The 71225-nt window shown below is 47.0% G+C and overlaps 1 protein-coding gene across 3 annotated transcripts; it reads right to left on the bottom strand.

The window, feature by feature from the left end:
* Nucleotides 1-23291: 23291 nt before the first annotated feature.
* Nucleotides 23292-55490, bottom strand: WNT11 (Wnt family member 11). 3 transcript variants are annotated; one of them, XM_054188742.1, is made up of 8 exons: nt 55444-55490; nt 51852-51918; nt 50976-51218; nt 41513-41748; nt 40650-40763; nt 40486-40565; nt 38755-39047; nt 23292-28761 (listed from the first exon to the last, which is right to left on the bottom strand). In XM_054188742.1, the coding sequence occupies exons 3-8, from the start codon at nt 51056-51058 to the stop codon at nt 28587-28589; spliced, it is 981 nt and encodes a 326-aa protein (XP_054044717.1). In that variant the 5' UTR covers nt 51059-51218; nt 51852-51918; nt 55444-55490; the 3' UTR covers nt 23292-28586. The 3 variants fall into 3 exon arrangements, with proteins under 3 accessions (XP_054044717.1, XP_054044714.1, XP_054044716.1); XM_054188739.1 differs by having other exon boundaries at nt 40486-40763; XM_054188741.1 differs by lacking the exons at nt 51852-51918; nt 55444-55490 and adding an exon at nt 51390-51423 and having other exon boundaries at nt 40486-40763.
* Nucleotides 55491-71225: the final 15735 nt, after the last annotated feature.

Genomic DNA, 71225 nt, shown 5'->3' with positions numbered 1-71225 from the left:
GCGTCTGAGAGCCCCCAAATCATCTCAAATGACAACCATGTGTAACTTTTCAACACCTACTTTGGGCAGTCCTATTGAGTGCAATATTTTGAAACATCGTCCGGCAAAAAGGATTTATTGAGTTTTGGTTTTTTCTAAAACTGGTGGGCTTTAGCATCTAAATTTCATGTTTTCCAAAGCCAGAGGGTCACTCTAAGAGGACATGAAAAATACACATACACCAAACTTTGACTTACACACCACACAGACACAGGCAGAAATTAATGGACCTTTGTGGTACATTTTTGCCCCTATTGATATTTAAGACAATACCTCCAGGGAGCTCTTAGCTGGGAGAAGTTGGCTGTGGCCACCTGCAGAGGTCCGTAGATGGGACGTAATCCCAGCTGATATAAAGCAGGGAAGTCTCATTGCTGCCTACAGAGCTAAACCCTGGAGATATGTACAGCCAGCTCTGGTCCTGGAGCTACACCCTCGTCTGGTCATGTTTGAACAGTTTCTCCTGTCGCCTTTGGTCGGTTTTATTCCAGTCTCAGCTATAAAAAGCCTATTTCTTAGCAGATATTTGCTATAAGCCTCTTTAAAACTTTTATTTTTTAAACATGTAGCTAGGAGCTGCTTGAAATGCAGTCACTGGGAAGCAGGCTCGGCAGACACTGTACTTCACTGCGCTTGTCCGTAGTCTGGGCAGAACATCACTAACAAAAAGACGGTTGCATCCACCTCCCCAGTGTTCTCCTTCTGCATCTAGGATGGTGTGAGGAGCAGCCTGGTATTTCAAAGACCCAGGCTCAGCATCCCACCCTGCCACTCACTTCAAGGGCGACCTTGGCCAAAGTACTTTATCTCTGTTCCCCTCCTGGGACAATAAAAGTAAAAGCAAGGGCTGATGTCACAAAGTATTCAATATCTGCAGAGGTGGGATCACAAAAGTTCTCAGGAACATGTGCCCATTTTTTTAGAGTGCAAAATTTGCACGCACCTCTGTGAGTATTGGCAGAGCGCGTCTCCCTCATCTCTTGTTAGCCCTTATCCCTCCAGATGAAGGATCTAAGGCAGCAGGTAAGGGTGACAGGGGTTCATCTCACCTAAGGTTAGCCCCCTTAAGCATCCAGAGTAGGACCCTGTGACAGTCCAATGCACATCCAAAGCTTGGTTCATACCAACAGCCTTCATCTCCCAAATATCCTACCCTATCCTGTCGGGATGGATAGAGGGTGCCTGCCTCTCTCCTCTGTCTCTGGAAGCTTTTGGGATCTACACAGTCAACAGACCCAGTGCATGGGCTCAGCTGGCTGAGTGTTAGCATGACGCCTTGGATGATTTTGGCAACATTGCCTGAGCACTGTCCGCAGACTATTCACCATGCACAGTTTTGGGGAAGAAAAAGGGGATTTTAAGTGTGTGGATGTGAGTCGTGACATGAGATCAAAGGTGCTTTTCTTACCCATTCAGATGTAGCCGGGATGGTCAGTGTTGGCCAGAAATTGATCTCAGAGACAAGAGTTGGAGAGATGTATATGGGCCCTCGTGACCCACTGGGCTGCACAGGGGAAGCTGAAAATGCATCTTCTGCATTCTCAGTCCCTACCCAAATTGGAGCCTACCCCTTTCAGCAGAGAAGCCTGGACTTGCTCTCAGGGTATTGATGTCTTTCTCGGAGGGGATGGCCAGGCATCACCATGCTGAGGACATCCTGACTGGTTTGGGAGCTGGGGCAGGGATTAAACCAGTGTCTGCACTTAAGACAGCTTTAAATTCCACCCTGTCGTCTCTTTGTTGTTCATTGTCTTGACCTGAAGATTTTCCTGTCCTTATTTGAAGAAACAAAAAAACCAGCCGTGGTGTGGAAAAGAGAAGGTGGGTGAGAACAGCCCCTTGCCCACAACCAGTGGGATGCCAGCATTGCTGCATCTGCTGACATGACTCTCTTCACTTGAATGTTCACGTGGGGCTCTGCAGTCCCTCTCCCTTCATTTCCAAAAAAGTCCTGGCTTGTCCGCAACTGTTGGTGTAAGCATTAACCACAACCATATTAGGACCAATGGTCAGACTGAAGCTAGCAATAACACAGCAGGGTGATGACACCCTGTCTTCTGCGACAAAGGCTCCTTCCCCCATCTCAGATAATGTCGGATGGCGTTTTTTTATTTATGAATAAGCAAATTTCCAGGGGATGAAATCAGCCCAGGCTCAGCTCTCTGGGGACACAGGAATTCACGCTAAATGGGATCCATCCCACGACTGTTAGTGTAAATTAAGCAGTTTCTGGTGTAAGTGCCTGGCGATGTACAGGCTTGTCAGATACTAATAGTTTTAAGTAAGTGACGACCCTTCTGTGACTTGGGTAAGCCCTATCCAAACCCTTAAATGTTTCAGAATCCTTCAGGCCTTGATCTGACATCCACTAATTGGAATAGTCTTTCCGGCAGACTAAATATTTGCAGATTCCCTTTCCCCACTGGTGCAGGCAAAGCGCTGGAGTCTCAGCACTGACATCCTCCTGGCGCTGTGTCCTGGGTACCATCCCCAGGGAAGGTGATGTTGGACTTGGACGTTATCTGGAGCTGATTAGCATCAGATCTTCTGGCATCTGTCCCAGTCTTCCTCTCCGTCTATTGTATCTTCTCCCTTTTTCTATTATCCTTATTTTTTTTTTCAAATAAAATGAATATTTTTTACTAGCATGAGATTTTGAGGGAGACTGAAGCAGGTCAGGAGTCACTTGAAAGATTGAAGGCAATGCTGAGCTTGTTAATTTTTTCAGGAGGGAGGTTATTGTGACTTAACTGCAGCAAGGACTCCAGGGTAAGGTAACTGCCAGCCACAGTTATGGGTTGAGGTGGTCAACTCCATGGGAAGGTGCTACTGGAATGGCAGAAATGTGGTTAGACTTAAAATAATTGCTTAATTCCCTATTTTTCTATAGCCTTCCTTTATAGCTTTCGCTACCTCAGCTCCCTGGATGAAAAACAGAATTAATCCATCCTTTTTTCCTCCCTTTCATCTGCACTTCTCACTGCATGTCTATGAGTTTTCCTCAGTGTAATAATGTAGGAAAGTCTGCACTGGATTAGCCTCTCTGTCCTACCTCTGAGAAGGTGCAGGAGCTCAGGAAAGAATGATCGAGCCGGAATACAGCAAGACCTATTTTGGTTCTGCCCTCATTTTGTTCCAGGACCTTAAAAGACATTTATTTTCCATTCTCCTTCAGCTGCTGGCATTTTTTTATTGAGGCAGTAGACTCAACATCTGAGGCAATGGCAGTGCTGGGTGCTGCTGTTAGGAATGTCATGGAGGACACCAAAGGTACCTTCATGCCAGCAGCCAGACAGGGCAGTTGCTTTCTACCCCGATCAAGCCAGGGACACAGCACAGTTTATTCCTTATCTCTTTTCCCACCTCTGCAATATTTTCCAAAACTGTGTCTGAACTATTTCCCAGGTCGCTGGGGGTAAAATGCAAAGGCACAATATCCCTGACAATCCAAGGAGCAGTTTGAGAAGGCTTCATTTCCATTTTCTCTATCAGCTTAAGAAGCGCACGAGTGCTTCCTGGCATTTCTCTATTTGGAGATGTTAAGGGTAGCAGAAACCATCGAACCCCTAATTTGATCTCCTGCATAGCTCAGAACAGACGCTTTTGCCTCGAAACTGGGCTGAGCCCAGTGACCTGGATTTGTTTAAAGTATCTTTTCCTGAAGGTGCCCTAATGATTGGCCAACCCTTTAACCATTCCTTGACAGATCGCCCCAGGCTGTCAACCTCCCCCTTCAATTTGCAAGGCTCACTTGCTCGTAACCAATGTTTTTTTGGCTTCAGCTCCCACATGTTGGCTCTTGCTATTTTTTTCTCTGAGTAGAGCCCTTTATTATTCCTTTGTGTCAAGCTAATATGATTGTAGCTCTTGCTGCAAGTGTGGACGGTTTTCTCCTCTGAACTTATGTCAGCTCTTACCCCATATCTATGCTCAATTAAGAGAGCTCTCGGTAACTAGCAAAAGGGGTAGGCTTGAACCAACACAGGATTTGGCAGAAGAGACCTTCTCTTTTCCCAAAGCTATTACCCAGAAATTAAATCACGGTCAGGTTTCCTTCTTAAGGGGCAATAGCTCAAATTCAGGATCCCTACTCAGGAACACATTTCGACATGTACCTAAGAAGGCTCTAAGGGTTTCACCAAAACAATGGGCACTTAAGCAAGTCTTTAAGTACTTTCTTCTGAAGGCAGTAAGATTGGGCCAGGCTAAATCCCTGTTGCATCAGAGCAACGCTACCCAGAAATCACAGCAGTGGGAGGAGAAGACAACCCTCTCCCTCTCCACAGTGAGGTCCCACTTCATCAGCTCTCTCTGTGCTTCAGTGGTGCCCCAGACAACCTGGCAATTTTGCCAATGGTCAGACAGGGGTGGGAGATGTTTACGATGGGGTTTCTGAGCACCAGGAGCCCCACTGTTCCACTTCATAGACTGCCTGACATCCTTGTGCTGGGGAAACTTTGTTCCATGCTTTTCCCCATCCTTCCTCTTAGCTGCACCTCCAGTGTCACCCAAAGCCTAACGAAGTGAAAAATATTTTTCTGTCAACTTCAACGGGCTTCAGCTCAGGCTCCCAGCATGTGCATGTGTCTCTCACTTCCAAACACAGCTACTCCAGTTCAGACACGGCGTGTCTGAAGGTTCCTGGCACCCATGTCCTTGCAGCTTTCCCTTCTCAATTCTGAGCCACATGGCCAAGGACTTCACGCCTTGAGTACGGGCCATCGCCTTGGCTGGATGTGTGGCTCCTTCCAAATTGCCAGCGTTAGCACCTTGTCCATGTGCAGCTTCAGCCCTGACCGGCGCGGTGGTGTGGCTGATGTTTCTGGGGGCCCACCTACAGCTCTGCACCCCCCTCCCTCCCGTCCTGCACACATAGACACACACACATGCGTACGCAGAGCCATGTGCATTTCCTGGCTCTGTTTCAACAAGCAGAAAATAAAAAAACGGGAACCTCTGGCCTAATCTGCAGGGACAGGATTCCTGAATTAATAAGTCACCAACATCTAATTCACCTCCCTGTCCTCAGCAGCAAGCGTAATGATTCCCTCTTTGCCTCTAACAAAAGCAATAAAAAGAAAAAAATTAAAATAAAAAATTCCCGAACAATGCTTTTCCTTTCTTTACTTTTCTTTTCTTTTTTTCTTTTTTTCTTTTCTTTTTTCTCCTAACATCGCTAAGTGGGGGTACTTCCACAATCCTGAAATTAAAACAATCCAGACAAACAATATGTCGAGCTCTGTCTTGCTTCCTGCTGCAATTATTCCTAATGTTTGGCCTCAGATCAGAGGCAGCAGCAATCTCTATAAATACGACAGCGGAGCGGAGAGCTATTTCCAACAGAAACGCCTCCCGAATCATGTCAGGAATTTATGAGGCTGAGAACGGGCCAAGATTGAAATATGTTCTGGATCAAATGGCATTGCATAGGTGGCTCTGATCAGCTTGGCAGTGGTGGGATGAAGGAGGAATCCTCCAGATGGAAGAGTGGAGGGATATTTATTGATTTAAAAAAAATAATAAATTAAAGCTGAGAGTGACAAGAAAAGGCATTGGTATTTTAAAACTCAAGCTCTGCCAGACAGGGCCAGCAAGGAAAAGGCTTTAACTAGTCTAGATTCCTCGGCATCTTTTTTTTTTCTTGTGTGTATGTGTGTACGTGTGTTATTCTTTAAAGCTCCCTGGACCACTTTGTGCCTGGTACATAGGAAGATGCAATCCCTATACCTTCTGCCCTCTAAATCCCATCTTCCTTGGGGCATGTTAGCAAATTTGGAGAGGCCCCTCATTGCTGACCACTTGCAGAAGGTGTCATCTGGTGGGTTTTTTTAATGCCTACCTCTCATTAAATGTAAAGTGAAATATCTTGCCCATCTCTGCTTCTGCTGAGTCCACATCAGGCGGGACAGAGTCCTCCTCAGAGCCAGATCAGCCTCCTACACCCAAATAAGCAAGGTGGGGAAGGGGACCGAGAGACAAGGACAGGTGGGCTGGCATGCTGTCTCCCCTCGCCAGCTCTGAGAAACATGGAAAGTTGCAAAAGAAGCACCAGCATCTATTTTCTTTCACCGTGCTTGCAGAGACTCGGTGTTAGACCTTTTTACCCCATTTTCCTGAACGATGAGGTAACGCGTTCTGCAAGCAACAGGTCTCCCCTGTGCAGAGACACAGTGACCAGCACCAGCTCAGACAGAGCAATGCTTTCTTTAGTAAGCAGCTTGAAGATGTAGCAGCAGCACAACCTGAGACCACCATTTTTCAGGGCAAACTTCTGGTTTGGACATTAATAGGCCTTTTGGGCAGGGACAGCAAATACGCTGCCCCTTTTTGTGAGTCTCAGCCAGACCCTGTGAACACCAGGCTGCTTTTGAAGGACTTATGACATTCCCAAAGGTCCCAATTAACATTTTTTCACTTAAACCACTCCCAGATGCCAAACCTGAAGAGCAGTATCATGTGTAGATCAAGGTGGTATCACGGGGTTGAACAATCACTTGATCCCATGCACATACAGGGACTAGGGGGTCATGGAAAGCTCATGCCTTCTGTGAACTTTTCAACCAATTTGCTAATTGCCATGACAAATTAGCATTTGGTGCAACACCAACTACATTGTCTCTATAGTCGATGGAAGGAGATGGGCAATGTAAGAGTACAGTTTATTCACCATGGTTAGATATTGAATCATAGAGTCATAGAATCATCTAGGTTGAAAAGGATCTTTAAGATCATCAAATCCAACCTTCAACCTAACACTGCCAAGTCCACCATGGCCTTCAGCACTACGTCTACCCCTCTTTTAAATACCTCCAGGGATGTTGACCCCAACACTTCCCTGAGCAGCCTGTTCCAATGCTTGACAACCCTTTCAGTGAAGAAAGTTTTCCTAATATCCATCCTAAACCTCCCCTGGAGCAACTTGAGGCTGTTTCCTCTTGTCACAGAATCACAGAATGGTTCAGGTTGGAGGGGACCTTAAAGATCATCTAGTTCCAACCCCACTGCCATGGGCAGGGACACCTCCCACTAGACCAGGCTGCTCAAAGCCTCATCCAGCCTGGCCTCGAACATTTACTGGGATGGGGAACTGACAGCTTCCCTGGACAACCTGTTCCAGTGCCTCACCACCCTTACAGTAAAGAATTTCTGCCTGATATCCAATCTAAATCTACCCTCTTTCAGTTTGAGGCTGTTGTCCCGTGTCCTATCATTACACTCCCTGATAAAAAGTCCCTCCCCATCCTTCCTGTAGGCCCCCCTTAGGGACTGGAAGGGGCTCTAAGGTCTCCCCGGAGTCTTCTCTTCTCCAGGCTGAACAACCCCAACCCTCTCAGCCTGTCCTTACAGCAGAGGTGCTCAAGCCCTCTGATCATCTTCGTGGCCCTCCGCTGGACCCGTTCCAACAGGTCCATGTCCTTCTTGTGCTGAGGACTCCAGAGCTGGTCCTACCACACGTTACTTGGGAAGATGAGTTACTAAGGGAATGTGGACAACATTCTTTGTCTAGATGCCAGCGTTGAGAAGCAATGCCCATCCTTGGCTTCTGGTTCATATACCAGTTCACGGACGGGGCATAAACTCTATTTTTCACATTGTCCATGCTGCTGATAATATACATGATGAGGAGCCTGAAGGGAAAAGAAAGAGGTCATTTTTGAATAAAGGAGTATATCCTACAGAACCATTGGGAAGCGCCTATATACTGGTGATGTAAACACAGCTTAGAGATGGTAGGAGGAAATAAATAGCAGAAAAGAGAGTACCAGTTAAAGTAGCCATTATCTCAGGGCCAAATTCTCCTTCAGCTTCATCGGGAGTTCCTAAGGATGAAATGTGGGTCTAATGTATTTGCATTTGATTACGATAAAACTGTACCCTGGACTCCCGCATGTCAGAAGCTAGGAGGGTATTGCAAAGGAAAAAGGAGTCATTACTTGCTTTTTAAAATACTGTTTCAAAAATTTGTTTCTGGCTACATCTGGATAGGGAACACTATCTGTGAGTAATTCTTTTTTCGTTATTTTTTTCGTTACCCCAAGAAGTGGGCAGAGATGACATTTGTGAATCCCCAACTTGTGAAGATTTAATTCAGTTCTGCTGTGGAGGCAGATGAAGTAATTTTAAGGGCAAGATGCTGCCCCTACTCACACCTACCCAGCCCCCGGGGTTGTGCTGTATCTTCATGTCTTCTCCAGGCCCTCTTCACATGAGCTGCAAATATTTAGACTTCTTGGCTCTCCCTTGCCAGTGCGTAACTTAAACCCTAATCTGTATGACCCCTGATTTTTGCCTTAAACCTTACAACTTGTATATCATTACCGAGTTCCTGCCCCATCATTCCTGGGCCTCCTTTGGACTTTTCCATCAGCTTCACTGGAGGTGGAGTTCCCATCTTTTTCCAATATTCTTCCACCCAGCGCTCTTATTCCTGGGGCTGGTCCATAACACATAATGTTCCTCTTCATGTTCCTGCCAGGTAGGTCTTTATTAGTTTTGGTCTATGTATTGGATCATTGTTTGGATCGTTGTGCGACTAAGTCCTGGACAATAACAAGATTCTGTGCATTCGCTAGTGTTTCTGTCATCATTTCCAGGACTGAAATTTCCCCAATTAAAACAAAGTAAGAAGGAAAAAAAAAAAAAAAAAAAAAGAAGAAACACAAACCATCCACTGCAACCCTCTACTTGCAAAACGACATCTCACCAGTGAAGCAATGCTCCCAAAATTTGGCTTCAGATATTACAGCCCAAGCGCAATAGCTTTTGTCACCTTTGACAGTTTTTTATTCTGTTTCCTTCAACACTGGTCAATATTTGCATAATAAAGTTTCTCTGATGCTGGAATGCAGCCATGTCTTTGGAAACAAGCCCTGGCTCTGTCGGGAATGCCTCTTAGAATGAAAGAAATATCTGAATTTCCTTAATTTGTGCAGGGATTTCCCTTTCGGTAGCATGGCTGGCCCTGGTGGAATAATAGCTAAAGGAGACATTGTGCCCTGTTATTTTCTTCTTTCTCTTCATGCTTCAGAGGTCAACACTGCATAAGCTGCAGCTCTGCTAAACTGGAGGAAAATCTTCTGATGATCACTGTAAAGGCACAATAGAAGATGCAGCTGGATTTTTGCAGGGGAAGCAGCTGTGGGATCTGTTTTGAATGGGTAGGATTTGTGGAAATTCCTAAAGGCTGGGAATACGTGTGGCACTTCTAAAGTGCAGCATACCTGGCAAACAGAGAGGTAACATCAATGTTTATGGTAGCAATAACACCCATGGCCTCTGAGAGCTGAGTGCGGTGCAAAAGAGAGACATTCAGGGGCTTGTAAGCCTGCTGGGATATGTTTTGGACGCCAGTTCAAATCCAGCCTGGTTTGATAGTGGTGAAAGCCGCCATCTCCTCACTGCCTGGAGTCAGTAAGTAGACATATTTCCACCTTATAAAAGCCACAGTTGCCCCCTGTGCTCCCCTTGTCAGCAGAGAGATGGGTGCTGAAGGAGATACCTATTCTTTCAGGCTCACTGAAAGAGAGACCGTTTCCCTTCCATGTTATCTCTGAAGACCTATCGAGCCTCTCATATCATTTGACCGAGGCACACCGCTTCCACCCTTGCAGATGAACTGGTATCTCAGCTGGCAAGCCTGCCTCGTTTGCCCTACCTGACCTGGGATCTCCAGAGGAACTTCACACAATGATGCATGAAGATAAAATACGGGGACAGCTATCTCCTTTGAGGTGGACCAGACGCAAGATTTAAGGAATCGTCCCCCAACACCTACAGAAATGGGACAGCGGTGTCCATGTACATTCAGGGGTGAAGGAAAAGGCTTGTGAGGTTGACAGGAGCTGCTGGCTTTCACACCTCTGCAGGCTGGCTCTTCCAGGCCAACAGCAAGGTCATTGTGTCAAGAGTTGCAAATTCCTCAAGCCAAAGCCAGGAAGGCTTTTTCAGTAGTGATCTTTTAGTCATTTGGCTCATTGAGCAAACAGAACCCAAAGTGTGTCCATGATTTTATACTAAGTCATTGCCTGAGCACCTACATACCTACCTCTTCCTACACAGTCAAGTCACTCATGTTCCCCTAGACCACGTCCAGGCTATCAAACAGATTTAGACCACAAGCATTTTGGCACGAGATCCTTTTGTATATATAACAACATACCCGTGCTCATGCTGCGTGGGGACCTAGAGTTTTGCTGTACTGTCTGCAGCAATGTCGAGATATGCTTGGAATGTCAAGTCCATGCATTCTGGATTAATGACAAGCTGGGTTTTCTTTCTCACAAAGCAGTCCACATCTGCCTCCCCTTTGGGGAGATGCAACCCATCGTCTGTGAGCAGCTGGATGCCGGGGCTCAAACACACAACGCAGTTAGAGCAGCCCATACGACATTGCCATGTGTTGGCTGAGATGCTGTAACTGTCCCAGTACACATTCTCCATGCAAGGCAAGCAGAAGTTGGACACTTCTGCATGGTAAGTTGAGTTGATGTGAATGACCTCACATTTGGCTGCCATGGATTACCTTGCATTTGATAACCCTATTAAAGTGCTCTGTTGTGCTGTGGACTTAACCAGGGGTATTTATGGAGACTTCATGAGTTTTGAGTGTTGCCACGTGTCTTACCAAAGGAAGATTTCTCTGAGCCTCGATTTTCATCACACAAAGGGGAGCTGGCAAGTCAGTCAGATGTATGTATATCTCACAAACTAGTTTCAATGTCTGCCCTGGCAAAAGTCTTTCTTTCTTCCTCAGGGCATGGTTCCTCTGAATCCACAACGATTTATTCTGTAGTGACAAAAAAAAAAGAGGGTTGTGCTCCCACCTAGCCTTGAAGTCCAGTTGCGCAGCCTGGTTTCTATCGCCGCACACAGCTTGGGGTTGCCAGCAGACTGCCTGGTCCACGGCACATGGCATTTGGCCTTCAGCCTCCTCTGGGTCCTGTGTGATGCCCCACGGCCCTAGTTCATAGTAATTATTGGAGGAGGGATGGGGGAGTTCAGTGCAAAGAGTCTGAAATATTAAGTGGGCTGAGCTGCAGCCTGCCAGAGTAATGTTTTTATAGTAAGAAACTGAGGGTAGGTGTTACGAGCTCTGAGATGTGGCATAAAGACTTGTGGGGGTGTTTGAAGGTGCAAAGCCTGCCGGGACAGTATTGAAGGACTGCGCAGGGCAGAGGGAGCCAAAAGCGGTGCAGTCTCATCAACAACACCTACTCTACTAAATAAAGCCGACCGGAGCTGGTTCGCTGGCCCTGAGGCCAAGTGTCACAGCATGGCTTGTGTCCAAACACCTCGTCTCTCCTCTGCCTGAGAGCAGGGTTTGGGAGTGAGCTAACAGTGAAGCAGTGTGGACAATTGGTTCTCCAAGACCTGCGCTTGCACCCTGGACCTCTCTTACTTATCAGCGAAGATGTCCCCTGAGATCCCAGGAATGATTTCAAGGTTCTTCAAACCAGCTCCTCTATGGCTTAGAAGCAACAAGAACCTACTTATGGGGACTGCTAAGGACTTCAGATTGTATTTTATAATACAAACTGAAATCAGGTATTTGCCCAGTTCTCCTTCATCAAACACAACAGCAGCAGCATTGTCCACCTTCAAGGGCAAGGACAGTACAGAAGAGAAGAGAAGACCACCATGTCTTCTGGTCCCTTTCCACAGGCCATTCACACAGGCAATACCACTACTAAACAAGGCTGTTGTTAAAAAGTGTAATTTCCCATGGGACTAGCAGACTTAACACTTCCCAGACGATGAGAAAACAGTCACTGGTCTCCTGCCACTAAAATGAAGTGGGCCCACTTTCTTGGGAGGTACATGTCTGTCTCTCATTACTGTCATATCTGAAATGATCCTCAGGCTGATAGGAAAGTAAAAAACCTTATCTTGCAGATAGGGGAAAAAAAGCGAAACACCGATGAAATACCATAAGAAAACGTCACACGAAAAATCTATGCCTTTCATGCGAACAATGTCCACAACAGTGATGAGGGTCACCTCGTTAAAGAAACTCAAATTTTGTACCATGTAACTCAATAGTTTCGTACAACATCATAACACACCAGTTATATCTTCTCAGCATCTTCCTGCATATGTTATGCAAAAGTTGGCTAATCCATCCCAAATGTCCCAGCTGGTTTATGACCAAATACACATTAGCCTGGCTAGCAATCACTCAGAAAAAGGCTTGTTAGGCAGCTCTTTGCCATTAATTTTTTTTTGCTCAGACATTAAACAGCCTCGTCCACCTAGATCATAAAATGTCTTCCTAACCCTGCAGACTGTTAAAAAGTGTGCCTGCAGACATTTACTGTCACATCTGGAAAAGCCCGCGCTATCATAATGACTTCAATACAGATTTCATCAGAAGACACATGGAAATTAAGCTGGATTCACCAAATCCCTTGCAAGCCGTTCCACGCTAAGCACATAAGAGCTGACTCCCTCTGTTTCAGGGTCTGCACAAGCTGGTGGTGCTCAGCATGGTTTGCAGGTGAGTCTCCAGGACTTGTGTTGGATCAAGCTGCCAGGCTAGAGTTAGGCAACTTTCCCTGTTCCAGTGACCCTGTCCCCAACTCCGGCTCTGCACATTTTGGATTCCTGAATGCCCCTGGGATGCTGGTGCATGATTCCTTCTCTGATACTTGCTAGCATGATGAAGTCGGATTTCTTTCTCTTGAAAGAAATCTTTGTAGAAATCCCAGGCTGGACTATGACCTATTTAACAAGTGTTTTAGGACAGAATACAGTCCCGATGTTTGTTGCAGAGCTCATTGGGACTGGTTGTTCCCTACCTATAGAATCATAGAATCATAGAATTGCCCAGGTTGGAAGGGACCTTTCAGATCATTGAGTCCAACCATCAACGTAACTATGACAAAAACCATCGCTAAACCACCTCTCTAAGCACCACGTCTACCCCTCTTTTAAATACTTTCAGGGATGGTGCCTCAACCACTGCCCTGGGCAGCCTCTTCCAATGCTTGACAACCCTTTCAGGGAAGAAATTTTTCCTAATATCCAATCTAAACCTCCCCTGGTGCAACTTGATGCTGTTTGCTCTTGTCTTATGGCCTGTGCCTTGGGAGAAGAGACCGACCCCCCCTGGCTACCCCCTCCTTTCAGGGAGTTGCAGAGAGTGAGAAGGTCTCCCCTCAGCCTCCTTTTCTCCAGGCTGAACACCCCCAGCTCCCTCAGCCGCTCCTCACAAGACTTGTGCTCCAGACCCCTCACCAGCTCCGGTGCCCTTCTCTGGACACGCTCCAGCACCTCAGTGTCTTTCTTGGAGTGAGGGGCTCAAAACTGGGCACAGCCCTCGAGGTGGGGCCTCCCCAGTGCCAAGTACAGGGGGATGATCACTTCCCTAGTCCTACTCGCCACACTGTCTATGAGCTGCCTACTAACTCATTCTCTTTTTTTCTTGTCATCTCCACCCTGTGGTGTGGTGTAAAGACTGCAGTGAGTTGCCCATGGTCTGCTATAATGACACGGTTTAATGGGGGCTCCAGAAACTCACTGCTGCACATCTTGTTGGTTGCTCCGCTGCCAACTGTGGCTGGAGAAGAGTAGACCCAGAAAAGCCCATGGCCTGTGGTTGCCCTGCTCCAGCTGATGGAGAACAGATCACCTGGAAGATGATCATGCACATTGCAATGTTATCTTCACCACCAATGGAGGTGGTGGCATGATGTTTTCCTTGTAAATGTCTCAGTCCCCTCCCGGGGCTGGAACCCTGTAGCTCTGGGGACTTTGCCTACAGAAAGGCTGCTTCCATGTAGATAAATGAATACAATGTGAAATTTTGCAAAACATAGACACAGAGAAACATTTCTTCCTAAAAAAAAAAAACCAAGCCTCTAATGTCACAAATCCAAGTATTGGAAACCTTGCTGAGAAAAAGTCTTTTCTCTTGGTGAACATAGACAGGTTTTTACTCCCAAGTTTGATTTCCAGCCAGGAAGGACAAAAGTCCTTTTCATGAAACTTTAAAAAACTGGGAAAGAAATACAAAGTTTACAAATTCCTTTCAATGCTCCTCTTTATTTTACCATCATTACTAGAAACCCACTGGACCTGAAACCTTTATGGCTTGAAAACCAATCAGGTGACATTTTAAAATACAGCCTTGAGAAGCAATCAGTGACTTCATTCCTTTCTTTGCCTTGATTGTTGCACTTTCTTTTCTCCCAGCCCTCTGCCTTTCAGCCCACCCTTAAACCCACTACCTGCCTTTTCGTGCACACAAAGGACCCAGACTTCCCACTCGTTTCTACAACCAGGTCACAATTGACTACATATGCTTAAAAAATACCCACACAGGCTGTGCAAGGAACTCCTCCTTGAGCCAACCCACACTGCTGATTCTCTTTGCAGATCCTTTCCCCGGGATGCAAAGCAATGATGAAGTGAGTGTCAGTGCCCCCATACACACTCTTTTGCACCCTCTTTGCAGGCCAGTCAGGCTGCAGGCTGTGAGCTGGGCCAAGAAAAGGTCTGTATCTCTTAATCTCCCTTCTCCTGGTGGGGAGCTTGGCCGGGTCTTGGAGAAGAGGGCACGTTTCTCCAACCCGCTCTAGAATAAGTTACAACATCTGCTTGCCAGGGAAGAAGAAAGCCACAGTACAAGGATCCCATCTGTTTTCCATCTTGACATGAAGCCAGAAAAGCCAGTTGGTTTTTCATTTCCCCAGATGCTTGTGGAGCTCTGCTCCTCACCCTCCTATCTGTGCACTAGGAATGGAAGGGGCTGGATACTGGGGAGGTTTGGTGGTGCCATGAAGATCTTGTGGGCTGGTTCACCAGTCCCCTGCCTAATTTCTCAAGACAGGGATGCCTCTGCTTCCCCTGCAGACCTCATCTTGTGATACCTGAACATGTATGTTTCCATGGCCTCAGGGATGATGCCAAGGCTTCTAGCTGAGGCAGAGACCTCTGTGACTCAGGTGAACCTCATGCAATGAAACTATCAGGAGTTTGTTCTTGAACCCCTAGTGACCAAAGCTGGGAAAACATGGAAGCTGCCCGCTCCTGAAGCATTTTGGGATCAATCTCTGGTCCTCGTTGCATGCTCTTCTCTCTGAGCATCATATGAAGGGGTCTCATAAAAGGTTAACAAGTATAATAGAGGTACAGAGATTTCCTGCCACACCTGACAGGTGAGAAAAAGAGCACTTTGCTGCTAGTTCTTCCAGGTTAGCTGTCTTATTCTCCTGTCCCATTGGGAGATATGGAAGAAGGGGTTTTTGTGACCTTTCTTAGTGCCTCCAGGGTGATACATGCTTGTTTTACTCCACAAGACCATTTGGCTGTGCGTTCTTTCTAGCTACATCTCACATACATGCAGGCTGAGTCCAAATCATTGTTCCCAGCCTGCCATGGGGGATCAGGGCTTGCCAGTATCTCCATCCTCTCTGCCCATCTGCAAAGGGCTATGGAGAAAAAGCAGTGGCTCTTGAGAACCAGAAGGCAGTAAGGGACCCTGCACTTCTTTCTCATTCTCTTTCCTCAGCCTCCAATTTATTAAGCAAGAAGGTAAATAAACAAATCTAAACTTGACCTGGTATCACTGGTGAGGATGATGTGATTCATTTCTTGTGGTTGAGAACTTGGCATTTTTTACATGAAAAAGGATATTTCTCTTTCTCCTGGACCTTCACCATGTTATGGCCCAGGAGCACTGTATGAACTCTCTCCTTTGGGTACGAAATCTCCTGGGAGGCAGTGGGACAAGAAAAATAAGCAAATGTGACTCAGCCCTACCTTGGCTATCCACAGTGAAGGAAGCCTGGATGGACATCACAGTGACTCCTCCTCCTTGCAGTCACAAAGCTGCAAGGGCTCATTTCTGTGGAAGGATAAAAAAAGAGATCTACAACCTATGTGTTGCTTGACTACTGGCTATAGCTATAGCAGGATTCCATCTTATGCCTCTATTATGCATTTTTGAGGACTATGAGGGTGATAGCTACATAAAAATTAGAGGGTGTCCTGGAAGGGCATCCAGGAGGGATGAAGAGGGATCTCTTTCAGTCCAAGAACCTTCTCTTGTAGAAGGCAGACTAGGGGACACCAAATGAAGCTGTTAGGAACTAGGTTCACAACAAACCAGGGGGTTAGCTCTTGAGCCAACAGAGAAGTGGACTGTAAGACTCTCTTCTGGGGTACGAGAAGGTGACAGGAGCGCAAGAGGAGAATGTGCAATTTCAGGAAAGGAAAACCAAAAGGTTAAGGAATGCTTTAAGGCTCCAAGGCTATGTCTGTATTAAAGAGCCAGCTAGAGCCAGAGCAATGGCACCAGCTCTTTTCCATGATCATCCAGACTGATTAAATCTTAGCTTAGTCCCCCGCGTGTCTGAGGCCCACACCAGCTAGTGAGTCCAGACAACATCCAGGCATGGTCATCCTCACAAAGGGCAAGGATCATTGACAAAACTCAGTAAGGGTGAAGTCATCTGTTTGGGGGATAAAAACCACCTGGTTGCAAGTTCTGCTGTGCCACTTGCCCTGGGCAGCCAGAGAACAGGCTCCAGCCTGGTTTATTTACTAGTCAAATGCAGCCAAAGATGCAGGTATCTCGGGACTGTATGCAGGCGCTTGAGTCCAAGAAAGAAGTGTGATTTCCAACACGTTTCTCCCTTTGGCAGTGCCTGTTGGCTGGGCTGAGACATTCCCCCATGAAGCACTTCAGGCTGCTGTGATGCTGAGATGCCAGTGGTCCTCATTTAGGCATGTCCGTCTGGCCATGCCCTGTCTGCTAGCAGGGCTGTCTCTCCGCTAGATCCTTCCCCATTCCTCTGATCCAGGGAATTTTAAAACAAGTACTATGCAAGCTGGGATGGGTACCAGAAGGAGCATGGCACCCATGGCAGGAACACAATGTCCCATTAGTACCTCGCGCCTTCCATGAGTAGCAGACCTGCTCTGGTCGAAACAGTTTGTCTGATAGGGTTTCTGCAAGTGAGAATAATGTGGTCCATCTGGTAGCTCCAGAGTTGGGATTTAAGCCCAGCAGCTTGGTCAAAGTCCAAACAGAAAGTTCAGCTGTAGCTGGGACACCATATTTAAAGGTGTCCCAGGCTCTCAAGCACACTCTTATGAAATCCCAGTTATAATGGAGCACAAAGGAGAGGAGAAAAATTAATAGGTGTTTCATAGAGAAATGCCTTTCATTGACTTATTATGCCCATAGATTTAGCACATTTCAAAGGAAATTTAGCCAGAATAGAGATGGGAATTCAGCTCCAAGAATTTGTGACTATTATCACTAAATTAATTTACCTAACTCTACAAGGAGTACAGTTACTTCGTTTGTTCTCCTAAGTATACCAAGTGTAATTGATCATTTAGGAAACTAATGCTGAACTACCCTGGCAGAGTGCTACCTTTATCAGAGAAGTTCTGGACTATTTTACACAAGGATGAAACAGGTCCCAGTGCCAATTTCTAATCACTGATAGTGGGGGTCCAGCTTTGCAACACAGTTGGCATATCTAGCCTGATGGGATATCATCTGCCTTTGATGCTCTTGAAACCTCAATTCCCTGCCAAAATTTGCTGGAACTGCCCACTGAGTGCAGAAGGCATCTGAAAGGACAGAGGATGGCCATAAAGACATTTGTGAAGGCGGTAGAAGAATATCCCAAAAGACTTATATCCTTAACAAATTAGGGCCCAAACCACAGTCCCCCCAGCTTACCAGAACTTGCCACTTCTCACACAACTATCAGCTCTGACAGACAAACTCTGGCCAAGTTTGCTAGGTGATTTAAGACACTGCCACTCCCAAGTGTTCATTCCTTTCCTAACCTTTGGCCAGGCATAGCTAACCCTGTGAGAGGAGCAGAAGGTGTTCACCAGGTTCTCAGATGCCCCTAATCAGAGGTCCACACATTGTTTGTCACTCTTTAAATTCATTTGCCCCAGGAACAGATCTGTCAGTCTTTCTGAGAAAATGAAATTCCTTTCCAAAACAGCACAAATGCTGCTTCCCATTTCCCCTCACACTGCACTGTCCTTCCCTTCCATCGCTGTGGTGGGTGGACACCTATTCCCACCTCCTTCCCTCCTGAGCATCCAACCTGTGCGCTGCATCCATCCCAGCTCCAGATGCCTCTGGAGGGGTCTTAGATCCCCATAAAGCACTGTGGGCTCCAGCAAGGCTTGCGAGCTGTCAATACCTCATATGGGATATTCAGCACCTCAGCTTCAAGCGACTTGCCCATGATGTAAGAGGGAGCTTAGACCATTATCACCCTGCTCCCGGCCTGTTCTGCAATGACAAGTCCATCTTTCCTCTTGTTTAATCATGCAATCAACGTGGGAATATAAAGGTTATGAAAAAAATATGGCATAAAATACAACTGTATTTTTACAAAATGTTCTTGTAGCTAATATAATACACAGTCCAATGCACTTTACAAGGCAGGACCTCTAAAACCTGCTACCAAACACCAGAATTCATATGTTCAGCTGGTATAAATCATTGCTGCTGATTTACACCAGCTGAGAACCGGGTCACAATTGCCTAATTAAATAGCTTCTCTTTGAGCAAAAAGCTATACTTTTAAAAAGTGTAACTGTGAATTACTTTATATAACCCATCATTGGAAAGAGAGAGAGCGCGAGAAAGAAAGTGAGAAAGAAAGCAAAAGAAACAGAGAGAAAGAGCAAGAGAGAGCAGAAGAAAGAAAAAGAAAGGAAAAGAAAAAAGGAAAGGGAAAGAAAGAAGGAAAGAGAAAAAGAAAGAAAAAGAGAGAGAAAGAAAGAAAGAAAGAAAGAAGGAATAATTTGCTTATATTTATTTTGGGAGCTCAGTTCCTTTCATTGGGAAAGAATGGGGCAGTTTGGGAAGCCCAGACTAAATCACTCACAATGATAACAGGGTGATACCAAGAGCAGTAAAACTAATTTATTGGGCTGAGTTTATCTGATTCCAGGGAAAGTGAGTACTGTTGAGTGCAGCTCTGACTGTGCTTGCGTCTGACAAGACACACAGTTCAGATGCAAAATTACATTAAGCAGATGTAGCCCATTAAGAAGCCGAGTCTGAAAATGTACTTTATCCTGTCAAGGCAAATCCTAGTTGAAAACTTTGGGCCTTCACAAAAAAAAAAAAAAACCTTCAAGAAGATGTTCTATTTTGGGTTTTATTGCTTTAATCTTTTTTGTGTCAGTCCTAGTTACAGGGTGATGATAAATATAAACCCACCTCCGCTGGATTTCTAACATAACTCCATTACCTAGCCCCAGCCAGAGCAGTGAAAAGTCCCTCAGCATTCAACCCAGCAGAACCAGTCCTGGATTCAATTATAATCCAGAATTAGGTGAGGCTGGACGGTTCTCAGACGCAAACCAGGTAAAACACAAATCAGATGTTCCTACCCCAGACCAGGCTAAAAGGCAGAAGGATGCAACCAGTTCATCCCTTCCTCGCACCTGTCCATCATGAAGACTGTGCTGGGTTAGCTCTGATGGAGGTGTCTCCATCACTGTCACCTGAAGCTGCATGAGAGGATTCTCACCCTGGGTGACTCTCTGCATGAGAGCACCTGAAAAAACGTGGGATCTGGTGCAGAAGGAAAACTTGCATGGGATTCGAGATCTGTGGAGTTTCACTTGGTTGTGCTAGAAGAGGGTGGGAGTTTTATTTAATAAAAGTTTTGGTGAATTCTCCGACTCAATTTCTTTATATCTAATCCTATTTATATACCCACACTAGTTGTAAAGCTGGGAAGGAACAACTGGTCTGGACTAAAAAAAGACAAAAATATACAATAATGTATTAGTCACTGAGGCACTCAAGTCTCACTATTGCATTTAGGTCCCTAAAAGGCACTTTGGAGCATCTTCCCTGTGAGTGCTGATTTTTTTTGCTTCGGAGCATTTCAGTTCATTCTCCATGATTCCTCCATTCTCATATATTTCATCCGGTACACACACCCTTGAGGGAAGTGTTCAAAAGCACCAGCAGGATATCAGCAACAAGAAAGAAGGTCAATCTCATTAGACTGGCCAAGATCATTTTTAGGAGAAAGAGGATGACGTTGAAAGGATCATCAGTGGATTTCTATGCAGCAAGATCTCTCAGCTAATCTAAGTCTCCTAAAGGTAAGACAGGGCACTTAGGCTATTAACCAGACTACACAGAGTAATGGAAAATATTTTGCAAAGAGAAATCCTCTACCAGTAATTCAGTGTTCATGTAAAACACAGTTACTGCATGGAATTCATTTTGCTCTTTGAAGTTTCTTTGTTTACATTTTATTATCTGGAATAGCCTCTTTAATGGTTGGGAAAAAAAGTTGCTTTGTACCAGAGCAATTAACAATAAGAGTCAAGTTCAGGGGCCTTGACTCTGACATTTGATTGCAACTGCAAAGTGGACAGTGCGCTTGAATGGTTTGATTTTCTTTATAAACTCCACAAAAGTGAACTTTTTTAGTTTCCTTGGAATTATGTGCAAATCCCAAGATGGAAATGTTCCCTCTAATGGAGAGAAAAGGAAAAAGTAAATCTAACCAGCTACATTTAAATGTTTACAATGCTTGATTTCACCCATTGAGTTTCATTGTTTTATTTGGAAGTGTCTTTAAGCAATTTATGTGAAATAATAGATGCCAGCTGTAACCATTTTGGGCATAGGAGTCATACAGGATCATGCTCCAATGCTAATAGTCCATCTATGCTTAACAACTAATTAGCTTGGTTTATAACAAGACCAAACATCAAAACAGAAGGACCTCTACGACAAGCACCAGGCTAAGGATAAACCTCATCCGACCTCTGACATCTGCTCAGTGGATGTCTACATGCAAAGGGTCACGCTAACTCCCAACGGACACAATTCATCTTATCCTCATCCCTTCTTTGGAGGCACGCCAAGTCTCTAGCACTCTAGAAATATCTTTATCGACAGTGCAGGGAGCTGAAGACAGCTTGCTCCACGACCTGTGCAATGTCAGAAGGGGTGAATTCCTCCTGAGGGAATTAATTCAACAACTTGGGATTGTTCACTAGGGTCGCCTTTAACTCAGAAGCCCCTCTTGGTGATTTGGGGCTGTAAGGACCAGATCCGGAGGTCTGACCTGGCCTGTGTGTGCCAGCGGTAATTATGAAGCAGGATCAGCCCCATTGCTTTGCAGACCCCATTTTTGAGTGTCACCCAGTTTGTTGGTCCATGGTGGTCCTGGAAGAGCCCTTGGGATCAGTGCTATGGAGGGAATAAAGCGCCCTTGAGACCTTGCATCACCAGATGCAGGGGTGCAATTCAACGGCTTAAATGTCATAGAAGCATAGAATGGTTTGGGTTGGAAGGGACCTTAAAGATCATCTAGTTCCAACCCCCTGCCATGGGCAGGGACACCCGTCAATACTCTTTGAAATGCCCTTGGGTGTCCCCTCGAGGTTCCTTATCCAAGCCCTGATGATCAGGGGTCTCCTGCAGGGCCAAGGACAAGGCAAAGCCTTGAACTGCACCACATACTTCACTGCTGAGAGGAGCCCTACATCCAGGGGAGGAAGAGTTATGTGCGGGGGTCAGGGCAAGCTGGGGAGTTGCAGCTGCCTTAAATCAGCCATTTCTTTGCAGCTGTCAGCTTGAAGCTTTTATGTCGTGCCGAGGGCTGCTCCTCAAGCGTGGATATACAGGGAGTTACTGGCCATCATCTCCCACTTTCCCTAGACGCAAAGATACTTCCAGCTCGCGCCCCTCGCAGATTGCATGCTGCCTGCAGCAGGGAAGGAAGCACCTGCAGAGGTGAGCACTGAGGTGGTATTTTAATCTGCCCGAGCCAGATGAGGAGAACAGCCCTGGATGGAGCAGGAGCTTAGAAAAGAAAACAGTTTTCCTGCCTGAGCCTGGCCCCGGCCAACATGTGCAGCACTTTGTAAAATTAATTGCATATTGAGCAGGTAGCAGGGTGGAAAGTAGCTGCAGGTGGTGCGTGTAAAAATGTATCTGCAACCAGCAGAGAAAGATCTGGATCCTCCCTTGCATGATCAACCCCCTGGACCTGGGGGAGAGGGATTGGATGTGAGATATGCCCACCAGTTGGTTTTCTTTGGGATACAGTTGTTGCTATCAATGATTTTTTTTTTTATATATAATGACCCAGATTATAGCATCTCATCCTAAATTTCAAGCTATTTAGGATAATCCTAATTGTCTGAAACTCTAGGGATGTGTGACAGCTCAACTTTAACCTCCTTGAAGATTGGCTGCTTTCTTAAAATTCATACTGAATTTCAGAGAAAAGAGAGGTTTTAAGTCCATCATTATTTAGGATAATCCTAAATCGCTTGGAATTTAGGATGAGATACTATAATCTGGGATAATCCTAAATATCTTGAAATTTAGGATGAGAAACAACGGGGAAGGAAGGAAGCCCCGTAGAATGATGGATTTAAAGCCTCTCTTTCCTCTGAAATTCAGTATGAATTTTGAGAGAGATCCTCGAGGGTGTTGAACTAGAGCTTCAGACAAACGTGGGCTTGTGAGCACCCAACTTTACCTGGTTTTATTTTATAGTCCCACGTTCGCTCCAGCCTGGGTTCATTGTTCATCACCACTGAGCAGCGCTACAGACCCGCTCCCAGACTGGGTGAATTTGGGGCCCAGCGTCAGAGAATTTGAAAGGAAAGCGGGTCTCCATTTTAGAAAGCCCGTGTTTGTCAGCAGTTACCCCTTAGAGAGATCTGAGATATCGATAACTGGCATTTATAGGATTCAATTCTCCGAGGTTTTCAGTGCTTTGGCCCGGATCCAGAAGAACACTTACGCACACATTTGGCTTGAAGCGTGCGAGCCGTCCCCATTTGAGTTGTCGCTGTGCTGTACGAGTGGGGAAACTCTCCAATTAACTCAACCCATGATCGCGTTTAGGTCTGAAGCTCATCCGTGCGTAGATGGCAGCACGAGAGCCCCAGTGCAGACCTTCAGGTCCAGCGGCTTTCTCATAAGCTCTTGTGGCCTTTGCAGCATTTCCCTTCACGTCCCAGCTCCTGGAGCGGTGCAATTACATCACACCCTCTTCTGCCTTTCTATTTTCTTAAGAGAAATTTTGAGGCTGTGTGGTTCTGGTGAATACCTTGAAAAATTCCACTTAAAAGAGAAAAAAAAGAACACGCCACACAATCCAGAAAGGATCTTTAAAATAACTCTTTTCATCTTTACAATACTGACAAAATACAGTCCACTTACTCTTAACAAAAAGCAAATAAAAACGATCCACAACGCATACCAATGTTATTATTTTTATTATTATGGTTGCTCTTATAATTAGAAAACAAAGCTAATGCTGCTTCCCTGAACAGGGGGTAACTTTTGCTCTAGATGAATAAACCACGGCTCTGCTGAGATATTTAATCAAACTCTGTCTGACTGACGAAACTGGTCCTAAGGGGAAAACAAAACAAAACAAAACATGTTGTACATGTTAAAGTCATTAATCTCAGGTGGATTTTAAGTTTCCTGTTCTTTTTCCCCCTCTCTCCCAAATCTTGCTTTCTGCTTTGTCTCCCATGTGTAGAGGACAAAGTTGTGTCTGTGCTGGCTCCCGTCTGCTCTTGGGAGCAAAGTGATGGTGTTCCACGACCCTCTGCCCGACGTAGGGAAGGCAAAGGCTTCATGGTAGGGTGAAGATGATAGGGACAAGCGAACCCAGGGATGAATTTTCCTTTTGCTTCCCATGTCCCTGAGTAGCTCCAGAACCTCGTCCCAGCAGGAAGGAGTGTCCAGTTCTGGGCTCCCCAGCTCCAGAAGGACAGCGAACTACCGGAGAGAGTCCAGCGGAGGGCTACGGAGATACGGAGGGGCTGGAGCATCTCTGTGCTGAGGAAAGGCTGAGAGCCCTGGGGCTGTGCAGCCTGGAGAAGAGCAGACCGAGAGGGGATCTCATCAATGCTCAGCAAGAGCTAAAGGGCGGGGGGCAAGAGGATGGGGCCAGACTCTTCTCAGTGGTGCCCGGGGACAGGACAAGGGGCAACAGGCACAGGCTGGAACACGGGAAATTCCATCTCAACATGAGGAAAAACTTCTTTCCTGTGAGGGTGGCAGAGCCCTGGCACAGGCTGCCCAGAGAGGTGGTGGAGTCTCCGTCTCTGGAGACATTCCAAACCCGCCTGGACGCGTTCCTGTGACACCTGCTCTGGGTGACCCTGCTCTGGCAGGGGGTTGGACTGGATGGTCTCCAGAGGTCCCGTCCAACCCTGCCATGCTGTGATTCTGTGATTCTGTGATCTTCCCCCAGCAGGTAAGCCCACAGCTGGGCAGCACAAGCCCAACTCATTTGGAGGATGCTAATGGTTGTCTGCAGGGATCTCTTTTCTTGCAGGAAAAGGCATGGCCCCTCAGGGACTCTTTTATCACTTTCCCGACAAAGGCACTGTTAATTGTATTCAGATTTTTGCCTCCTTTCTCCACCCCCCTTCCCCTCAGCAAGGGCTTTTGTAGCTGCACATGAAACGCTTGTGGGCTGCCTGCTTTAGCATGATTAAGATACTTTCCGTTTTGCAGACGAAACTAAACAATCAGATGGGAATTTTCTATAACGAATGTCGTTTGCCTACCTTGGGGAGCAACCCAAATGACAAAAAACTGGAAGGGGGTGAGGATGGGGAGGGAATTAATCAAAAAATATAAAGCCAGCTGGATGCACGCAAGGTCTAAATCCTCAGATTTGGAAATAGCATTAAGTCAAAACTGTTTTATTAAACAACAGATATTTTTTTTCAAATTAATAAATGCTACAAAGCCACCGACATAATACTTTTCAAGATAGCTTGCCCTTTTCCCTCAGGGGTCATATTGTAATATTTTGAAATAATAGTATTTATGGGAGTATATCAGCTGTATTTTCCCAGCTAGTGTAAATCAAGAGAGCTGTGTAGTAGGACATGGAGCTGGGCCAAGCTACACCAGCTGTTAGGATGTGTCAGGGCATGTTATGAGAGAGGGAACTGTAGCATCACCCGACAGAGGCATTCACAATAATTAAAGCCATTTCATTCAGAAGCTGAAAGACCTCAGTGTTTCAGAGCAAAGCCTTGAAAACTGGTTGCTGAGGGGCTGGGGAGGGAAGGAGGCTGGTACGTGAAGATCTTGCCCTGCCGTTAGGGATACATTTTCCTTGCAAAACTGATTTGTGACAAATGTTCTCCCAAATATCTTTCAGGCCACACACACACAGAAAATCATTTGGCAGCTGCTTTTTGGTCTCCTGCTGCACCAGGCATTGCAGTTGAGAGCAAGGAAATTTCTCTTTCGTGGTCCCTCTGTGCTTTGCTGCTGACACCAGGAGAAAAGCATCAGAGCCAGGGTGCAAGGAGCAAGATGCACCATGAGTCATTCCACCAGGACGGTCCCATGTTATAGATTCTCTTTTTATTCCTAGTTTGTATTAGAAGGAAAAGAAAACGGAAAGCGCTCCCACAGAAAGCCATTTTCTGAAAAATGAGAAAATGCCACGCCATCAGGAGGGAGATGACACTAATTTACTGGATGAAGCAGGGTTGTGTACCAAGGGAGGCTGCAGTTTATCAGACCTTGCCCTGTGCATGGCTCTCGTCCGGGTAATGCTCATCACCCTGGGCACGTTGCTAATGCAAGATGCAGCCGCTCTAGAGAAGGACCCTGAAACACAGGAGTTATAGCAAAACCGGTGTAAAGGCGTTAATTCGTAGACCAATAGCTAGGACAAGGGCTGGGGCCCATGAGCTTCTTTCTTAGCTCAAAGAAACAAAATTCACACGAAGCTCATGATGGATTATCTAGAGCAGAGATTTTGAGCCCCAAAATGCAAACCTCTGAACACTGCAGTCATTTCAGTTCAGCATCTTCAGTAACAGATGTGGGCAGAGGCAAACACAAAGTGTGAGGTACCACCACAGCTAAAGGTCTGCTGAGGGATCACTTCCCACCTGATGGACCCGCAGATGCCTGGTAGGCTTGCCCGTGTCTTTTCATGCTCTGAAAAGTTATGGTTTCTTCTGATACGGAAAAAGCAGCTGAGGAACATGGGCCTGATGCTTGAGGAGTGAAATGCAGCTGAAAACAATGTGCATTTAGAGAATTTCTTCCATCTCGCTATTTTTTCGCCAAGCAGAAAGACTCAGGACATCAGCAAGGGAGCAAGAAAAAGAGCCATTTCAGAATAGCATTGAAATGCTCAAATTTTTCTTTGGTCAGAACATCCCTGCCTTGTTGGCTTCATCAGAAACTGGAAATAAAAATAAAATTCCTCAAAAGAATGAAAGTAGAACATTTCTTTACATATCAAACGAAGGCAAATTCTGGCTTTGGAGACCAGTGGGATTTGTGCCACCAGCCTGTCTGCATGTCAGCCTATAGACACCCACCGCTCATCACGCCGCACTGTGGAGACGTTTTAGTCCACCAGCTTTTATGGGGTGACAATAACACAAACCACTGACAAACTACCAAAGGCCTCTTTTTGCCTGCTCGTGGCTGGGGGAGGGAAGGAGTCGAGGAAACCAAACTCGTTACAGCAAAGCAAAGTAGCTGAGGAGTACAAAATACATATAATTTTGCTCTATAGGCCGCAATGCTTTTCTCCTCCAGCTCTCAGGGCTGCTCAGAGACATGTCAAAGGCAGTTGCCTCCTAGAGAGCAGCTGGGTGGGGAAAAAAAGGGGATTTGGAGGAAGAGTGCAGTGTTACGGACATATTTCCCCCTAGGAAAGTGGCACTGTCCTCCCCCATTTGTGTATGAGTAATTTTTTGGCTGCTTACAGCACTTTGCTTGGGGGATGGCATGGCCAAAAATGACCTGAAGGACCTCACCGGCTCTGCTGCCTTCTGCTCCTGGAGCAGACATCCTTCTCCAACGTCACATTTCCTGACACTGAGCTAGATACCCATTGCAAAAAAAACCAAAATAGAGCAAGAAAGGGAACCTAACCTCAGCTAAAACTTCCAATGCAACATGCAGGAGCGAGGAGCAAACCACCCATGAGATATATTAATCACATTTGTTATTGCGCTCCTCGGGGGCACTGGGATATTTTACCGATGAGAGTGATCGCTGATATTAAAACCAAAACAAGAACGGTGAGACTCTTCCTCTCTCCAAGTGTTCTGTTTCATGGTCTTGACTGTATCTTGGCTAATTCTGCTCAGAATGAAGAGGCTGGGGAGACAGGGAATAAAGGAACTTATCTATCCCACGCCAGCGAGTGCCTGAGCCATGCTCTTCTCCCGTCCTTGGGAGGGAAAGCAGGGTTGCTTTCCAAGTAGGAAAGTGAAACATAATAATCTAACATTTTGCTGTTGCACCAGTAACTTCAGCATTTATTTCATACTATTGTTAATGCTTGTTTATAATATATAGATATATTTATGTAGGAAGTAGAGTAGACGAAAGCGCGAGATATATCTTATAAATATTTCTGTATGTCCGCATACAAAAGAAAATATGTACAGCCACAGATAGTGGTTCTCTGCTGCGTCAGGGCAGGGCCACGCGAAGGACTGACACGTTCCCACTCCTTCCTGCTGGGAATAGCTGCTGCCCTGCATGGCCGGACTCCCTACAGCCGGCACCGCACCCGCTCCGCTCTCTGTAGTTTCTTGGGGCAGGGTCAATAGTTTTGCAGGGGGAAAAGAGGCAGCGGCACATTTCCCTAAGGACTTGATGGCCCAACGGGGCAGAACATCAGTGACTAAGGGCATCGCACCCAAAGGGCAGGAGAGAAAGAGCAGGAGCCGCGTTTTTTTTACTTTTCCCTCTGGATTTTGACTTAACTTTGTTACTTTACCCTAACAGCTCCACTATGATCTCGTGGACCCCATAAAGCCCTTCTCTGGGTACACTACTCTCACTGCCTCTGGGATCCCGTGGGGGTTCTTGCACAGCTGAATTTGAAACCCCATCCAGCCTGGAAAAATCACGGACAGCTTTTCCCACAGCAGTTAACTTCAAAGCTGCAAACCTGCGTAAAAGAAATGTTAAAATGAGTTGTTCATTTCAGGGGATTGACCTGAAATCTTTCCACCTTTATCATCTGGAGTGGATGCTTCCATGATAAAAATTAAGTCCTTGGCAGCAAAAGCAGTTATTGCTGAAAAGTGGTGGCGTTTTCCCTTCTGGGATGGTCCTAATGCAGACTCAGTACCTGAGCTAGAAGGCATAGGCAGGCACGAGCCTTAGGTATTTTGAAACAAGAGTCACTTTTCTTCCCTGGGGAAAGTTTCTACTTTTGTTCCTCAAAATAGTAAGGCACTTGATGGCCGGATGTCATTGGCAACCATAGGAAATATTATGGAAGAAGATACTATCCCAAATGAGTTTTTGTCTTCTCAGAGAGTGTTTTATTGGTGGGGGGAAACATTCGTGGGTTGGTGGTTTGGGGTTTTTTTAAGGGTCTTATTTTTACCGGTGTGACTGTTGTTTTTTTTTTCCCTCCTACCATCTTTCTTCAAGTCTGTGTCTTTACAAGATAAACGATGTCTAGTCGGGGAAATGTTTTCTCTTCTCTGGACAGTGCTGGGGTTGCCGCCGGTGTCTCAGCTCCCGGGCGGAGAGAGGAGGGTTTTCATTTGCACACGTATCTCTCGACAGTCCGCTCGCACTTTTTACAGGTCACGTAGCAGCACCAGTGGTACTTGCAGTGGCATCGCTCCACCACTTTGTCCATGTAGGGGTTGTAGCCTCGGCCGCAGCACATCAAGTCGCAGCTGTCGCTCCCATTGGAGGTCTTGTTGCATTGCCTGGAAGAAAGAAAATGCCGTGAGCAAGCGCAGATCTCTGCAGGGCTTTCCAAACCACTGCCCTGTGGTGGTGGCTGGGGTCTGACAGCTCTGCAGGGCGTTGGGTGAAGCCAGAACGGTTGCATCCCAGCTGCAGAGAGCCCATGGCAGGGAGGAGCACCCAGCCAAGGAGCCCTCAGCACCTGCAAGGGAGGCAGGGAGAATCCCAGGGCTGCACTCACATCACCTGCTCCCATGCCCAGGATTGCAACTGCATCACCCAAAATAACATTAAGCTCCTGTCCTGACTCTCAGTTCGGTCTCAGCGGTGTTCAGACTGCTATCAGTGAGGGCTGGTAGGGCTCAGCTCGCATACAGGCAGACAAGCAAAGCTATCGTGGTACCTCCACCAAAGCAAAACCTCATAGTCCCTAGCAATCTGTATTCCCGAGCAGGCTCCAAAGCTGTCTGAAAGGAGATGGGAGAAGATGATACCCTAAAGAACAAACACTGGTGTTTGTCCAATGCTACCTACCCTGAAAAGGATGGAGGAGGAACCCTGCAGCCACAGACTATTTGCACAGGCTCCGTGCCAACGATCCTGGGCTGGGAAAGCTCCCAAGCAGCCTGTTACAGCCACAATCGAGCCCTGACCCTATCAGAGAAATCACAACCGATACTCGCAAGGCTGGACTCTGCTCTTTTCCCCCGCCGGCATGTCCCCCAGCATGGCACAAGCAGACGGGGAGCTGGCCCTATACCACCCTGCGGCCTGACCCAGGAGCAGGCAGCGCGGCAGGACCCCAGTGTAGGATGACAAGTCGCCAAATATCACACGGACTTCCACTGCTTGTTTTGCTTCTGCTTTTAATTAAAGCCAGACTTGCTGGGATAAGTTGAACATTGTGCAGGGTTCCCTCGCTTTGCTTGCAAGCGGCTGGTTTGAGGGTTTCAGATGTAACTCATGAATTGGGGACTCTCTTTCATTGATGCATTGATCAATGCATGAGCCATTCTCATCAGCCATTGCATCATCAATCACAGCCATTCTCAAACACCAGCTATCTCATTCTCCTAAATTATGCCAAGTTGGGTCATTGGACATGACAGCGCAACAGGCATTGACTTTTGGATGAGAAGAACCATGTCCTAGAGGTGTCATTTGTCCATGGGCTGTAAAGATAGCCCAGGGTGGAAGTGTTCATGTTTGGTCAGATGCTCAGGTGGACACTAGCGCTCAGATCTCATGATGCACCCAACACCATGGGGCTGTGAACTTGATGGAGTCTTGAAACTACTGTAAGAAAGGCACTTTGGAGAGTGGGGAAATTGCTGACGTCTCTCCTAAATCTTATTCTGTATGGCTATTTTGGACAGAAACACTCTAAGGCTAATTTGGGGCAGAGAAAGGAGAGAGGAGCATGAGTCGGACTCAAGCAGAGCACTCCATTAATAGATGAAAACAAATCCATGAGATTTATAGGAATTCCTCGTGAGGTAATGCTTTAGGAGAAGTTACGGGATTAATGAGGTGTTGAGATTTTGTTCTTGTTCTTCCTTTATTTTTTTCTGACTCAGGCGGGCCCCCTGTTTGTTATTTCTGACTCACGTTTCTCCCCAGGTCCAGTGTTTAAAGCTGCCCCCCCTCCTCCCCCTCATTCGGGAGTGTGTGTAAATATTTACAAACCTTTGAAAGCCTCTACCGAAGCTGAAGTCTGCAACCACACTGAGCGTGTTTGCCTAACGCTGAACCAAAGGCGTTGTTATTGCCCCTGCGAGCCGGGGCCCCTCCGCCAGGAAACCTCCGAATGACTCCTCATAAATGTATTAGTAAATGCATTAAATATTAAGAGCAAAGGTTCAAATATAGGCGTGTTGACATTAGAAGAAGGGAGGGTATTTGACAACCTTACTCTGCTTCACCAGTGGATGGAAAGGTTGTTGCCCAGAGGTTCACCTAGGGAGGATGGGGAGTCTGCAGAAGCATGGTAATGGATGTGCAGTGCATCCGTGCCACCTCGTGCTGAAAGCTCATTAAAATGGCCAAGAAGAGGAATATGGGTCCATTCTGACTCTAGTTCACCACTGAGGACATTCTTTCCTCAAACGTACAAGGCACCCAACAGTTAAATTTACCCCTTTCCAATAGAGAGCAAAATTCTTCTACCTGCTGTATTGAGACCTGGGAATCTCCCTTTCCTTGCACCCACTCCTGTGGTTTGCAACAAAAAAGTGGGTCTACTACGAGATATACCTTTCCATAGCTGTCCCCATCCTACCCAGCCTGAAATAGAGAAAGGAAAAAAACAAAATCTTATATGAAAAATCCCCTAGCTTCCCTCAGTTTTGGATAAAGGAACAGGGACGTTCTGAATGAATGGGTTGAATAGCCAAAACAAAGCTTTTGACCCCTTCCTGAACCTAAATGGGCTTCTAAAAAACTTTCCCAACGATGCCACTAACCAGACACTTTGTTTTCTGTTTTAAAGCCTGGGCCTGGATGAATTATCTTTCTTTTTCTTTAAACAAGCTGAAACGGAGGTAGCTTCTCAGTTGTATCTATACATACAAAAAGCAAGTGGGGAAAGAAAAAGGAGACCAAAGACCAGAGTTTATCCACAGAAGCTGCCCCCGAGCATCTGCTTTCAGAGCCCACGGCTGCGATCTCACCAGGCTCCCTGCTGATGGGTTAAGTTCAATCTCATTTGTTTTGGGCCTGGTCCAGCACGATTCCAGCAACTCCGAGAAATGCCCTCCTCCCGAGCCTCAGAGAGAAAATACGAAGGCAGGCGATTGCATCTTAACACAACACCGTAACCTCTACAAGCACTTGGAAGACCGGTGAAAAACGATGCTTCGGCCATAATCCCAGCCAAGGTCCTGGCTCAGGAACAGGCTTTCACATTGTCACAGTGCTTTTTCCTTCTTTATTCAAGCAGGGAGGAGGTCAGCCCTGCTGACTGGACAAATCCCACTCAATATGCCTGTCCAAAATCTCCCCTTTCCAGCCCTCGTTTGCAGAAATGTTGCGGTACATTGCTCCCTGAGCCCAAACAGCCTCATCACAGGGGCGGCTCCTCAGCAGAGATGGTGAAGGACATCCCAGCACTTGTGAGAGTCTTTCCCCAGAGGGACAGACTAAGCCATCTCACAGTTACCCCCTGGGGGATTTTCATTTTAAAAGCTATGGGGAGATGTCATATTTAATTTCTTTGTGGATCGCAGTTCACTTCTGTCCCATTGGCAGATATAAGGATATGTTTTGGTTGCCCAGCTGGCTCCGGAGAGCCAAACTGAGGCCAACTCTGTTCTGTGTCACCCACAATAATGACATATGATGACGGGGATGGGCCAGATGTCCACTGGAACCTCACACCATCAGTCCTATTAATAAGCGGAAGCTGCTTATAAGTAGATTAGAAGTCATTCTGGGTGACAGCAACGGCCTGCTTGGCCTAGTACATCTCCCAGTGGCTGTGGGAGACGCTGTCTAGGGAGGAAAATACAAATCTGGCCACTTTCTGTAGTCCTTTTCCTCATACACAACCAGCACCTGGGCTGTTGTATCAGGGATGATAGAAGGTATGTTCCTACCTAGACATCTCATTATCCCCTTGTGAGCAACTTGGCCATGGATTTGACTCATCCCTTTCCGACCTCAGGGAAACCATCTGTCTCCAAGGACTCCAGCAACCACAAGTACCAGAAGACAGTACTGCTGTGTAAAGAAGTAATTTATTTTATCTCTTTTAAATCAAATTCCTATTCATTTCTTTAGTGCCCCTAGTGCCTCTTGCACCGGTAATGTCAAGTTGTACAGCAGTATATAAAAGAAAGAGGAGAAAAAATAATTCAAATCCCCCAGGAGGTACGGAACACAATGGACATTGGCTAAAAAAAGACATCACAGTGCACAACTTCATATGAGATTTTGAGGGCAGGATCTTAACTACTTTTAAATTGCTTTCTCATCCACAAGGAACGGCTAGAGACTGACACTGAACAACTGTACGAAAGAGAGTTATCAATAGTGTATGTCAGCGAGGAGATGTCAAGGGAGACCCTGGAACCAGCCTGTATTTTCATTAATGAGGAGTAGAGAGTGAACTTTAAAATTTGTGGATAATGCTGGGGTAAAAGGAGCTGAGAGCATTTTGCGAGAGTGAATTAAAATGCAAAGTAAGCAACACACTTAGAGAAAGATGCAGATAAATGTGGGAATGTTCCCAGGAGAGTCAGAGGAGCAGTTCAGAAAGTAGAAAAGGTTGAAGGAACTGATTTAGAGAAGTTTGTAAGGAAAACTGTCTTCCTATCTATAAAAGATCATTGCAAAAAGGCGTGAGCAGAAATGTTCTTTATATGCAGAGAAAAGAGGACAAGAAATGATCAGTTTGGTTTGCAAAAAAAAAAAAAAGGTAAATTCAGATTAAGAAAAACATAACTCTGAGGATAGTAAAGCCCTGGAACAGGTTATTTAGGGAAACTGAAGACCAGAGTAGACAAACATCTTCAGTAACAGCCCAGGTGGTCTCAGTGCAGTCTCACTCCTAAAAAGAACAGGCTCCATGGTAAATTATTCCCAACACTGATGTTCCCTAACTCCAACCCTGTTTTGATGCAGAGCAACCAAGTACATTTAAGAGAGTTGGCTGACTTTTTTTATCCCCTGAATTCACTACCCGCTTCAATTTTACTGTGTGAAGTTATTCTTTCCACCAACAAATTCATTATTCACAAATCTGTTCAGGAAACTTTACAGTCAAATACAGGTCTCTCAAAGTGGGAAGGATTCAAACTTCCCCAGGGAGGAACCCAGCAAAAGCCCAGGAAAGCAGGGCTGGCCCAACTGCTGAAACGGGCAGCAGCTACAAGCACACTGCCCTAGGAAAGTTCCTTCACTGCAGGTGGGAGGAACAGAAAGCTGCTATTTTCCCGACTTTCCTTCAGTTTAAACTTCTGGGACACTCACAGAAGAATTATTTGCCATTCGTTATTCATCATTAGTTGGATCCCATGAAAAAAGGTTGGCACGTCTGATAACGGTTCCAAAAATTACTGAATCATCATACATATTATAGAATCATAGAATCATAGAACTGTCTAGGTTGGAAGGAACCTTTAATATCATCGAGTCCAATCATCAACCTAACTCTGCCAAAACCACCACTAGCCCATGTCCCTCAGCACCACGTCTACACGTCTTTTAAATACCTCCAGGGATGGTGACTCAACCACTTCCCTGGGCAGCCTGTTCCAATGCTTGACAACCCTTTCAGTGAAGACATTTTTCCTAATATCCAATCTAAACCTCCTCTGGCATAACTGGAGGCCATTTCCTCTTGTCCTAAACCAAGTTATAACCAAGTCAAAGCCAAAGTTCATCACGTTGCTTCCTGTGCCCTCACTGAGTGACAAAAACCAGAAGAGGCTGTAACAAAACCCAAACACCTGATGCCATTGTCTACCCATAACTACCACTCTTCCCCATCTAAATATGAGTGCTTCTGCTAAGAAATCTCATTGCCCACATAATCACACAAGGCGAAGCATATTTTTGGTGTGGCAGGAAACAAGCAGTTTCAAAGAAAAGGGCTGTAATTGAACACCGAAAACCACTGCATCCTTTCTTTGCAGCATTTGATCTGCCCTTGGGCACCTTTGGGACCACCAAGGTGCCAAAGAGGTAGCCACCAGCCACCAAGTCTTTGCAGTCACCACCGAGCAGTAGATGCATGCTTAGCTAACTCCATGCGTGTTCCTAACCAGCCTAAAACACCTTGGGAGACACTTAAGATTAATACTTTATGTTGCAGAAAAGAATGAACATGTGAGCAAGGGGCAACCGCCAAAGAATGGCTAAGGAGTGGCGGCCTGATTTCTGTAGCGTATGAGGGCTCCTTCCCATCTCCAGCAGGGAGGGAGCAGTGTTTGCGTGGCTCCGAGGCTGCTCTGGGAAAGATCAGTAATAAACAGCTCAGTTATCTTTGCAAGGCTTCAAGAGCTGGAGGCTTTTGCATGCATGGCAGAATTTCCCTTTCCTTGGATTCCTTAAGGGACCTTAAACAGGCTTTGAAATACGATACATTGCACCCTACTGATAAAGAAGGTTAATACTTTGGCTTCTTTTCTCACAAAAGGGGTCTCAATTTTATAATCTGCTATTATTTATCATTTACTCCAAGCTGATAATGAATTTTTCAGGCAGGAGAAACTGAACTACCTTTGTAAAAGATGAGTTATAGGGTGCTTCTGTCCAAGAAAGCTCTGAAAAGGGAACACATTCATTTTTTCCCAGTGGTTAATTTGTTGTATTTAAAGTTGTACAATCCACTTGCTGCTCCACAGATCAGCTTCTTTAGATTTTTCTCCAGACCATTTTTTTATTGGCCATGAAAAATGGTGGCATATAAGCACATGGAGTTGGCTGGAGTCGAAGAGGGCTGTGGTGGCAGCAAACCTGTTTGCAGGAGCCCTGGACACCGGTTGCAACACTCAGCTCCTTAATCAGATTTTTGAGCACTTCAAAGAGGCTTCACATCTCAGGTTCGGGTTCAGCTCCCTGGCTTTGAAACCTGGATACACCCCAAGTGCTCGGAGGCATGCAGATTTCCAAACCATTTCTAATTTCAACATGAAGCTAAGAAAGGCCGAGGTGTCTTAGCAAACATTTCAGGCTTGTTCAAAATAAGGCTTTGAAATCCTTTCAGCGAAAAGCTCTGAAAGGCTTCTGAGTAACCGCGTGTGGGTTTTCCGAGTGGATTTTCACGCGGTTGCACTACAAGGTAATTCAATTCCCTCTCCTGCCTGAAAAACACACAATAAGTCCGCATAATGCGAGGGATAATTAGAGAGATGGAAGCGACCGATTAGATTCTCCATCCCACCCACCTGCCGGTGCAGGATTGTTCCCTGCAGTATACCCTGAAACTCAATATGTCCAAGGTGTTGCAACAGAGCCATCATCCTCTGTCCTGTTTCCAGTGTGTTCCGAGCGAGCACCAGACCTATGAGATCGGGAGCGGGGAAAGGATTTTTTCTCCATATGATGCAAAACTACTCATTTTATTGTAATGAAAATGCATCAATCTGAATTTTTTAACCCAACAGCAGGAAAAGGGGTTGTTAATGGGGTCCCCTCCTCTCAGCACCCCTTTGGAGGAAGAAAGTGGGGCTGGGAAGCTGTTGAAGATGCCCAGATGCCTTCTAGAGCATGGTGAGGGGGGTCTGCACTGTAACATCCCACGTGCTGATCCCTGGACCCATGTTCATGGCCAGAAAAAGGGCCAAAGAGGGAGTAGGCAGGTGTCGGAAGAAGAGAAGAGAGAAAACGGACTGAGGGACCACCACTAAAAAATTCCTTTTTGATTGCATTTGCCATAAAAGACCTTAAAAATTAACCCAGTAGGAAACAGCAGGATCTCCCCCCAGAGAATTTTGACATGCACAAGAATAAAATGTTAAGATGCCTCCGGGACTTGACTTATAAAACAAAAACTTCTTTGGGCTATTTCCGTGCGAGCATTTTTACATCTTTTTGAAGTAAGCAGGAGCCACATTTTTCCCTGCCCTCTCTAACAGCATCCCTTTTGTCTTCCTTCTCCCTCATCCCTGTCATTAGGCGCTATCTCTGCAGCCCCAGGGCTGGCTGGAACAGAGCCACTGCGTTTAAAATACATTTAGATGTCCGCTCGGTGAGAGAAAAATTGAGAAGGGAAAAAGGCATCCATGGGAGGAGGAGGTTAGGGCAGCTCCCCTCCTTTTCGCTGCTCCCCCCAGGAAGAACGGACCGATCTGCAAACACATTGTGTGCATTTTTCACTTATTTCCTCTGCTAATTTAATGCAGAAAAGGAGCTGCTAAGGCTTCTGTTACACGTGCCAGTTTTGAGACACCAGGCATCTTCTCAAGAGCTGGCAGATGGATTGCGACGAAAATGAGCGTAACTACGCATGACCTTAAAACTTGGCCTGAGAGACGCCTGCAGCTCAACACGGGACTATCTCTCCCTCCTCCCCTCCCACGGCCATCACCATCTTGCACTTCCGAGAATAAGGAGTATTTCTTGACAGGTTCCTTTTGAAAGTCATCCCCTCCTGCCTTAATATCTCAGTCCTCTAAATCCTCACTCAATCTCACTTCCCGTGGACCCTCGCCTGGCAGGCTCACAATCACTGCTGTCACCCAGCTCGGGATAAACGGACGCCTGCAACACACATTTTCCTATCCTCAGAAGGAAAAAAAAAAAAATCATTCAAGACCTTGACATATTTTTCATCCCTAGCTGGGATAAAAAGTCAAAATCTGTTGTAAAATGAAATTAGATGAAGAAGAAGTCACGCCTCCCTCCCCTTTGAAAGGATTTCAGCCCATGGAAAATGTTTTACTTGGCAAATCTGTAATGGATTCAGTTTGGTTTTGACATAACCTGTTGATTTCATGCAATTCCTATAAAACTAATTTCCAAATAGCCTCCATAATTGTTTTCATTGCAAAACAGAGTAGCACAACAAAGAGGTCTTTTTCAAGACACAAGTTTGTCAAAATCCATACAAATCCACAAAAACATCGGTTCCACTCAAATGACATTTTTCCTCAGAAACCAGTTTCAACACATGCTTTTTCTCTACAGTCCTCAGTGGCCCATAAACTTCTTCACTTGCTAATTACTGCTCCGCCACTGGGCTGGCGATGAACGCCAGCTTGGTGTTCCCACCACAGAGCTGACAGACAAATGCTGTCGTAGAGCAGTTTAAGTTTTGGTCCTAATGGAGGATACTAAACTGAAACTAACTGCCACAAAACATCAAAGGACAAAAAGGGCACACTTGTCTCACTCAACTGTCATCATCTCCTGATCATCTCCACCAGTTCAATGCTGACATATTGTCTACAGAGTTGTGGTTCCAGTTTAAATGGCTGTTGCTAAAGGATAGCTTCTAAAGTCCCCCCATCAAATAATTTGTATGATTCAAAGGTATCCAAAGAGTATCTTTGCTGCATTTGGGTCATTCAGTTCATTTCCATTACAGCAAAACCTTCTCTCCATTGAACCAAAGTGGTCCAAAGACAACTACATCCAACAAGAGTTAAAATGAAGACACCCCACAAAAGGGCAGGCACATGCTCCTTGCAACTTGACTGTCTGATTCTCCACCACAAAGTAGCACAAAGAGCAAAGAATTATGAGAACAATCTGAAGAAAGCCAAGCCAGCAGGTAGCAACTAATGAGTTAGCTTGAAACCCAGCCGCTGCAGCCACTTAATAAAAATCCCAGAAATTCTGCAAAATTCTGGAAATACACAATTATTTGGCTGTCGAAGGGTCTGCTGCCCACCTAGAGATGCTCAGACTGCTGAAACGTGGAATTGGTTTGTCTTGGAAGGAAGTAAACAGATCCTGGGAAGGGTGTCTGCTGCCTGTGAAAGGGGCAGCACTGTGCCCAGTGGAGGTTTGGGTGTGATGACCTTAAATGACTAATACTAATGGGATGAAGAAATTCCTCTGCAGAGACATGAGCAACACAGGCATACCTGGATTTTTAAAATGCAATGGGAGAAAAATCCTAAAAATTCATCTTTGTAGTTTACAGGTCTTTTTTTAAGGCTGCCTAGAAGCACTGGTGCTAATTGGGTTAACGCTTGGCTACTTAGAGGAGCCTTACAGTAGAGTAACAACTCATCACATCAGCAGCAACTCCAAGAAATTACTTAGAGAGACTCAACGCAGTAAAAAGCAGCTGCTTGATCATTGCAAGTTCCTGCAGACGTGAGCTGTTTAGGGGATTTCAAAATCTTGTGCCTGCTTGTATAACGCAAAAGGTGTCTGCAGTCTTGTCTTGGCCACCAATAATAGGCTTGGACATCTGTAGACCATATCGCATGTTAGAGATGTCCTTTACCTGCATGCATGTGCTACCTCCCCAATTATTTGCCTCTTATTCATACATGTTCCCCTCTTCCCCTTCCCTCTTTGGAGCTCAGAGTGCCATCAGCACCTGCTGCAGAAACCCTCACCTGTCCTGGGTCCCGTGTGACCCGACTTTCTCATTCTTCATGCAGAAATCGGGCGAGCTCTGCAGGTAAATCAGCTCTGTCTCTTTAACCGGCCTGATATCAATATCCTTTGGCACGAGGTATTTGCGTGTGCCCATGGGCCGGTGAACGACCTTGGTGGCTGATAAATACTTGTTTTTGAGGTCCAATGCAATGTCTCGCAGCTCTTGAAGGCCTTTCCAACAGGTCTTGATAGAGCATGACCCAGAAACTCCATGGCACTTACATTTCATTTCAAGAGAGGCTTTCAAGACCTGCAAAAAGGAATGCAGGAGTTAGGAAATGCCCTTCTCTTACCTCCAAACATGCCACAAGCTTGCTAAAGAAGGCACTTTATTAGCAGGGACTGTTATGGAAAAGGAATGCTGCTCTGATTTCTGCACAGTCACTCTAGAGTAGCTACTGTGCAAAGGGAATGAGATCCCACGGCTCCTTGGTGATCACTATCAGCCCAGGACTACTTTCACCAAGGCGCCTTTGCAGCCAGCAGACAGAAGAGTATTTTGAATTTTGATCAGATATCTACACAGGGCTGCCTTTCCACCCTCTAAATTCCTAAGGAGATGAAAACCAAAGCAATCCATAAATAGATAGTTAACATCCATTTCTGCCTCTGGCAGCTTTGGGCTTTGGGTAGCAGAGATGTCAAGGCTCTGATGAATTCAGGGCACCCTCACCCTGCCTTTCTGCTGGCCGTGGGGCCAAAAGAGCCTTTTACTTTGGTCCTGCACTAGTCTCATTTTTGTGGGACATGGCAGGACGCTGCCAGGAACAGACGAATGTACCAGCCGCGGCTACACTATGTCCCAAACAAAATTTTGCCCATTGCAATTAAAACAAAACCTGAAGACATTACTAAAATAAAAAATAAAAAACCCCAAACAGATAGAGTGGTAATGGTAGAGAAAACCACCCAGGGGAGGCAAGTTTGTCATGGTTGTGCTCTGCAAAGGTGAGTTCAACCCATAGCTACACAGTAAGCTGCCAATGAGCTCAGCACGCTCCAAGTTTTATCTGCTCCAGCGCTCAAGCCCTGGAAGGATCAAGGTGTGTGGTAGAACCAGCCCAGAGATGGCAGACCCAGAAATGGGGTGCAGGGGTCAGCTTTACAGTCTCCCACCCATTTCTCCAGCTGCTTGGAGGGCTGGGATGGGGATTTGCACCTCGGTGCACACTGAGCACTGTGCGTGGTAGGCATTATCCCTCCACGAGATGCAAGCTGTTAAAAGTGGCTTCTGTCAGATATGGGAATAATTACTGACGAAGCGGTTTGAGAAGGAAAAATCAGCCCTGCTGGCTGCGGGGATAGCTGGGAGGCAGCTGCTGCTGGCCGCGTCTGGCAGATGATAATCCTCCATGCTTACACAGCACTTTGCCTGCGCAACGCCCTTGGCAGAGCACGACGGGACCCATCCCCACCACACCTCCTGGGGTAAGCAAGCCATCCTTGGCTGTGGAAAGGGTGGCAATGAGACATCCCACCCACGGTCATATAGGACTGATAATAGCCTTCAGGACCTCCTGGATCCCGGCGTGAGTTACATAGCCACAGTCTTCAGCAGGCCAAAGGAGTTCAGAGCAATGTGGGAGAAACCTGCTCCTTTCGCTAGCTGATAGAGACACTGAACCTCGCACAGCGACCAACCACTACAGATGATTGTACAATTACAATAACTCTCGTGGATTTGTTACCTGTCTCCCTACTTCACTGTTGTGCAGATGCATCAGTTTATTGGCTTGTGATCCTGATTTTTTCATCTTCATGGGAGCATCTGAAAATTTGGACCCCATGATAAGACCATAGTTGAGGTTGTCTGCACATCCTCCCCATCGATACCCAGGTCCAGGTGTCTCACCTGGGATGGGACCACAGGAACAGCCAGGGAGGTCCCCGGTGGTGCAGGCTCTGGCAATGGTGTGGCTGATGGCAGCAGCAGAAAGGGCATACACAAATGCTGACTCCCTTGTGCCTGGAAGAGACAAGAACTCCAGCTCAGCCTCCTGGGACAGCTAAAGGCTCCCCAAAAAGAGACCCACACAGCCTGTACCCTACAGAACAGCAAACACACCAACTCATTGCAGCTGAGACCTCCCATGGCATCACTAGCTTGGAATACATCTCCTAAGTGAGCTCTTCAACCTAAGGCAACACCGCAGCAGGGCAGAGAGGCACATGGACTTATGCAACTTGTCCATTGTGGTGTGATGTGCTCTTGGAACATGTGAAGAAGCAACTCCATGGACTCTCCTGCCCGCTTTTGCCCCTGTGCTGGATACTGCTTGCCAGGAGGTCATGGAACTACCATGCACGGAGCTGAGGGAGGTGGTGGGAGGCCACAGAGGTGCAGCACAAGCGTGCAAGGATGCTTTGACCCATATGAGAGCCGACTGTGCAACCTCAGGTGTAGCGTGTGCTGCTTGACAAGTCTCCATGCCCTGAAGAACAGCTCCATGGCTGTGCACAAGTGCACCATGACTCCTAGTGAGATGAGCAGACCAGATTGGTGGCATGCTTTGTGAGAGCTGTGGGAGGCCAGGTCTTGGACTCAAGAGCTCCTGGGCATGACTGGCACCATAATGAACATGGTCTCAGAGAACAGGACAACTAGGTTATGCAATCTCTCCATGTTCCCCCTGGTAGCAAGCCCCAGCACGCATACAGACATGCTGGCTGACTCTACTCACTCATGTCCCCGGTTGAGCCAGCAGTGCTGTTTACCTCTCTCTAAGTCCAGCAGGTAGTTAGGAGCCAGCTCAATGGAAGAGCAGTTCCACCGCATGTCTGAGAAAGTTTTACGGCAGGTCTTTATCACTTCCCGTGCTGCCTGGATGATGGTCTGCATTAGCTCCAGGTTGCTGCGGCACAGCTGCACCTGGGAAACCACCAAGCCTTCGAGCTGCTTGCAGTGCTGGGTTTGATTCAGGGCCAAAGCCGAAGGAGTCTTGGACAGAGCTCTGAGGAGACAAGTACATGCAAAAAGGCATTAAAACCTGCAAAAAAGTTAATCTTTAGGTCAATATTAATTTCCCCACTACCTCCAGTTCAGTGAATGCTTTGGCCTCTGTTCATCCAACTAAATTTTAGCTACCTGTAAAAAAGCACTTAGTTAAAGCTGGTGAGAAAGATGGGCAACTTTTAAGAGGGATTTATCTCATCTAAAGTAGGTGTTTAAGGTAGGTGGGAAGAAATACCCTCTAAAAGTGTACATTTCTCTCCATCATCTAGGGGAGCCTGCACAAAGCTCCTGGGGCATACGCCAAGTTGACTGAATGTGTAAATCCTTATGGGAAGAATTTTTTGCTGAAGAATGAAGAGGATGGACCTCCCAACACAGTAAAAAATGACCCATCAGGTCCATGATAACACAAAGCTGGGTCTTCCAAGACTGTGGTATTCAGAAAAAAAGAAAAAAATAAAAAGCCAAGTTGGTGTTATCAGTGTTTTGCATTCAGCATCTGTCTCACACACTCTCTAAGGATTACGCTAAATGTCATGTAATCAATTATGGAAAAAATCCCCTGCAAAGCCCAGGGAAAAGCCACCAAGTTTGCAAAACAGATGCTTTTCCTTAGAATTAATGCCAAGGGTCTCCACCAATTCCATCACTGTTGCACATAGATAAGTCTATTTCTCCAGCCTCCAAAAACGTAGTGCAGAAGCACAATGAGAATATGTGCAACGACAGTAGTATGGTCAAAACTGAGAAGGCACCCATTAGCATCAGCATGTGTATTGCCGTGTAAGAAACCAAGAACGCCCCAAAGACCCTATTATTTTTATTACTGGGCAATTGCCAACGTTTCCAGGTAAAAAAATCAAAAAGTGAATGGTGCCATGCATCGTACAGGGCTGTGCTCTTCTTCCCCACGCGCCCACAGCGATCAGCAGAAGCCTGGTGTGTAACTCTCTTTGTATCTTTATGACCTGCTTAGGGTAGTCATAAATGTTATTCATTCCCATAAAACAACTTTCTAGCTGGCTGCATCAGTAACTGGCATCTGATCCTGGCAACACAACTGCCTTAACACATATTTCCTTCTCTCCTTGTTAAATGTGTTGCCTTTCAGTTTCATCCTAAGCCATCTTGGTTAGTTTGGCTTATTAGCAGACACATTTCTGGGTGCATTTCACTTTATTGCTGTAACATCCACATCCTTCAGAAGTTAAATGAGATGGAAACGGAGCTAAAATTGAGCCCTAACCAAGATCGAGGGTATTAGCTCTGATCTCCGGTTTTCAGGAAAACACATCTATGTTCCACCAGCTCCCTTAAGGTTGGCTTGAACCAGCTGCTGTGTATGTTGGAGTTCTCCCTGGGCTGCGCATAACTGCTAACCCCAACCCCTCTTCCGGCAGGGAAAAGCTGCGATCCTTGCCAGGGCTGAGTAGGTCTACACTGACAAATTCCCAGGCGGCTGGAGTTTGGCATTTCTGGCACTAGATAATCAGTGGCAAACTTGGAAGGGAAACCACCACTCTGCTAGTTATGTAAATATATACATCATACATATATTTAAAGAGGTACATTAAATATACAGCGAACAGAAGTTTTGGCCTGTGAATTTCAAGGGAAAGCAAAAAGTGGAGTATTTAATTGTCAGAAATTCTGCCCTGTAGTTCATCTTGCACACTGCTGCTCATGCAATGCTCCCTGGCTGGAAAGGGGCACCTCCAGAAGGCAACTCATCCTGCCTTGGACATGAACTGGTGGACTGATCCACCAGCTGGACCTGAGCTGGTGGAGACAAAACCTGTTAGTGATATTCTGGATGGTCAGGTATCTCAGATATATCACGTCCTTGAAGGCATGAATCTTTGGATAGTATGAATGTCACCTGACTGCAATGTCACCTGTAGGACTACCATGAGGTCCTACACCGTGGACCTCATGGTAGTCATTTAGGTCCTTCTTCAGTCCATGGAAAGAAAAAGCCACATCTAGGGAGTAATTAGCCTGATGTAATTTTGAGATCTACAGTAGGATAACATTATGCCCTAGAAGCACTCATTTTCTGCACTGCCTATAGAGGCAACCCAGGCACCGAGCTCAGGTGCAGACATCTGGACCATATAAGCACAGAGCTGGGTGATATGTGTCCAACCCCTAGCACTTGGCACCAGAAACCTGTGAAAACTTATCCCAGAAAGCCTATCAGCAACTCTCAGGAAGGGGCTGAAATGCAAATCAGGCAAAAGGCCAGAGCAGCTCGTCATTAATAGAGTAAAGATGATAAATACTCCAGCACAGTATGTCCTAGCAGCAAAATAAGCAAGCAGGGTGAGGCAGACCAAATGAGAGAAATTTACAGCCTGAGCTTCAGGAAAATGAGGAAGGCTTCAGGTCTTTGGGAGATGCTGTCTGATGGGGCACCAACTCAGTTTTCTAATCAGAGGTGCCAAGTGACACTTCAGAGGCCTTGGGATGTTTCACCTGGACCTCTAGAAGGATGTATATATCTCCTAGGTCCTGCACCACGTTTTCTAACCCCCTATAGAGGTCTTCAGCATCTTAAAAGGACCTGGAAGCCTACATTAAGGCGTCTGTGTCTCACCACTACAGACAAGTCAGGAATGGCAGAAATAACCATCTACAAGTTGGGATGAGACCTGAATTCAGACTGAAACTCATCCCCATTGTGAAAAAAGGGGATTTCATACAACAAGATCATGTTATTACAGATAGCCTGAAATGATTGCCATTAGAGGAGCGGATTTATAATGCATCAAGAAAAAAATTCTCTTCTTGGAACAGGGAAAAATATCTGCCAGACTGTCAAGAGAGGAAGGACCATGGCCCCATTGGGAAGAACTCAGTAAATGGCAGTAATGGCTGTTTCTCGTCGAATGAGCCGAGCTCCAGGGAGCCCGCCAAGAATAAAAATGCAAGACACAGGAAGGTGTTTTCTGAACATCTCCCAGGCCTGAACTTCATGCCTTTGCTTGTAAGAACCTATAATTGGAAACATCTCCAAGTGTCAGGAGGAAAAAGTAAAGGGTAATGGAGATGGAAAAGAAAACTCACAGTTACTGGAGTTGCTTGCCGAGACCGAAAAGTGCATTTATAAATCACAGATCAGGAATGTGAGAGGCCTATTAGGTCATCTAGTCCATGCCCTGACAGCCCAGGTTTGCTCAGTCTCTGTCCTACATTCAGAAATATCTTCTCCACCCCTCGTTGTGTTAAACCCTCCCCGCTCCCCAAATTCTGGCAGCACCAGGGAGGGATGCCCACTGCCTGCAAAGGACGTTGTTGGGGAACAAATTCCATTCGTGGGGCAGTGGAAAGGAAATCACCTTTCCCCAGAAGAGTCTTGTCCCTGGTGGGATTTGGTGGTGGGTCTCTTACCCCATCTCCACCCAGTCTCCATTGACCACCAGCACTGGGAGGGAAACTGGAGCCAATGGGGCACAGCCAGCCTGAATAAAGCAGGCCTCAAGGGTATAGTTAACAGAACAGCCTTTAGTCCTATATCTGGGAAAAATCCTGGATAAACGTCTTTCTTTGGACTCACACCCTTCATCTGAGAAGAAGCACATGGGATTTTACCTGCTGCCACCCTATAAATGCTGCTTTCCACTTTTTCCTCCTGCTAATATCGTGGTCTCCTCCCTTGACTCTCCTGCCCCATCCTTCATTTTCCAGAAAGCTGAGGACAACTGAAGGGTGGTTGTTTGTTTTTTGTTGTATTTTTTTTTTTAAAATATACGTATTTGACCCATCCCTTTAAATAAACAGGCCCCAAACCAAACATGCCTTGCTTTATATATAGCATAGCAGGGCTTTCAATTGAAGTTATGGATACTGACAGAAAACCATAAACGTAATTACAGAGGAAATATGATGCATGGATGGATCATGACATTCGTTTACTCTATTAATTATCTCAGGCAGTTAATAAATTCATTTGAAAATATGAATGCTCTACAGTTTTAGGTCCTTTGAGAGGTATGGGCCTGTTCCTGCAGATCTGGGCTCCATGAGAAGACTATTCATAGGAGCAGCAGCTTGGGAGAAGTACCTTCAGATCTGAGCAGATGTCAGTGAAAGCCACAAGTTATTTGGTTTACAAGGACCACCATGAGTAGGACACTGCTCCTGGTCAAGCCAAAGGGAGAAAAAACTCCTTGAATTGAGCAGTGAAGCATTGGTGTGCTTTAAAATCCCTTAAAGGGTGGAAGGATCTTCTCTCTCTCTCTCTGGGGGGTATCTCTTCATCCTCCCCTGTGTGGTGTGACCCAAGAAGGTCTCAAAAGAAGGACTGTTGGTGAAACCCTTAACTTCTCCAAATGGTCTGCTTTGCTTTCTGCAAAGGCACTCTCTTTTTTATGCCTATTCTTAAACCCCTTAATCTTGTAGGGATTTGGGTGAAAGAAAAAGATTTAGACAAAATGACACTTCTCTGGAGAGTGAAGTGTGCCATAAACTTCAATAAAGAGAGGCAGCAATTGGAGGGGTTTTGCATTCAATCTCATTAAAGGTCTTTAATCTGCAGGAGCCTCATTTTCTCACATTTTCAACTGGAAAAGGCTCACAGGACTGTTACAAGTGCCTCGTCTAAGCTCTCGGTAGAGGCAGCCCATGCCCGTGCCCTGCATCAGCCCTGGTCTGGGGACCACAAGCACTAGGAAAGCAACCACGTCCCCTGGTAAATGCTTCCAGTGGTTCTGCAATGCCTTTTCAAACAGAGAAGTGGGATTTATATAGTAAAAAAAAAAAAAAAAAAAAAAAAGAAAAGAAATAAAGAGGAGGAAGAGGGAGAGGAGTGGGGGAAAAAACCCAACCCTGAAGTAAAAGCTTAAAATAAGAGCTGCTTTCAGATACAGTGCCAAATCCAGCACTGGCAGTAGTGGGCACAAGGCCATTGACTTCCAGCCCAAGCTTGACTGAAGTTGATGCCAGCGGCGAGTTGGCTCACCGCGCGCCGAGGAAGGCCGTGGAGCTTTGTCAAGTTTTCCCAAGCTGCCTACGGAGCGAAGAGCAAACTTCAAAGCCGTTGTCCCCCCCTTTCTTCGCCCCCAGCCCACTCCCCTCCCGACGTCTCCATCCTGCAGTCCTTTCACGGCAGCTCATCTAGCAGCCCCCTTGCCAGGCAGACGGTCTCCTCGCAGGCGCCCGTGCCCCAATGTCCCAGCTCTCCCCCCTGGTTGAAGGAGAAAAGCAGGAGCTGCCGGGAAGCACAAAATCTTTCCATTTTCTCCCCTGCTTTCTGCTGGCTGCTCAAGGTCGATGAGCTGGGGTACATCCCGGGTTCACCGAAATGCACGGCTGAGCTACCTTTTGCTCCTGAAGGGCTGTGATTTAACTATGGGAATTGTGTGGCAAAGCTGATCTCATAGATGTGGACGGTGGTCAACTAGGGATGGCTCCAGAGAGCACGGGACGTATCCAGACCACCACAACAGGGACAGGCAGGGATTTCCCAAAGTAACCAAGCTTGACCTAAAAATTATGCGACTTCTAATGCCACCACTTGCTGTCGTGGGCTGACCCTGCAAGCCACGCAAAAAAACCCCACTTGCTGCATTCGGCCTCTTTGCCACTACTCTTGTGCTGAGGGTGACTCTTGACCCAGAGGGACAGTCCAACCTGTGTCCCTGGGCAGAGGAGATGCCAACCCCCAGGAAGGCAGAAGTGCCTTAAAAGACGCCCTGTGCCCAGACACCCCAACATCTGCAGACCTCTGCGGCACGGACATCTGGCCGCAGCTCCCTCTAGTGCTCATCTATTTTTCAGCTCTACTCAAACAAGTTGCTTCAGCAACATGCTTGGCCAAACCCAAGCCCCCGCTAGAAAAGCTAAAGGGGTGCAAAAGGAGACAGGTAAAGTGATAGTCCTACATGAGTTGGCCTTGAGACACGTCCCATTGAAACCAATGGCTGCCTCACCTCCCCAGCTGCTGTGATGCAAAACAAGCACTGAGGACCACAAAGGCATGCGAAAAAACCCAACCCTGCTCTAAGGATGGGAAAGTGACTACAAAAAGCAGCGTGCAAAAATGAGACTCGGGAGATCGTATGCATTGAATGGAAAGGCTGCCTCTGCATGGCAGCCCTGATCCTGCAAAGATCTGTCCGTACCCTGACTTTACACACAAGTAAGTCCCTGGAGGTTGGATGGAAAAGGCCAAAATATGACATTTCTCCAACAGCAAGAGCAGGTTTACAAGATGCTGACCATCCACGCACCACGCTGGGTGCTCAGTGGTGCATGCCTCCACGGCAGGGAAGGGCATGATGCCGATTTACAACAGCTGGGGATCTGCACGACAGAACTCGTAAAAATAAGCCAAATAAAATAAAACAAATAGCTCCCTTTTACCTTCTCCCTGCTTTTACTAATTTACAGGGGATATTCGTGTTACAGAGAAGTCCTAAACGGCTGAAAAGTGTGGTTTTCTTCTCTCCCTCCCCTTGCAATTACATCACACGCTGCATCAAAATTGAATTTCCTATCGCCTTTTGTATCAGTTGCTCCCTCTTCCTCCGCCTTGCAAACCCAGCCTGCCAGGCTGGCAAAACCCACCTCCTTATCTTCCTCCCCACCACCACCTCCTCCCCTCCCAAATCCCCTTTGAAGCTTGCCTCTGGCACCATGCCTACAACAACGGCACAGCGAGCAGACCTCTGAGACGAGCCCGCAACCAAAAACATCTCGTAGCACTTTTCCTTCCTCTTCATCCCACTGTTTTTTTCCTCCCCCCATCTCCATCCACGAGTATGAGGGACTGGTTGTACAGCACCCGGCGCGTGAGTTTAGGGCTGGGATTGCAGCTCCGAGAAATTACTTGGTATTCAGTAGCATCGATCTCCCTTCGCCAAGAGTTTACCCACGCGATTTCCAGGGATGGTCCCCTAGCCCCCAGGACGGCAGCATTGCTGCAGTGGGGAAAAGAGAGCGATGGGGAAGTGGGGAGGTGGAAATTGGCCTGTGTTTCCGTAAAAAAACAAGGGTGGGGAAGGGAGGAGAAGCTGCAAATTAAAAACAAAAAAAAAAGAAAAAACAAAAAAAAAGAAAAACCCAACCAAACATAATTTTGTGAAATCTCAGCTGGCAGCATCCCAGTTGAGAAGCGCCCTGGGACAGGGAGGGCAGGTCTCCACCAGGTTTTAAACAGGTGTGAGGGGAGCCCCAGCGGCGCATCTGGATGCAGCTCATGCTTCAAATGCCACTTTAATCCCAGCTTTCATCTTCCCCACTCGCTTTTCGATAGGGGGGGGGATGTGTCTGCTGGGAAGGGGAGGAGCGGCAACAACAGAGTCTTTCCTCCAACTGCCTCCCCTCCACCCCAGCCCCAAAAGACACCTTTGCAGCTTAACCACTTGCTGGCCAAAAGGCTGCTTTTGCCAGCGAAGTTATTAGGACCTCGCCCTGCCCGCTAGCCTTTTTCTCACGTCTATATCTTATCAACATGCTATCAGATTCCCTATGAAGATCATCTTGCCCCTGCCCTTTGGAGGAACCCAGGTCCTTCACTGGGGATTTAGCAACTTGCTTAAGCAGGACCCTAATGCCAAGCGTGTTAGGGAGACCCTCCACCCAGTTAGGGGTCTGTATGGAAGTGCCCCACTGAATCAGGGTGCCACAAACCAGCTTTATTTCTGTCCTGTATAGAAATAAAAGTTGCAAGCAAGTCAAGCTCTGCCAGCCCATGGGCACGTCGCATCTCCTCCTGCAGAGAGGAGGTGCCCGCTCTGCGCAAGGTGCTGGCTATAGGCAGAGCTGGGAGCCTAAATACGCGAGGAATCTGGCAGAAAGAAATAGCCAGGCTATGTAATTTAGCTGTCATGGCTGCTACAAGGTGTAAAGCCAAGACGGTGAAGAGCAGATCAGATCCTGACTCTCTACTTCCAAGGTGGTCCTCAGAGTATGGGGACAGCAAACGAAAGATGCCCTAAAGTAGGTGACTATTCCTCCCGCCCGACCACATGCATTTAAACACCCTATGGGGGGATTCATCCTGCTTCTCTTTATGCATACAAAAGGGGGATGCATGGTATCAACCAGCTCCCCGCAGCCCAGGGCATCTCCAAAGGGTATCTCTTGACATTTGTGTTGGATGTTTCTCTTTGGAGAGGGTGAATCCCCATCTGGAACATCCACTTGGCCATGACTGCATGCAGGGCAGCGAAAACACTGGCTCCAACAAGACATCTAAATTGAAGATGTCCGAATTTAAGAGTGCCTTTATAAAAGGTGGCATGGGGAGAGCCTGAAATGACAGTGATTGGCACAGTAGAATGGGAATTAGACATAGCACAGAAGAAGGAACAAAAGAGGAACCGCTTATCTCTGTTTCCCCACCTAACCCCAACTTCTCCACCTCGACACCCTACACCCTACACAACAGGCTCTTCCTGGCGTCGCCTTTCATTGTGCCTTTTCTTTGACAGAAGATGCTTGTTGGAGACTCACTCACATCCTCTTATTTATTTTGTGCACAGCTTCAAACCCGAGGAGAAAAGACAGATCACTCATCGAGGACGTCAAACCAGATGGGTGTTTGGAGGGGCTTGTTTGTTTATTTTGCAGTAAGCAACTAATTGATTGCTTGCTTAAGCAAAGAAATGAGATAGCGATGTTTTCACTTTGTTTGCAGTGACATTACCTCCGAGGAAACTCGATCCGGAGTTGACCACACTCCCTGGTATTTCTTCACCCGCCCACCCCCTGCCTCGTTTTTTAACACCCTTCACGAAATCCAAAGGTTAAAAGGTCCACAAAAAAACCCCATGTTATCTGTCAAGCATCCCCTGTGGTTGGAGATTGGCGGCATTATCTCAGCTGCCGTCCCTGCTGCTCTCAGCTCCTACTCAGCACGACCAGCGGTCCCACTGGGAGAGTTTCCCAGCGTGGCAGGAGCTAACGCTAGAAACTTCATTAAGTGGCTCATGTGAGCGTTCAAGTGTGTGCCTTTCCTTTGGTATCAATGAGGAGAAAAAAAAAAAAAAAAAACACGAGCCTAAATCATGCATATTTTGGAAAGAAGATGGAGACATATTGTTAGCACAAGCCCCTAGTACACACACTTGAAATCAATGAATGCCCGGAGAAATGCAGCGCTTGCTGCTCTTTAAATGGCTTTACAGTGTGCTTCAAATAGCAGTTGCAAAAAAAGGGTACGAGACCAGCAATGCCTACAAAGACTTTAAAAAAAATGCAGCGAGATAGCCAGGTACTTACATCCATTTTATCCCATAGCAAAGCCCCGTCTGCAGAATGAAAGACAGAAAACCAGCTAAGAAAAATCGCGGACTCGGCTTCATTTTCTCCACCGTCCCCCACTTGCCGAAGGAAATCAGCTTCTCCAAAGAAGGAAAAAAAAAAATAAAAGAAGAAAAAAAAAAAAAAAAAGAGTTTTCCTAATTTTCTGCACGACGTATTTCCCTGCAGTTTGGGTGTTTCTCCTCCTCAGAGATGAACAACCTGAAAGGAGAGAAAGAAAGAGCAGGAGCTACGGTTAACTCTGAAGTTTAGTGAGTCGTTGCGAGAGAGAGAGAGATCTATTATCCAAATTGCAAAGGAGTGGTTTATGAATCACGAAAAAGTTTGGATTATCCCCTCTCAGTCCCCTCCCTCGCCAAGCCTTGATACAACCTTTCGAGTCAACAGACAGACAAACCGTATGGCTTGAATTACACCCTGAGTTATGGTCTGATTGTGTGTTTCCATTTAACCCCGCGCATGGCAGGACTTCATTTGCTGCTACAATTCCTCCCCCCCCACCGCCACCTTCCTCCTCTCCAAAAAGTTTGTTTAACTGCTCGGGAAGAAGGGGAATTAAAAAAAAAAAAAAAGATAAATCTTTAAACAAGCCCAAATCTTCAGTTATTCATCTCTCCCTTCCTTCTCTCCGGATTTCTTTTATTTTTTTCCACCCCTCTCTTTTTCTACAGAAAAGACAAATTATAAAAACTGCGTTTCCCCGACTCCATGCAGGTGCCTGTGCCCTGCAGATGTTTCGGTCTGATCTGTTACAACAAATGCGGGGTAGTTTTTTTTGGTTTTTTTTTTTTTTTTTTTTTTTTTTTGTTCTTTCCCTTCTGCTTTCCTTCTCACCTCATTAACTCTGCCTCTCACTTCTTCCAAGTCCTTGGGCACCTGGAGCTCACAGAAAGGGCTGCAACTTCGTAAACAGAAAAAAAAAAAAAAAATCACATTTCTGTCTCCGGAGAGCAGGCAGAAGGGGACAAAAGCTCTCAAGGATTCCCCCTTCCCTATTTTTTTAGGTTGTTTTTCCCTTCTTCAGCCCCAAAAAATAAACAAACCAGGTGCAGGACTTAAATTCTTAGAGGGGTCCTCTCTGTCTCCAGGGCACGGCTTGCTTATTTTAGCAGCGGTATCAATAGCAGTAAATGGGGTTTCCCTTCGGTTCTTCACTTCAGACACCACTCGGGGCTGCTCTTTGTGGTCTTTGCGGTGGTTTCCCACCAGAAAGCCAATAATAAAATAAACAGGGAACAAAAAAAAAAAAAACCCTGCCCGCCACATTGCACCTCTGAAGTCTCACAGCCCATCGCAAGGCACGGTGGCATCCCTAAGCCGTGATCGTGCATCCATCCTGCCCCCCGACCCCAAAACACCACCCCCTTGAAGGGGCTTGGGATGGGACCGGGAATGGCTGGAGCAGTCGGCATCGCTTCAGGGAACCCCTTACCCTGGTAAAAGCACATCCCACCTGGCCCCCAGCTCTGGATTTGTCCCAGCTGCATCTTTCTACCTCCATAGAGGTAGAATTGCTCCATCTGGGGAGCAATTGGGTCCAGGGTTGGGGTGGGGGTGTGTGTGAAGGAATATATCTGGGTGTTTTTTTCTACCATCTCCAGTGTATTTTTCCATTCAGGCTGCTTTTTGGCTATCCCAGCCTGGTGTAAAGGGTTACTAGAGAAGTGCTGTTATTACAAAGGATTTTAATAACCTCTAGGGGCGAGTTCCCGGCTCCCTTGAAGTCCGAGACAAAACTCCGACTGACTACAAGGGAGGCAGGATTTCATCGCCACGGGTTGTTTTTCTTTAATGCCCGCTCCGATTTTGGGTTTGATGTGTCCCTTGATGGCAGCGCTCCCATGAGCATCCAGGCATACTCCTTCTTTCAGGGTCTTTCTGTATCTTTTCATCTTTGGAAGCTCTTTGCTTTCCCTCCCTCTCCGCTGGAAACCTTCAACCCTTAATCCTGCCTTCTGCCTTTTAGTGTCCATTTAGATATTTCAGACCCCTTATCTCCCTCCCGTGAATTGCTGAACAGCACAAGAGTTGGGTGTAAAATGTCTCAGATGGTCTAAAACCCTCTCGCTAACCCTGACCAGCCAACACCATACTCTGCTTCGCCCCCTGCCTTGAAAAAGTCATGATTTGGGGTTTTTTCCACCCTCCCTGCAGGGAGGAATAGAAGTGATCTAAACCCCCCCCATCCCCACCCCAAGAGCTACAAACTTGACCTGCAATCACCCCCCTGTTATTTGGGGAGGTAATAACACCTTTTTCCACACAGTCCTGCACAGGTTACGTTTGCAAGAGGAATTTGCAAGGGGAGGGGAGGCTCTTTGGGGCAGACGTGATGTTTACAGCTCTGGAGCGCTCCGGGTCACTGATCAAACCAGCAACAAGTGGCCTGCGGACTCCTAAAAAACGGAGCTGTTTTTAACTCAAAGCTCCCCTTTCTCTTCACCCCAAGGCTGTTTGCAGCCAGCTCCGCTCTTGCACGCAGAAAATGCTCCCATTCGACATCTCCGAGAGTCCGGTCCCGGGGGTTGGGAATAGGCAATAGGAACTATATATAAACAGCTCAGTATCCATCTCACATTTTCCCAGCTTTCCCACCCAAGAAGGAGAGACATCCACTTGACCCCGCTGCCAGCCTGCAGCTCTCCCTGGGAGAACAGTTTCCTGTTTTAGGGGTGGCACATCCCTATCACCCGCAGTGAGGATGAGGAGAAAACACAGGGAATGAGGAGTGGTGGGGCTGCTGGCAGCCCCCCGGTCTCCCCTCCCCATGCAACCTGCCCTCTCTCTTGCAGCTCCCAGTTGTGCCCTCTCCCTTGCAGCCCTCTGCATCTCCCTTCTCCATTGCAGCCCCTGGGTGTCCCCGCTACCCTGCCGTCTCACGGTCTCCTCTCGCCACTGCTGCCCCCTACATCTCCCTTGCACCCCCCTGAGACTCCCCTCTCCCTTGCAGCCCCCACATCTTAGGCATCCCTATACCCTTCTCCATCTCCCCTCTCCCCTGCAGCCCCCGGATCCCCCCCCCTCCCACTTCAGCCCCCAGGTGTCCAGGCTCCCTTGCAGCTCTTGGGTCTCCCCTCTCCCCTGCAGCCCCTGGCTCTCACGTCTCTCTACCCCCACTGGGTCTCCTTCTCCCTTGCAGCCCTTGAGTCTCACCTCTCCCTTATGACTTCCACCCTCTCTCCTGCACCCCGCCAGATCCCAGGTGTCCGTGCATCCTCCCCTCTCTCCTGCAGCCTCCAGGTCTCTTCTCTCCCTGCATCCCCCTGGGTCTCCCCTCTCCCTTGCAGCCTCCAAGCCTCTTTTCTCCCTTGCAGCCCCTTCTGAGACTCCCCTCTCCCTGCATCCCCCCCGTTCTCCCCTCTCCCCGAGTGCCCCCAGGTATTCCCTCTTCCTCACAGTCTCCAAGTCTCCCCTCTCTCCTGCACATCACCGGGCCCTCCGGTCTCCCTGCATCCTCTCCTCTCTCCTACATCGCCCGGGACTCCCCTCTCCCTTATAGCCTCCAAACATCTTCTCTCTCTGCAAGCCCACCCCCCGGGTCTCCCTTCTTTCTGCATTCCCCTGGGTCTTCCCTCTCCCTTGCAGCCTCCAAGCCTCTTCTCTCCCTTGCAGCCTCCCAGGTCTCCCCACTCCCTACATCCTCCCCATTCTCCCCTCTACCTTGCAGTCTCCAAGCCTCCCCTCTCCCTCCATCCCACCGGCTCTCCCCTCTCCCTCGCAGCCTCCAAGCCTCTTCTCTCCCTGCATCTCTCCGGGACTCCCCTCTCCCTTCCAAGCCTCTTCTCTCTCTGCACCCCCTCCGGGTCTCCCTTCTCTCTGCATTCCCCTGGGTCTTCCCTCTCCTCACAGCCAGTCTCCCCTCTCCCTTGCAGCCCTCCAATCCCTCTGCTGTCCGTGCATCCCCCCCGGGTCTCCCCTCTCCCTCGCAGCCTCCAAGCCTCTTCTCTCCCTGCATCTCCCTAGGACTCCCCTCTCCCTTTGCAGCCTTCAAGCCCCTTCTCTCTCTGCACCCACCTCCGGGTCTCCCTTCTCTCTGCATTCCCCTGGGGTCTTCCCTCTCCCTTGCAGTCTCCAAGCCTCCCCTCTCCCTCCATCCCACCGGGTCTTTCCTCTCCCTCGCAGCCTCCAAGCCTCTTCTCTTCCTTGCAGCCTTCTAGCCCTCCCCTCTCCCTTGCAGCCTCCAAGCCCTCTCCTGTCCGTACATCCTCCCCCGGGTATCCCCTCTCCCTTACAGCCTCCAAGCCCCTTCTCTCTCTGCGCCCCTTCTCCCTTCCCCGGGTCCCCCCTCTCCCCGCAGCCTCCTGCTCTTGGACACCCCCGTTCGCCGTTTCGGGGGGCTCCCGCCGGGGCAGTGCCCCCCTCCCGTAGCTCCCCGCACCCCGTGTTTGTCGTCCGTCCGCCCCCCCCGGTCCCCGTCCGCGCTTACCTCCGCCCGTGCTGCGCGGGCGCGGCGGGGCTGCGCGGGGGCCGGGGCTGCCTCTGGCGGGGCGGCCCCGCGGAGCCGCCTTATATGCGGCCCCTTCGGCTTTGATATGCGGCGTGATGTCAGCCCGGATTAGCATAACAAAGGGCTCGGCCAGGAGCGCTCCGCGCCCCGCGCATCCCCCCGCGGGCAGGGCCGGGGCTCCGCGGGGCTCCGCGCACGGAGAGGCGGGGGGGGAGCGGGCCGGGGGTGCCCCCGGGGACGGCAGGGACGCGGCGCCGCGATTGCGAAGGGCGTTATTCTAATGAGCGGTTAATGATTAGCAACAAAAATAGCCAGTTGGTGTTTTCACCGGAAACTTTTAAAGGTTGCCTCTCCGGAGGGTGATTAGCGCCTGCTGGGCCGCGCGACCGGCTTCCCAATTAAAGGACAAAGATACTTTTCATCGCACGGGGCTGTCAGGTGGATTTCCTTCTCCTGCGAGGGTAAGAAATCACTGCCCCGCACTCCTGAGGCTGCCCCACCGGGTCCTGCACTCAGCCCTCAGCCTCCACAGCCTCTTCCTCCCCCCCTTCTCTGTCTTTAATCAGTGGGAACTTCAGATGTGGAGACACGATTTTTGCTTGCACGCCAGTATCAGGGATGGAGGCTTGATGGTTGCCTGCTAGAAAGGGGAAAAAAAGAAAAAAAAAAATAGAAAAAAAAGAAAAATAAAGAAAAAAAGAGAAAAAGAGAAAGAAGAAAGAAAAAGGGAAAGGGAAAAGAAAAAGGCAAAAGAAAGGGGAAAAAAGAAAGAGAGAAAAGAGAAAGAAAAGAAAAGAGAAAGAAAAAGAGAAAGGAAAAGAAGAAATAAAAACAAAGGAAAAAAATAAGAAAAAAGAAAAAATAAGAAAAAAGAAAAAGGGAAAAGGAAAGGAAAAGAGAAAAGAAAAGGGAAAGAAAAAGGCAAAGAGAGAAAAAGAAAGGGGGGAGGAAGGAAAGAAAAAGGGAAAGAGAAAGGAAAAGGACAAGGAAAAAGAAGGGTTAATTAATCAACTCTTAAGAAAGAAAAGCCCAACTGGCTTCTCAACCTCAGGCCTCAAGGAGTCTGAATTGAAGGCGCCTGTGTCACCTATGGGCTGTGGACAAATGGGTGCTGGTTGCAAAAGTACCTGTGTCATTTTGCTCACTCAGTTTGATCGTGGGTTTCAGGTGAAAGGAAAGAAGACAATAAATGCTTTAGTCTCAGGACCAAGAGACTCAGAATAAATTTCCTAACGGTCTATTTTTGGAACAGCTATTTATATAGGATAACATTTTTATGTATGTGTCCCTGTGCCGGAAAGATTGCGTTCACCTACACGGGTCGCTAATGGGCTTTCCTATGTGAACTGCAAAGAGCCCTGTATACACAATCCCAAATTCCCAAAGCCACTATATTATTTGTTTAAGACCCAGTTTTGCCAGCAGCTTTGCACAGTATGTCCATTTTTCTTTGTGTGACAGTCTCCCGTAAGTGCTCAAACTGCTCAAGACTCCCATTTCCCCAGCACCCCCCTCTACCCCCCAGAAACATGTACCTACGAGGAGGAGGTTTTGTCAGAGTTCTCCAAGGAGAATGTATTTACATGAGGAAATCGCCTGGAATATCTATTGCAGTCCAGCTTGCTGTGCAAATGCCCTGATTTCTGTATGAATAGCTTTTTTCCAAATTACCTTAATTTTTAAAGGGCTGTTGGGAAAATGCAGTTGTTATTAATCAATAGGAGGAGAAGTAGTAAGCAGCAGTAGTCGTAATACTCATGATTTTGCAGTAGGCACCTGCTGTGCTTGGAGCCGTGCAAACACACCACAGCAAGGCAAGTCCTACCACCAGACCTTCATATTGTCGATGAGAATTGAATGGTCAAAACTGAGGGTGTGGAGGAGGAATATGGGAGGAAGGAGACCGTCCCAGTCTGCGTGGTTGTCTTGAGCCCTAAGCAGTTTGTTAAGGTTTCTTATGACAGGACAACATGCTGGAGAATCATTAAAAAAGGTACAACCACAAGTATCTACTCATGAGGGCTGCTTGTCCACAATGTTCATCAGGACAGAAGGACATAGGAGGCAGAGGTCAAAAGGTGGGACAAAGAGTAAGAAACCAGAAGGCTAGTGAGAAAGGATGTATGCATACAGGATATAGGATAAATATGCCCTGGACTAACCACATGCATATAGGGAGTTATTCAGGAAGGGCTTTAGGAACTTTAAAACCACCCCAAACCTTTGATCTGAGGCAATTTCATGCATAGACAAGCCCCCAGGCCCTGCTATGTCAACATGCTTCATTGCGTGTTTAAATCCTCTGAATCTCTGTGTGACACGTTGTGCTCTAAATGCTGTGATGAATCAGGGCCGTCCATTGCTGAAACGTTACAGGTCTTTGCCTCCTGCTCCTCATGCACGCATTAGGTTGTGGGTCTTGAGGCAAAGCAGGGATGCTTTTTGGGCACCTGGGAAGTGGGGAGCTGCCTGGGTGTGTATATGGGTTTTTTTTTCACAGGACTCGAGTGCTGAACCAAGGGCTTAAATCTAAAATTTTAGCAATCATTAGCTTTGCTACTGCTTCTGTGGGTTGAAGATATTACCATTTTCGTCAGCAGAAGGCAACCCAATTCACCATTTTCCACGAGGTTTTCATAAAAGACAACTGGTCACACCAGCGTGACAATAAATAAACCAGAGCTGTGATTTTTCCAAAAGCATATAAGCCCCATGGGAAGCAAGCGGTTGTTGAGCAAACAACCATCTTCAGCATTGCAGCCAGCAAAGACACAGTATATTCGTAGGGTATAGATGTATCCATCCATTATTAGAAGTGGAGGCAGTGGGACGACATTTTCTGGATTGCATTTCCTAATTGACCTAACTGACCTAATTATTAAACTCAAAGTAATGTTTGGAAAATCATCTTCTTGTTAATCTTTAGAAATAACTTTGAGCAGTATAAAGAAATTTTTTAGCATGCCAGAAAGGTATCGGGCTGGAAAATAAGGTTTTATTGTCTTCTGTTGCAGCAGGTGTGGTAACCTCCAAAACTTGAAACCCTCCCCAAATCTGCCAGCGAATAATAGAATTGCCTAGATTGGAAGGGACCTTTCAGATCATCAAGTCCAACCATCAACCCAACACTGACAAACCCACCACTACCCCATGTCCCTCAGCACCACGTCTGCCCGGCTTTTAAATCCCTCCAGGGATGGCAACTCCACCACTGCCCTGGGCAGCCTCTTCCAAAAGTCCTTGCAGGTTACCAGGAGCATGTAAAGCGACGAGACACTTCACAGCAGCACAGGTGAGACTCCCTTCACCCTGATGCAGCTACATCTGTCCCTGGCCTCCAACGTAACTCAGAAGCAAGAGGGAGAGCGAGTCCTGCAACCCCTCGCAAAACTCCTGGTGCCATTGCAGACCTCACCAGACTCACGCTACGTAGACCATCCCGCCGCTGTTGAGAGAGGGATATCGTTCAGGTGTTGAGGAGCTCAACTGGATGTCAACCAACCACATAGACACAAAAAAGGCATATTCCATTACTAATGCCCCAGGCCCACCCATGCTGCCTTCAGTAAAATCACTTATCATTCATTTTTATGCATGTGTCTCCTCATCCTGTCTTCTTCTTCCATCCCCCCCCCGCAAGAGGAGAAGACCCTCCGAGGATGACTCGGGATAACATTAAACATATGCAGAACCGGGACCCAAGTGTAAACTCTCCTGGAGCAGGGGGCCGTGCTCCTTTATTTAAAAAAAAATCTCTAAAGCGCCGTGCCAAGCCATGGTACTCTGCAAATATTTATTAATATGACATAGTTATGTATACTGTGGGGTGTGGTATTACGGTTTTATCAGCGGGTTTCAAGATGCTGTGTGCTACGAATGAGCTACGAAAGCCATCACACCCGCAGAGGGGTTAGGACAGCACTTCACCCAGCTTTAGCGCGTGTTCTGCATGCGACAGTCAAACGAGCCATTTATAAATGTTCTGGAGGGTTGGTTGTTTTTTTAATTATTTAGCTGGGACTCGTGGCTGGAAGGTGCCAGGACATGTGACAGCACGCCCTGCGACAGGATGACATTCCTCCCTTTTAAAGAAGTATTCTGGCCATCTTCAGACGCGGGCTCCAGCTATGAATATGAGTAACTTCGGACTAGTGACCGTTTGCTGGCCCGATGCACAGCTGGCTCGGCACAGCTCATATATGTAAAACCAAGTTCCTTTACCTGAAACAGGGTGACCACATCAACACTCTGCACCAGGAAACATCTCTCTTAAATCCCCCAAGCCCTGCCCAGACTTTGCTGAGCGTTTTTTTGGTGAGCAACACCGATTAATAATACATTATAGGTCAGTGAGCAGGTTTGTGTCCTTGACCCTGTTTAGTTAATAGTTTAAGCACATCTGAGTTTTTCACCGGGCCTCTAAATTTCAATTTGAAGCATTGATAGGGACTTCTTTTTTAAGACTCCTCCATCTATTGAAAAAAAAAGCCAAATTATTGTCATATGAGTTTTGACTACTCACCCATATGCTTTTTCTTCTGACAGGACAAACAAACAAGGACCATTTGATGCTAAAATCTTCTGCAAAATGCTGAAGAGCAGGAGCATGTATAAAAGGAAGGACTCAGTTACTGATGTTCCTCCAAATTAAATCAAGAATAGGGCATACACTTAAGGAGTGTTTTCTCTAGACTGTCTCATAGCAACCACTGATAGTCCTAAGGGGAAAATACAAGACTGGACATGGCCCTTCCTGTTCTGTACAGCATCTAGGGAGAAATGCCACATCTCCGAGAATCACAGAATCAGAATGGTCAGGGTTGGCACAGACCTATGGAGATCATCTAGTCCAACCCCCTTCCAGAGCAGGGGCACCCAGAGCAGGTGGCACAGGAACGCGTCCAGGCGGGTTTGGAATGTCTCCAGAGACGGAGACTCCACAACCTCTCTGGGCAGCCTGTGCCAGGGCTCTGCCACCCTCACAGGAAAGAAGTTCCTCCTCATGTTGAGATGGAACTTCCTATGTTCAAGTTTGTGCCCATTACCCTTTGTCCTGTCCCCAGGCACCACTGAGAAGAGTCTGGCCCCATCCTCTTGCCACCCGTCCTTTAGACATTGATGAGCATTGACGAGATCCCCTCTCAGTCTGCTCTTTTCCAGGCTGAACACCTCAGGTGTCTCAGCCTTTCCTCAGCAGAGAGATGCTCCAGGCCCTTGATCATCTTTGTAGCCTCCGCTGGACTCTCTCCAGCAGTTCCCTGTCCTTCTGGAACTGGGGGGCCCAGAACTGGACACAGTACTCCAGATGTGGCTTCACCAAGGCAGAGCAGAGGGGGAGGATGACCTCCCTCGACATGCTGGCCACGCTTTTTCTAATGCACCCCAGGAGACCATTGGCCTTCTTGGCCACAAGGGCACATTGCTGGCTCATGGGCAACTTGTTGTCTGCCAAGACTCCCAGGTCCCTCTCTGCAGCGCTGATATCTAGCAGGTCAACCCCTAACCTGTACCAGTGCGTGGGGTTATTTCTCCCCAGGTGCAGGACTCTACACTTGCCCTTGTTGAACTTCATTAAGTTCTGCTTTACCCAGCTCTCTATGAAGAGGACGCCAGCCTCTGCTATATGGATTTTTTTTTAAACATGAAGTTGCTCTGGAGCCAGCCGGGGGTTAAAACAAGAGGCCTTGGCAAGGACCAAGCAGGGACCAGGGTGCAGAGGAGCAGTGTGTGAGCATCTATCGCACCCCACAGCTGTGTGTGTGGAGTGGTTGCAGCTCCAGTTATGCCTCAGTGGTGCATGGCAGATGTAAGGCAAATAACAGAAAAGAGGTTTTTGTCCCAGTCAGAGGGAGGTGAAAGCTTTGTGTTTCTCCTTATAGTACCCAAACCCTGGTGACAAAGGCCAGATCATACCGAGGCCATATGCAAAGTCCTTTGTACCTATAGCATGGAGAGCTTTAAAAGGGGATGAGGCCACCGTTCGTCCTTCCTTTGGCAAACGAGGCCACCCCTGTAAAGCAGCAAGATTGCAGCAAACTGAGATTTCTCTCCCACTAGACATCTTGCAGATTATTGCATTTTCCAAGGTGAAAAGCCTCACAGCTCCCCTTTATTCTGCCTCTTTCCTCCCCCTACCCTGCCCTTAAACAACAGAGATTTTTGTGCACCACCATCCTGCTTACCTGCCTGTAAAGGGGCAGGATTCAGAGCTGCAGCCACAGCTCCTTTCCCCTAAATTTCAGTGGTGTTTGTCTCCCTCACCTCGTTTTTGATATCATCGCTCATCAACTATGCTGCAGGAGTGCCCAGTCTGTGCCCAGCCCAAGCCACGGCAGAGGCCAACTCTTGTCCCACTGCTCCAGCCCAGCTCCCATCACCAGCCAGAGCAAAATCAAAGCAGAGCTGCTCCACTCTTGTGCCATTTGGCCAGAGACCATGCAAGCCTGACCTTCCAGGCCAGGGACTGAACAGAACATGCTTCTCCTCTGGACCAAAGGTCCCACCCCTACCCCAACACTGCCTTTTAAAGGCCTCTGTCCTAATAAAAACCAGCTGTCAGTTCCTCTCTCCAAAGCTGAATGATCCCTTCAGGGTGGGGTGGTGCTTTCTCTTCCCTACAAAGAAGTCCAGTAACCCCTCCTCTGCTGCGGTGCCGGAGCTGAAGTTGTCCTCGCAGTGCGGGGGGGGAGGGCTTAGCAGTGGGTGCATAATTAAGAACAGTGGTTTGCGAGAGTGGAGAGATGGAGACCAACTGGAAAGGATAAAATGCCTGAATAGCACTTTTGGAATAGGAGGAATAATGTAAATTGTCCAAGGGAGCGTCTGCCATTTTGGTCCCAGCTTTGCGAACGCTGGCTGAGAGTAAAAACACCTCATCTGTGAGCAAGATATTTGTTAGACATCCCTATTTCTGCCCATTTTTAATCTAGTCCCTGATCCCAACGTTTGTTCTGACTCTGCGATGGGAAGCAGGGACCAGGAGAGAGCGGTGCCAGGATTTGCTCTGACTCAATGGGTCTTGGGACCACCTCATGCAAGGCAGCATTAGGGCCAGGTTATCCAAAGGGCTTTTGGAGAGGTTTTCAGCCAAGATCGCCTTGCAGAAGAGAAGATGGGCTTTTTCAAGGCTCAAAGCAGCCATCCCTGCTGCTACAACCCCTGGGCAGATATTCCAGTGGTGTTTGCATGAACATCCTTCAAAAATAGGATTTTTTGTTGTCTTAGTGGGAGCTGAGCACCTCTGCAAACCCAGCTGTGGCCAGAGAGGCTGAACATTTTTGAAGATCCAGACACAGCTTGCTCTGCCAACGGAACACATTTTCAGACAAGGCAAAACAAAGAAAAACAAAGCAAAACTGAGATGGGACATGGGTCTCCTTGGTTAGTTGCAATCCATGGCCCTGAGTGGAGAATGTAGATCCTCCAGACTGGGGAAGGATCCCAAAGCAACCCACAGTGCCCCATCACAGCCAAGTATTTCTCTTCGCAGCTGTGAGAAAAAGATGCTTTTTGATAGAGATTGGGACAGCAAGTAAATTAATGGCATAATCATTTTATGACCTAACTTGACAAGAGGTGGCAAGGTCCCGGACAAGGTGCCATGCTTTGAAACTCAGTCTGGAACCATTCGGACAAGGGAAACCTCTTCCATATACACTCTGCTCTACGTAATCATAAAATATAGGTAACACCAGGCTTTTATATTTTTACCTAAAACTTCATAGGAGTCATTTCACACACCCATCTCACTCACACCTTCCCTGGCCTGAAGACGTAAATTTGAAGCTCCTCTGGGCAGCTCAGGTGGGCGATAATTTTCAAGCATCCATACCCCATTTAGTCCCTGCTAATATATGGCTCTTCTCTCAATTCTGGGTACTAGTTAATCCTAAAAACCTGCTCAGCTGGGTCACAGCTATGGGCACCCAGAGCTGCTCATCTGCTTGGTCTGCTGGGATCCCAGCTTCCAAAAACCTGGTCTCTAGTTTTCTTAGGCATCCTCTAAGACATCCTTAGGACATTCTTAAGACATCCAGCTTGAGTTATCTTCCCTTCCAGTTGGTTTTATTAAAGAACGGTCTTCAAGGGGATGCTACGAAAACCCGTCATCCTTTCCAGGAACACCCAGGCTTGGTTGTTTTGTTCTTATCTAAAACTGCCAGGAAAACATCGGAGATGAATCCTTTGTGTTGATAGCAGTGATTTTTTTTTTTCCTGAGTGATTTCTCTGTGATCCTGATGTGCTTTCTCCCTGATTTCACCTTGAGGGTTCAGTTAAGCTTTCTGCTTACCTACAAACACCCAATTACGAGCTTTGGTTCCTCTTCCACGATGGAGTATATCCAAGGTAAAAAACTTTGTGAAAAAGGTGTTGAGCAAGATGTAGCACTTTTGAGGTTGTAGTATGGATTCAGGGCCTGACTTAGAACTGAATTACTTGGATTTTATTCCAGAGCCTTTCCAGGGGTTAATTATAGGATGACATAAAAACACAGGCGTTTGTTCCTTTTGTCTCCTCATAGCATGGCTGCGCTATCGCTTGGACACTGTCCTGCTCTTGGAAAACATAGGCTGTCACGTATCTTTTATTCACTTAATTGCATGGAATCTACCGAACAAATATTCATGAAGGTATTTTAATTGAGGAAATCTGCAGGGTAAATATTCACAAAGCTCGTTCTCTCCTCAGCAAAATACAAGGCAGATTTGGAAGCCATTTGTCACTTTGCTCAAAAAGTCGAGGGCTTGGCAGGGTGACTATAGGGAGTTCATTAAAGTGAGGTAACAGGGAAGAGAGACGGGGTCTTGTTTGAGCCACCTTACCTGGGCGCTTCCCCGCAGCCCACACGTGCTGACCTGCATGAAGAAGGAAGTCGAAATACCAGCAGACTTTTGCCATGCTGAGCAGCCATAAACGCATGAAGACATCATGTAAAATCCCCTCTTGTGATCCCATCTACATCCCTGGGTCCCACCAAGCCCTGTGAGATGGGTCGAAGGAGAACTCTGGATACCTCCAGAGGATGTGCCTGGCAGAGGGTGGCTGTGCCGGCTTGTCCTATCTGGGATTTTATTGCTGCTTCATCAGCTCGCAGAGGCTTAGGAGCCTGTGTCCTACAGTGGACATCCCACCCCACCTGCCCAACATGCCATTTTCCCTGGAAGTGAGAGCTGTTATGCTAAATTCAGTAAGAAATAGTGCAACCAAACTACCAGCAGTCCCCAAATCTGGCCTGTAGACTGGGCTATGGGACCGTGGTACACCAGCTTGGTAGACCCACCTTCAACAACCCATGAGGTTCACCAAGCCGCTGTCGGTTTAGCTGCTGGAGGCACATGGTGGTGTGGAGGTGGTACTGAGCGTCAGTGTTGGCATGCTGTCTCTGAAATGTTTGGGATGACAGGTGTCGGAGAGAAATGGTTGGGTTAATTTAGGACTTCTCCAATTCCCCACTTGTTTGTGTGCAGTTTCAGTGCTTTTGTCTCCCCTTCCATCCTTCTCCTGGGGACAGTGGACTGTCATGGGTACAAAATCCCTCTTACTACATGCACACAAGTTGCCCGGCACAAAGAAAGCCAGGGCTCCCAAACACCGCTGCTGCAATATAAATAGTATTCTTTATTTTTAAACACAGATACAAAGGTATCAGGCCTCCTTGAATTATCCCGATCCTTTAGATTGTCAGCTTCCTAATCCTGCAGGGCAACAAATACCACATCTGGGTGTAGCATGTGCTTTGACAGTCACTGTTGGGAAGGACCACGCTGTCTATAAACCCATCAACTCTGGATGCCATCCCATAGGATGCACTTGTGCTCACACAGAGGTGGGGAGCTTGGTGTTGTAACCATTTTGGGTAGATTCCCTGTCCCTCTCCATGCTGGAGGTCTGACCCAACACTTTCTTCTTGCCTTCCAGCCTCTGACTCCAGTCCCCGCTTGACTCGGTGGAAAAACTCTATTAATAACAGGACACGATCAGATGTGAAAAGCCAAAGCCTTGATAAACTATAATAATTCATATTCATTGAGGAGCTGATCCTCCTTCTTGACGCTCCTTTTATCCTTTCCACAGCTGTGATAACACTAAGACTTTATGCTACGAGAATAACCCAGAACTTGCTACTTCCATGCGAAAACACAACAGCTTCAATTATTGACTAATCCTAATTCTCTGTGGGACAACTCCTATATTTTTCCACTTTTTTAAAACATGTTGTGCTGCCCCTTTCTTCTGGTCTTCTTCTCTTCAGCACAAAAACAGCATGCAACTGTTCTTCGGGTGTTGTTTTGTTTTCTTGCTTTTGGGGTGGTTTTTTTTTGAACTAGGGAAAGTGAAATGGGCAAGGGGAAGGAGAATGCCAGAATGCATTAAGGCAGACACTGGAATGGCAAGCCAGCAGTTATCCAAGTACATGTGGCAGAAAGCATCTCTGAATAAACAATAATAATATAATAATAATAAAAACAGCAGAAAGCACTCTCCCATCCAACGAGGCCAAAAAACCAAAGCTTTGGCAAGGAACAATCTGAGAAAGTGTCTGAAGAGCTGGAAGTAGGTTCTGTATCATACAGAAGAGCCAAAAATATGTTTGGCCACAAACAGCGCATGACGCATTGCAAAACGTTTCACGAGGAGATATTTAGAGGGTGGGATGGTTGGCATGGAGAGGAAAGTGGGGAGGGAGGCATCGCTGCGGGAGGAATATCTTTAGCCTTCAAACAACAGCCACTAAAACATCCCGAATGCTCTGCCTCCCCAGAGGTGCCAAGGGTTGAAAGTTTTGTGCAGAATGTCTTTCGCGGGATAACATAGTCCCATTTAAAATTATTTTTTAGCTGCCCCTTTCCTAGTGAGAAGGAAAAGCCGAAAGATAGGGCCTGATGCGGGGATGTCAGTAGGCTTTGGATTAATGGGTTTTGGATTGGACCCACGGTGTAAGAGACAGTGCTCCAATCTAGCCATAAATAAAGTGGCTTCCATTAACGTTTATATTTGCTTTAATTTATTTAACCAAGAAAGTCAGCAGAGGCCCATAGGTCTTGGTATTAAGAATGAGCTGGCCAAGACAGCAGCAGATAAAACTTGCACCAGCGTAAATCAAAGCTTCCATAAGTCATACGCAAGAAACCATGGGTGAGTAAGGCAATAAAATGTGACCATTGTTTCTTTATTGTATCATTCTCGGCTTTCGCTTTCTGCCGGAGCCAAGCACCATTTCTGCTCCGTCTTTTTAAGAGGACTTGGAGAGGATGGACCAAACTCGTTGCAAACCCAGGATGTAGAGCAGAAGTTCAGAAGCTGGGATTTGTAAGCAACTCACAAATGCTTTGCCGCCCCTAATGGCCAGGTAATAATAAAGATGAGATTCAGAAGCTTTACTATCATTTTTTTTTTTCCTGCTTAAATGTGGGAAAGGGTTGTGCCTCCACCTTGTTAGACCCACGCTGTGAAAAATCACTGCAATCCAGTGTTGCTTTGCCCAATATAATTTCAATTTACCCACATATAGACAGCCTGGAAATGGATACGTTTAATTTTCCTCATCTCAGGGGTGCAAAGAACTGGCACAAGCTCCATGGAGGGGTCGGTTTAGCATCTCGCCTCCCTCTACACGGGACTGCAGAGACACCGCGGATGCTGTTTTGCACTGGGGAGGAGATTTAATCCTTTAAAGTTCACCTTGGCAAGCAGCCCTTTTCCCATCCAGTCATCGCACCCACCTCCTCAGACCTTTTGGGGCTACCAAGTGCACTTCAGACGCCTTTTTTTTTCCTTTTATAATACCCTGCAGGACGGTACCAGTTTACGACTGTATTACAGTGATGCTGTTCCTGCTACTACAATCATGGCTCTGTCATGATTTCCATTATAAACCTCGGACTGGATTTTTTTGGGGTATTTTTTTTTCTTTTTCTGGGGTCTATAATTTGATCGTAAAAACTCATGCTGGGCTGAAATTCAGCTGCCAGGTCGTGGTTGGATACCAAATCTGATTTAACCCTGAGGATGCTGAACTGCTTTCAGGTAATCAAGAGCCTTGGTGTGCTGAGCATGCCAACGTGTGGGAGACGGGTCCTTAGGGGCAGCAAGGAGGGGTGGTCCACTTTGGTTTGGAGTATCTGGGGACCAAGATGCCAGGAAAACCCAGCTGGGCAATGCCACATCCCGACTGCCATGGTCTCCTCGGCATCTCTTCGTCTACAGGTTGATATGCCTTATTTCTTCGATTGACATCTTTATTCCCCATCCTCATGCGTGTCTCATGTTTGTTCCATGTCTGAGCTCTTCATGCTGAATTTCTTAATGCACTTAATGCATACTTTCATACAAAAACCCACACTCATTAAGTTTTACCAGATGTATGTCACTCAGAAGCACCTTGTCCCCCTTGCTCTGCATCTTGCTGAATCAGACCCTTGATCAGTACTCGTTTTCCAAGCCCTCCTCCAGAGAGGCTGAAGTTTTCCCAAAGGACCACTTAACTTCAAGTGGTTTTCAGGTTTGACAGCAGCTCCAGCCCCCCAGAAACCACTGGTTCCTGGGGTTAAACTCATCCATTCAGTGGCTCAGATGTGCCACCAGCTCGGAAAGGTCTTCAGTCATTTCCTCAAGGAGAAACCAAGTTGAGGACTCAGTAGGGCTGAGTACAGCACAGACACAGCTGCGCTTATGGTCAAGGATTTAATCAGGGTAGAGAGAAGAAATAGCTGCCCGCAGAACACATTGCATCAGGGAAGGCAGAATGGAAATCACTGATGTATCAGCTGCCCAGGACTTCCAGTTCCAGTTCAGCCCACCTTCTTTAGAGACCTTTTCTAGGCTGGAAATAAACCTTTTCTGTGGCGGTGCCTCCTTCTTTCTCATTTTTTATCTCAACACAATTCTTTATACCTAAGTACCCAGGTTTAAATACAGCTACACCAGCATGAGGTGGATTCTGTTGGCAATGGATGAGCTTTGCTCACACGGATGCTGCTGCTCGGGGATGCTCTGTAGGTCACCCATTGCACTGATGCAGCTCTGCCCATAAAAGCTGGTGGTGTTCAAGCTCTAAAGAGCAGAGCAGATGGCTCAGTGGCTGGGATGCTACAAGGCACCTCTAGCAAAGCTTCCAGTCCCAGATCCATCCCTGATTCAGTCTGTTCCCCTCTAGACCTGCTTATCTCTCCCCACTGCCGAGGGATGGAGCAAAAGGAGAAAATGCAATTAATTAAAGCAATGCAGCACAAAACTGGGACACCGTGTCCTCATCTGGAAAGCGGATGTAATAACACTTTCCTAGCCTGCGGGGGCACAAGGAGATGCCGTTAAAGACTTTTGCATTGATCAGATACTTCAGCCATGAGGGCTCTCCTGGGAGCTTAAAATTGATGGGATGAGGTATCATGGCTGTACAAACCTCTAATCTATCAAAGCAATAATCTATGGAAGAAAGATACTTTACAACGCACTTACACAGCAGATGGTAAGTGACTTATGATGTATTCTACCCATCGTCTGCAGGAAAACAGTATTAATAAAATATGCTGACATGACAGATTAATAGCTCAGAACTGCGGTCCAGAAGAGGTTAGGTCTAGCCTAGGCTTCCTCTGGGCTTTTTAACAATAAAGAATTAAGCAAATGCTACAAACTGAAGATTATGTGCACGCAATATTAAAGCAGGGCTTTGGTCTGGATGGAGACTCAATGTTTGTTGTGCTGCTGTGACACTCTCGTAACTTTGCATGGTTTACAAACACAGCGTGGCTCTTGCTTGCTGCTCATGCTGCCAACCCATCCCAGGGTCTAAGAAGCCAGATGTGCTCCTTTGGCATGGGCAGCACTGAGGGCCTGATGCTTCACGTCCTTCCCACCTCCCAGCCTCGGGGAAAAAAACCCTAAATCAAAAAAAGGGTTGAAAAGGCATGGTGGTTTGGGTTTTTTTTTTACTTTTTGGGAGAGAAACTCAAAGTCCTGCTGGAGCTCATTGCTGTTGAGCAATTTGGGGGGTTTGATCCTGGTTTAGAAATGGAGATGCTGGCATTGCATTCCCCGCTCCAGCAGTGACTGAGGGCTGTTGTCAGTCCCATGATTTCACCCCATGTCCCTATTCCTCTCCTTGACCTTCCTGTTCTGACTCCAACTCTTTGGGACAGAGCCCTGGGGGAGGTGAAGGAAGGGGGGTTGTTCATGATGGGTAGCTTTAAGCACTTCTAGTAATTGTATGACATTCTTTGGATCTTCCATAGTCAGTGGAGGGAGGGAGGATCTGCAAAGGACAACTAGGAGCCCTGGAGCTGAGGTCAGAGCCAGCATTTTGGTTGCGATCTGCTGTATTTCATGTGATGACTGGTACCATCCAACCATAACCACAGGTGGTTTGATTCGTCTCGCCCTTCTTTAGCCTTCCTGAAGGTGGATGTCTAATCCAGCCAGCTCTCCTTCCTCTGAAGGTGATGGGTGATGCCCAAAGCTGCTCTGCGGGTGATTTGATTGAGTCCAGAGTGACTTTTTTATCTACAGTCTCTGGATTTAGGGCTCCATCTCATGTATCAGTGGGACCAAGCTGGGTAGAGATGCAGTTCTTACCACAGCTGCACCAGCAAAACCACTTCATCTTACCAGTATCGGTTCTTTTCTCCTTCTAATACCAAGCTCTTTTGTTAAAGTAACTGTGTCCATGTTGGAGTGACTGACCTACTGTCAATACAGAAGGGACATGGTTTAGTGGTGGGCTTGGTACTGTCAGGTTAATGGTTGGACTCCATGATCTTAAGGGTCTTTTCCAACCTAAATGATAGGAAGGAAGGAAGGGAGGAAGGGAGGAAGGGAGGAAGGGAGGAAGGGAGGAAGGAAGGAAGGAAGGAAGGAAGGAAGGAAGGAAGGAAGGAAGGAAGGAAGGAAGGAAGGAAGGAAGGAAGGAAGGAAGGGAGGGAGGGAGGAAGGGAGGGAGGGAGGAAGGAAGGGAAAAGAACAAGAGAATGAGAGAGAAGAAAAGAAGGAAAAAAGGAAAGAAGGAAAGAGAGAGGAGGAGAGAAGGAAAGAAAGAGAGAAAGAGAAGGAAAGCATGAAGAAAGCTACCTTTGTTCTTTGCTACATTAAATTTAAAACATCATGCTGGTAGTAATATATTGGCTTCATTACACAAAGACTGTAAAGTCCAGGTAGCTCATAATTCCACCAATAAAGATCATGATTTGCCAATAAAAATTAGGGCAGCCACTGATCCATAGTCTAGATTTCCTGCTTGGGATGGAATTATAAAAATATGATGATAAAATTTGGTGCAAAGCAGAGCAAATGTGCAAACTAAGCTAACCAAAAGTATTCCCCTCTCCTTGCCCCTGCCTTATGAACCCAGACAGGACCAGGTCCTTCAGCAGAACACCCCAAATCACCTACAGCAGTTGCCATGAGGAACCTCATTTTTTGAGCTATATGGAAAGTCTTTGCTCACTATTTTGTGTGCATTTTTTTTAGTAGCTTACAAAAAGAGGCACAGAGAGGCTTGATTGAAAACTGATGACACAATCTAGCCCTGCTTTTAGCATTTTGGCATGTAGCACAAAAGCATTTCTGAAATCCCTCCAAGCATCTAGAACTGTACCTGGAATGTTTTTAGGACTAACATTAAAATTGCATCGTAGGCTAGAGGCAGGTCTACTCAGAGGAGTGAACATCAAAAGAATTACCCTTCTTTCTGTCTGTGAGCGATAGAAAGCTATGATATATTTTGCCTCTGGGGAAAAAGGAATCTTGAGAAAGTACCTTCAAA

This window comes from Rissa tridactyla, chromosome 1 (genome assembly GCF_028500815.1).
Source record: "Rissa tridactyla isolate bRisTri1 chromosome 1, bRisTri1.patW.cur.20221130, whole genome shotgun sequence".
NCBI lineage: Eukaryota > Metazoa > Chordata > Aves > Charadriiformes > Laridae > Rissa > Rissa tridactyla.
The sequence above is the reverse complement of the archived record's forward strand: the minus strand, read 5'-3'. Positions and strand labels throughout refer to the sequence as shown.

What these genes read in the sequence shown, in the direction of transcription:
- WNT11 (XM_054188739.1), bottom strand. Translation starts at nt 51,058, where the DNA reads ATGAAGCCGAGTCCGCGATTTTTCTTAGCTGGTTTTCTGTCTTTCATT. An exon ending in TGCTATGGGATAAAATGGAT is followed by an intron (nt 41,749 to 50,975) that starts GTAAGTACCTGG and finishes TTGTCTCCTCAG; the next exon opens with AGCTCTGTCCAAGACTCCTT. An exon ending in TCACACGGGACCCAGGACAG is followed by an intron (nt 28,762 to 38,754) that starts GTGAGGGTTTCT and finishes TCTTTCTTCCAG; the next exon opens with GCAATGCAACAAGACCTCCA.